This window comes from Ostrea edulis, chromosome 3 (assembly GCF_947568905.1).
Source record: "Ostrea edulis chromosome 3, xbOstEdul1.1, whole genome shotgun sequence".
In the NCBI taxonomy this organism is placed as follows: domain Eukaryota; kingdom Metazoa; phylum Mollusca; class Bivalvia; order Ostreida; family Ostreidae; genus Ostrea; species Ostrea edulis.
Window position 1 is genome coordinate 29,698,551 of NC_079166.1, and position 72,089 is coordinate 29,770,639.

Here is a 72,089-nt window from a genome sequence, read left to right on the forward strand (position 1 = left end):
TATTGGCAAACTAGATCCTTATAATGACCATATAATTTGCGAAATGCTGACTTTAAACGAGACTGGTGGAACCCCTGCACCATTACCCTGTTTGGCAGTAGCATTCTTCGATTGAAAAACCGACCATATGTAGAACAAGCTCTAGCATATCGAATCAGTTGAGAGATATATATACACCATATGCAGGTGATAATGCAATGTTGCTACATAAATATCGAAATTTGACGGTAGAGAAGTTGAAATCATCCCGCTTGTCATGAAGATGAGTTGTTAGTTTGCCATTAATATCTACTTTCAATAAAATATCTAAGTATATGAAGCAGAATTGGACGACTGTGGTGTCTTTTATATCGAATTCACTGGGATATATCGAATCGTCATTTAAATGAAAGCTAATTATTGTTAATAGATAAAACGTGGTCGATATATCTAAATGTCGAATTGAAGGCCACAGCAAGAGATTTTTTCTTCTCAAGAAGTTTTTTTTTAAATAAATTCTGCTTCATATGAATATAAAAACAGGCCAGCTAACAAAGGAGCACAATTCGTGCCCATGGGAATCCCAACAGACTGTTGGAGAGGACGTGTGCTCAATCCATTGTTAAGACAATAAAACAGACTGTTGGAAGACATGATCACCAAAGACCACGAGGATATTGTCAATGATGAACTCTAGCATATTTTTTTCTAATTCAACTTCAGAATACTTGTGCGTGGAATCAGAGTGATGTTTAAAACAGTAAGTTTTTGGATGACTGATCACTAGATATGAACAATTCCGTTTTCCACTTTTGTTGAAGAAACAACTGCCTATGATGTCAAAATGTCTAGCCTTTAATTTATGATGTCAAAATGTCTAGCCTTTAATTTATCGCGAGGAATGGTCGTGTAAAGAATTGAAAAGTCATACACTCTAAAAACAATGTTTAGGTTTGGAACACTTTCTAAACGTGTTTAGGTCTAAACGTGTTTAGGATTGTGCTTATATCCTAAACGCGAAGTGTAATAAACATGTTCTACCCTAAACATGTTCAGACTGAGAACATGTTTAGCTATGCAAAAATACAGTATCTAAACACAAAATAACACGCTAAACACTTGCTAAACACAATCCTAAACGTCTAAACACAATCCTAAACGTCTATGCGTTTAGGTTTTGAACATGATAAGCTTAGTAACATTGTTGACATTAGTTTTACAGTCTTCATGTAGAATATTCCTGTCTTCTGTAAATGAAATTCGAATTGCAGAAAAAATTGCATGTCAGAATTGCTATACTTCAAACTGCTATAGTGTACCAGGCCCCGATAGTGACCATAGTGTACATCATACGCCGTATTGCAAGTATACACTGTCGAGGTCGATATCCAAAATTGATGGAACCATTAGAAGAGCCGTCTATGGGCTTCAACCCTTTCCTGTTGGAAATGAGCAGAGTTTAGGAGTATCCAGAAAATTTTGATCTGGAATTTCATTTCAACTTGAACAGGTCTGGACACACACATATTGAATTTTAAAAAATAGTGTAATTCATTGTCTCTGGTATTAGACGTGCCTTTAGTGTTAATTTAAACCAATGCATCACTCTTACTTTGCATTGGAACAAAATTCATTTAAATCTTGTGAAAGAGAACATCAGTTGCAATTGATGCCCCCCCCCCTTTTTTTAATTCAACATGTGACAGTGCCTGTTATGCGAAAACTAGCATATCAAAGACTAAAAAATTGTTGAAGTTGTACTTGCCGGATGATATTTAACCATGTATAGTTTACTTCTTATATGTGCATAAGTGATTTTTAATGGTTTTGTCTTTAACATGTATCGTGGAAATGTCAACCGTGTTGTTTCGGCAATTAGAATATAGAAATAGAGTTATCGGACTTGCAATGTAATTTGAGAAGAACCGCGCAAACCCGCATTGTTCGATTTGAAACATCATGGATCCCATAGACACAGTTTGTAATACAAGGGATATTCTTGCTAGATGTTGCAATGTTATTGTCTTATAATAGAAAAGAAAGCTACTATTTATGACTCTTTAATGCTGTGGATTGAGTTTTAAATAGAAGGTTAGCAAATCATTTTGTAATTGAGACAAAGTCAAAACCTAAATACAAGGAGAACTAAACATGTTCAAAACCTAAACACAAAAGAGGTAAACGTGTTCAAAACCTAAACATAATAAAGGTAAACATGTTCAAAACCTAAACATAATAAGGGTTAAACATGTTCTACACTAAACATAAAAAGAATTGAACATGTTCAAAACCTAAACACAATTAGTTAGACATGTTCCAAACCTAAACACAAAGAGATTTAAACATGTTCAAAACCTAAACACATTGGGTTAAACATGTTCAAAACCTAAACGTATAAAGTGTTAAACATGTTTAACCTAAACACAAAAAGTGTTAAACATGTTTAGATTTAGAACGCGTTCAAAACTGTACACAAGAAATGTGTTTAACTTTGTGTTTAGGATCTAAACACCATTTTTAGAGTGTAGGTTTTGATGTTGTTGAATTGAGAAAAGTTTTGCGATTTCAAGTTTACTAAAAGTTCTTTAGATTTTTTTAGAACCCACATTTGATTTACAGTACTTCTGGCATATGTAGTCGCACAGTACGTTTGAAGCTTCTCCTTCACAGCTGTTAATATTTTCGTGAGGAGCAAAGATAGGGGCTTAATAGAACACTTACTGGATCCAGCAATGTATCTTCGTTTGTAAGGGGTTTTATGAAGTTTAGGAATCCTGTATAGGTACGGTAACTCATATTCATCCGACCCATTGACTGGAATATCAAATGTGTCTAAAACTGAAGCATGATATGGTTTTGAATAATTTCGTGTTTGGAAAGGACAGTTGGAGTATAGGTACGATTACCAATAGTGGAAGTAATGCCAAGTTCGTTTAAAATTGTGATAATGAGCCTTACAAACAAAGACAATGTGGTTACAAGCTTTGTCAGCAAAAACTAAAACATATTCCTCATGTAACATATCTAATTCTTTATCACTTCTGGTTTACTAAACACAGAGGGATAGATGATACGTACATGTACGTCATAAGAGGGGACTTAATAATGGAGCGGTCCTTCGGATGAGACCACATAATCCGTGGTCACAGCAGGTGTGGCACGATGAAGATAACCCCCTGCTCAAAGGCCGTAAGCACCGAGCAAATGCCTCAATTGTGCAGCCCTTCACCGTCATTGGTAACGTCTCCATATGAGTGAAAGATTCTCGAGAGGGATGTTAAACAATACTAGTATCTAATCAATCATATAAAAAACCTTGAATCCCTTTCAACCAAGGATGATTTGTACCAAGCTTGATTGAAATTGGCCAAGTGAATTTGAAGAAGATGGAAATGTGAAAAGTTTACGACAACAGAAAGTTTTGATCAGAAAAACTCACTTGAGCCTTCGGCTTATGTGAGCTAAAAAGTTGGGATCGTTTTAATTTTGCCGAGTAAAATATTTTCCATGTGACGTTTGAAACAATAATTGATCAACAATTGAAGTATCCAAAATCTTGAAAAGAAACAGTGTCTTTAGAAAGTAACTTACTGCCTCCCCTCAGCCACATACATAACAATTCTCGTGGGTGGAAAACTTGTTGCAATCGTAATCAAACAAATGTCAATTGATTAATCACGTCATTAATAAATGATTCTGTTTTTCTCGATCTCATTTTATTTCTCTACTGATCAACAATGTTACAGTAATTTCATTCATGTCAAAGGTCGGATCATCATGGAGGTTCTTCTCAATGCTTCGTGTTTATTCCCCCAGTGATACCAGTTAAGGTACTTGCCACTGACCACGGCGGAGTTAGCATACTGTCCATTCAGGTTGGAATAGTAACAAGACTTATACCACCACGCTCCTTTACATGTCGTCGCACAATTTCCTCCACCCTTGTCGTTGTCCTGATCTTTTGTTGTAAATTTCATTCCGTTATGGTAGGAAAGACTGTTTCCTGAGAAATTAATTTTATGAAAAGAAATTAAAGGAAATATGAAACTGATGGTCGTAGGGATTTATCGTTAATAATATTCAGTAATTACAGTCGCTAATATGATCCCACTGGTATTTTGTAGCATATATATGTGTAAAGAAATGCACATGCTAACCCGCCGTGCCCCTGTATCCAGACACAGTCAGTCTGTATTTGCTGCTTTCGTCACCAACAGAGAATTTGGAATATTTAGCATACGCCTTCTGACCGTTAAATCTCTGGAGATCCACTCGGAGGACTTGGTTTCCTGACTTTGTTAGCAAGTGTAGAACGTCGTTTCCTTGTTAAAGATAAAACGTATGATTTTTAAACTTCATCAATTCAACAGTCTCATAATAAAAACTAATCTATATGTATATACATGTATATGAATTACATCAATATCACGACTGAATGAGTAAAGAGAATGGTTATGATACCTATCCAATAATTTTTCTTGGGGTCACCGAATCCAATCTTGTATTGATTCCAAGTGTTATAGAAATTAGTAATTCCATCCCGCCTTTTCTGTACGACCTATGACAGAAAATCACCAATAGATAAATAAGTATAAAAGGTGAAGATAACGAACAATGATCAATCTCATAACTCCTATAAGTAACACAAAATAGAGAGTTTGGCAAACACGGACCCCTGGATAAACCAGAGGTGGGATCAGGCGCCTAGGAGGAGTAAAAATCGCCTGTCGACCGGTCACACCCGCCGTGAGCCATATACCTTGATCAGATAAACGGAGTTATCCGTAGTCAAAATCAGTGAGCCAAAAACGGTCTAACAATCGGTATGAAACACGTCAGACGTTTGACCCAATGATAGATGTGTATGTATGGACTGAGAAATATACACAGAGAGAGAGAGAGAGAGAGAGAGAGAGAGAGAGAGAGAGAGAGATGAACATTTACAATGACAAAAGTTGAAAGGAAATTTTTCATAAGAAATAAATAAACGGAACCGTCCATCCGCCTCCGTCCGTCGTCATGTCACAATAGACCAGTTTCTTGTTCTTCAGATCAGGGTAAATTGTGTGGACCGCATCTTTTCCTTTTTTACTTGGATTGGCCTTCAGAATTTCTGAGCAGTCTCTGTATACTGAAATAAAATGAGCAAACAGATTCATGTATATATACATGTACATATGCATATATATATATATATATATATGCATGCACGCACGTACACACACACACGCATACATACATACATACATACTATACATACATACATACATACATGTGCATACATACAAATATACACATACATGCATACATACATATATACATACATACATGTACAGATGTAAGGTTTATTTTTTGCGACATTTCAAAAGTCTTTGACAGAGTATGGCACAATGGTATTCTTTATAAGTTGCAAAACTATGGTATGTCCATACAAATTATAAAATGGGCAGAAAACTATTTAACAAACAGGTCGCAACGAGTAGTCCTGGATGGTTTTACATCTTCTTTAAGATCTACAAATTCAGGTCTTCCTCAGGGATCTGTTCTAGGGCCATTTTTGTTCCTATTATATGATAATGACATATCCAAAAATTTACAAAATCCTGTTAGACTATTTGCAGATGACGCCTCGCTTTTTGTTATTGTTGATAATGATATGATTAGTTCGGCAATTTCACCGACTAATGACCTAGAGATTATACATCAATGGTCAAAACAATGGACTATGGATTTCAACCCAGAAAAAAAAAATCAATTTAGACTTTACACGAAAGCATGTTACTCATCCAAGAATTCGATTCGGCACTAGTGGTTCGATAATTAATAATGTCAACAATCATACTCATTTAGGAATATGTCTTCAATCAGATGGTGGTTGAAAAACTCACATATTAAATATTCATGAAAAAGCATCTAACCGATTAAACATATTGTGCATGCTAAAATATTCACTTAATCGTAAATCCTTAATTAAAATATACTTCTCTTTTATTCGTCCTGTACTAGAATATGCTAATGTAGTATGGTAATTTAAATGCAGATCTTAAATCCCATTTCTTACGAGATAGTGCTACTTGTGATAGGTGTGGCCACCATACTGAAGATTCTTTTCATTTCTTCTTCAAATGTCCTGAGTTTGCTGACCATAGAACTATACTATTCTCGTCTATCAATGAAATGCAACTTTCTGTTCCTTTAACACTGAATTTACTTTTATATGGTGAAAAATGTTTAAACTTTAAATACAATGAAAAGATTTTTGAAATTGTTCAAAAGTATATCTTGGAAACTAATAGGTTCTTTTAAGTATCTCATATTTTGTCTATTATACAATTTTCTATTTTTGGTATTTAGTTTTTTCTTTTTACCGGTACTGCTCCCCCCCCCCCCCTTATCTTTTGTTGGTTACATGTATATATCCTTACTTTTCTTTCTTTCTCTTTCAAATTGTATAAATATTTTTCAGTTTTCATTTTATTTGTTTTTCCAATTTTTTTCTTTTTCTTTTCGTTTACTCATTCTATATGTGTGTATATGTGCATATGTATGTGTGCATATATCGAAACTTTTCTTAGTCTATCTATTGCTATTTATATATATGTGCACATTCATGTGACTGTTCTCTGATGTATATGTTATTTAGGCAACACCAATTTGTAAAATAGTTCTTCGGATTTTTAAACAAAAAAAGTGAGGCGAGAGGGCGAAATTATTTTACAAATATTATTTTTAATTTTGTAGATAAAAATCATGAGGCGAGCGAATACAAAATAATTGAATTAAGTGTGATTCTAAAAAGCGAGCGCTTAAAAATAAAGATTTAAAATGATCAGATATCATTTGTTTACCACATAAACTTAATATTTTTCAACTGATATAGTTTACAATAAATAAGAAGTATTTCAGGTTTCAAAGACTTATTTTCTTTATACCTAATACATGTACTTTGCAACATTAACTGATAAGGTCTTTTTGAAGAATTTTATTTAACATTTCTACAAACTTTCTATTCAGAGATATGCATATTGACAGGGATATGTCCAGTTTTGAAATCTCCATTGCATCGCTTTGAACATTTTCTTGAATTTTGATAGGACATCACCAAACCTTTTGTGAATTTGTCGTTAACTGTCGGTCCGGTTTAAAATAGTCCTCAATATCCCTTGCTTGTCGTAAGAGGCGAATAAATGAGGCAGTCCTTCAGACAGGACTACAAAATCTGAGATCCGTGTGTGTGTGTGTGTGTGGATAAAGATCCCTCCCTGCCATAAGCGCTGAACATAGGCCTAAATTTTGCAGCCCTTCACCGGCAATAACATCTTCATGTGAGTGAAATATTCTCAAGAGAGACTTTAGACAATATATAATCAATCAATCGTACGCTGTCGATGTTCTCTAAATAGTGGCATCGAATAGCACTTCAAAAGTTTCATCGGCTTCCAGTTCGATTACAGCATAAGGAACAACTTTCAATCCAGTGTTATGAAGTATCGTACATATCAAGATAGACATCATGAATAATTTAATCCAGGGCCGTAACTGCCGATGAGGCAGACGAGGCAACTGCCTCGTCTGATTTTTTGGCAAAAAAGAAAATAAAATTATATAAATGTTATATTATAGGATATATGTTTAAAATGAAGACAAGCACCTTTGTCTTTGACACCATATTACGATTCTTTACATAGTACAAATGAAACACAAACATGATAAATTGGGATTTAAAAAGTGTCATTTTCAGTCGTAAAGTCAATCGGCGGCCCCCAATCCCCTGCCTCCCCTGATTTAGAACCCTACTTACGGCCCTGTAATCGTATTACACTTAGGAAATTTCTCGACAGCCCGCGCTTCTGTCATTTGTCAGCACATACATCAAGGTCATTTGTGCGCTTGTTGTAAAAAGTCGAAAATATTTTATGGATATTTTTGAACATGCGGGCGGATATTATTTTTTCATAATATTATAATTTGGAATTATTACAAATAGAAGCGGCGAATCCGACGAACTAGACTACAAATTGACATGGCCTAATATTTATATGTGTGTGTGCCTTGTATTTCCATTTCACACTTGACCTTGTTGTAGGGAGAGGGCTTAAATAGGCTATGCCTGTTGCCCGACCCCATTCACTTTGTGAATAAAATATAGTTTAAATTAAATACATACAAACATATGCTTACATACAAAACCCCTGTAATATACCCATAAAATGATTAATTCAATACTTACCCTTGTTGTTTGACTTCAGTTTCCCGTGCAATCTAAATTTGGATATGACGTCAACATCAAGTGATACCGGACCATGAGGTCGGATGACTGTATTTAGATGTTTCCAGTTCCAGTGTGTATCTTTCAATAATTTAGTAAACTTTCCTGAAATGGTAATGATTAGAGTAAGGCGTGACAGTAAAACGTGAGAGTTACTAAGGCATAACAGTTACTAAAATGTGACAGTTACTAAGACGTAAAAGTTACTAAGGTGTGACAGTTACTAATGCCTGACAGTTACTAAGGCGTGACAGTTCCTAAGGCGTGATAGTTTTTCTTTAAGCTCTTACAAGTTTATTGTTATTTCGAATTTCCAAAATTTCGGCTTGAGCATCACTGAAGAGACATTATTTGTCGAAATGCGCATCTGGTGCATCAAAATTGGTATCGTATAAGTTTTACATTAAGACCCCTGGGTCGAGGCTTCTGCTGGTGGACTGTTAGTCCCCGAAGGTCTCTACAGCCCAGTAGCTAAGTACCTCGTTACTACATGTAGCTTGAAAATACAGATGTATATTTAATTGTTGGGATAAAATTTTGAAATTAATTTCAAAATTCCCTCATGCATTTAACTCTTATCCTTGGACGAATTTGGTTCCAGTTTGTTTGGCACTCTAGTTTTTCTTTAAGCTCTTACAAGATTATTGTTATTTCGAATTTCCAAAATTTCGGCTTGAGCATCACTGAAGAGACATTATTTGTCGAAATGCGCATCTGGTGCATCAAGATAGGTACCGTATATAAGTTTTACATTACTAAGGCGTGACAGTTATCAAGGTGTAAGAGTTATAATGCTACTGGATTATACTAGTAGTGACTTTCTTTCTAAATTTGATTTATTTACATTCAAGTTGTTTTTTTTTTCACGACAGTGTTAATAGACACACTTGAAAACATACTACCAATGATACCGCAAATCCACGCACATATTTCTACGAAATGTGTGATTAAGCAAAGAATTACATTGTTCCTTTATAGCCATATACTAGGTGATCTAACTACAGTGTGTCAGTTTCCATGTTGGAACGTTTTATCAATAAAAAGAAACCAAGAGTCTAAAGAAAACAAATGTCGTAACCACGGTCCTGTACCAGTGCAAAGGTCGACATTTGTAATACTTTACCGACAGCTTCATGAATAACAAAGACTTTCAGAACAGCATAAAACAACAAAGAAATCAAAACAATATATATAACCAACAGAAGCCAAGAAATCCGAAAAACGTAAGAATTTTATCAGAATTTTTCTAATTCTCTTTTTCGGATTGAGAGTGAGTAAGTAGTAATATAAACTCGAAATGTTTTACATAGGTAACATGACACTGCAAATGCCGTGGATGTATGGTTAAAAATAAAACAGCCCACCTGGTTAAGATTGTATGTGGCCATGTTTCACTAAGCGAAACGCAGACAAGATTTTGCAAGCGTCACCAAGATTTTTGATCTTCTATAGTCTCGTGCAACCAGACGCTTGGCTGTCTCCGTAAATTTCCAATGAGCAATTTACACTTTATCGTCTTTTTATTATTTCGAGGCAAAAAGACAACAAAACGATATTTAGCGACTTTCCGTCCATAAATAACGAAAAGACGACAAAGTGATAATATCAGCTACTTTTCGCCCCAAAATAACGAAAACACAACACCTTGCAAAATGGCACAAATCAGCCACCATACCTAGCCCCTAGGCTAGCCGCTACGATCTTGAACGCAGTCCTGGTAAAGACACGCGATAACGTTTGTAATGCCAGCACGAAGCTTACCAAAATATCGATATTTAACTTGATTGGTTGATTCAACACACCTCCAAAACAACGACCGAAGAAATTTGTAATAGATTCAATTTGCCGTTTAAACAACTAGAGTGTTTATAAAAACTGTTGTAAATAAAAACTGTCGTTAAAGGAAAGGATTTATTTTTTGTTCTACCAACGGGAAATGGTGAAACCGTTGAATTAAAATTACTTTGGGAGGTAAAAGTGAAAATACAATTTCCAGCTGACAACGATCTCATTTTTTTTTCTATTGTACATGTAGTAATGATTTTCCCATTAGTATCATTAATGAAGGATCAACTAATTAACATCAAATCTAGAATTGACTGTGGGAGTGAATCAAACCGAAATTAAATTAGCGCTCCCTAGCGGTAGCAGTTATTATCGCGTGTCTTTGGGTGTTGCTAAAACGCGGAACGGAAAACGGAACAGAATTTAAGAATTAGAATGACTGATGTAGCTAAGATAACACCAAAAATCTTTAGAAAATACTTTATTATAATTAAAATCTAAATTGTGAGAATTGGTTTACAAGCGGTAAAACACCTTTATCTTAAAATTCTGCATCCTAAATTGATTAAGCGAAGTCAAACGTTTGTATAAGAATTTTCAAAGCGGTTTCCAAGAATTTTGAAATGTCGGCATTGACAGATGTGTTAGAGAGCAGTGACACCTATGGATAGATAATGGAAAGAACACCGTACTTTACCCCCCCCCCCCCCCCCCGCCGGTGGTAAAACGTCATTCATGCACATGTACATGTAAATCTACACATAATACCGTGTGTGTGTGTATACTTACAACAGGAAGTGTGGTATGTATATAACAACGACAATTCATGATCTTATTAAGTCAGCAAGTTAAACATCTTGTGTTTGATAAATTATTTTTGAAATAATAGAGACTTTGTGACCGCATCACTCCAATCCTATATAGGAACGACTTCTAGCAGTTTATTTGTAAACTAAATACTTGTATAATAATATTTAGAGTAATAATGAAATGACCTTTTAATTCAATTCCAGCAAAAATCGTCTGTTAGTCTTTTAGCTATTTCATGTCTGTTAATTCCTCATACTAAGGATCGTAAACTTCTCCTTAGTTTTCATTGGTTTTGTTTCAATCTTTCTTTCCTGCTGTATATATTCGGGTTCAACACCAATCCGCAGGATATCGGTAAATGTGCGAACTTTCACATAAATTCGTCCCAAATAAGGCAAACCTTTTATACACACCGGACTCGTTCGCTTCAAAATTTGATGTGATACATACATGTAAATACATAAATATGTTATACCACGCGTAGAACTAAAGAAGGCTATGTTTGGGGAAAATTGTTTTAAAACAGTATTTTATCTTTTACAATGTTGTTTTCGGGGGGTGGGGGGTGGGGGGGTGGGGGGTGGGGGGGGGGGGGGGGGGGGGCTTTTATTCGTTGAATATAAAATTTGAAAAAATTTCAGTATGGTTTGATAATTTATCTCTTTTTCTTTATTAATATTTTTCATGGTAAGTTAATGATTTTAAAATGCATATGCATTAACATGAAGTATATGAAACAGTGGATTGTGTGGATGACTTCCCGCTCTCTCTGTAATTTCTGCTGCCCTTGATCATATTATATATATTTTAAATTGAAATTTATCAATATTTAAAATGAAACAAGTCAAATCATTTAATGATAATTAATAACAAAAAGGCGTTCACGGCCTCCATTGAAAATGGTATTGGAATCGCACAAGAATTCCAAATATTCATTCGCATTAAACAATTCAGCATTTAACCACAGCTAAATATTCTCTACAGAGATACCTATAGTTATCTTACCCCCCCCCCCTCCCCTTCCCATCTATCGAGGCCAACGACAATATATTCCAATGTTTATTATCTCCGACGACAGTATGTACCGTGATGCAAAACATATGCCTTGTCTCAGCGCATATTATCGTCAGCGACAATATGTACATGTATCATATGTACCAACGGACAATATGTACCGTGAGGGTAAGTGCATATCGTCGCCGAGGATGATATGTTCCAAACGACAATATGTACCATGATAGTGTGTACTTTAACGGTGGAATTACAAGAATCTTGAACTTTCAAATTTATACACAGTTACACTAAGCATTATGATAGTTTTAACTTTATTATTAGCTTATTTCATCGTAAAATTTAATTAATTCAATTAATTAATAGTGCAGAAACCTACAATAATAAATGGTCGTTTTCTTTCCATTGTACTTAAGGAGGTATGCTACACCAGAGAAATTTGATGTGGATGAAAAGTGGAGGATATGTACAACAATATTTAGAAGTTAAAAATTTTCGAATTTACTTAATTTTGTCAAAAAATACAGTTTTAGTAGAAAGTAATCTGGAAAAAAAATTAAACCCCTGCTGGACTCGAACCTGCGACCTACAGTTCACCAGTCGGTGTTCAAACCTACTGAGCTACTTGGCTAGGTATTGAAATTGAAAAGGTAAAGTCAAATATCGCTGATATCGATTTTTTTCATCCATGTTTTTACAGGCTGTCTAAAAATTCTATTGGTCTACTTGGCATGCTTTGAATGGAAAGTGATTTCTTATATTTAAAACAGCATCCAAAACACACTGACGGAATGAGGAGAGGAGAGCTCATATAAAGAAAAATATAATGTGACCAATATTTACATATTTATCTCGTAATTTCGAGATAATTATCTCGTAATTACGAGATCTTTTCTAGTAATAACGAGATAATTATCTCGTAATTATGAGATATTTTCTCGTAATAATGAGATATTTTCTCGTAATTACGAGATAGGGGATTGGAAATTTATTTTTTATACGATACTAATAGGCTTTCGTAGTATACTAATAATAACACAGAGGTCTTAAGTTATTTACAGAAACAAGTGCCTGTGTACTGTAAGTATGTACACAATTTTATCATTATACTGTACATTTAGCAGCGTGCTTTTCCTGAATATCACCAGTCAGTATGTTAATAAATGCACCAGACAAAGCTTCTTACCTTTGATGCTGGGATGAACCGTGATGGAATTTGTCAGAACCACGAGAGATATAAAGAAAATAACCAATGTAACGTTAATGCCCGCCATCTGTAATTTGCTACCGAATGTGGTCCTCTTACAAATGTAGGAACCTCAATGGACAATTTATAGTGTTGTACCATTTTTACAAAAACCATAAATTTCAGGCAACAGATGATCGCCCACTTGGTGCAATGGTTGAAGTGAACATATATTTCACTTATGCACGTCTGTTGTACAGGTATAAATTATAGATATAAGGGCTTCCCTGACTGTTGTATATGTGTAGCATAAGGAATACACGAGGTTACATACGTGTACATGTAGATCTAAACAACACAAAAATAAAATGTTGTACGTTTGTGAGCTTTCCAGTTGTAGACCACACACATTTTGGTTATCAGAAAGAAGACTTTGTAATTATGGCTTCAGTTTATACAAAGTATGGTGCCTGTCGATTGATGAAAGTATCGTAACAGAAATTGTTGGTAAAATATTAGGAATGGATGTGGGGTGAGAAACCGTTTGTTAGACTGACGTTTGGAAATTTTCATAAGATCTTTGCCCACAAGAAATAGATAACAGAAGGTCATTGGTTATTTTCACCCCCCCCCCCCCCAAAAAAAAACCCAACAAAAAACAACCTGATGACTAAGTTAAAAATTTAGTTTCTGTCTTTTACTCAACTGAGTGCGTTAACTATGCCCTGAGTAAGAATGCCAGTTTTATCACTACATGTACGCATATTATACTTAATTTTGCTCATTCAGAAATATGTGAGTGAAAAATTATAAAAGAACTACAGTATTTTAAATTCTTTATTTTAATCGTGAGGTTTTTTTTCGGGGGGGGGGAGGAGGTGTGCGAGAAGGGTCACAGGTGATCATAGGTAGAAAGGAGTGGGTAACAGGTAGCTTAATAGGGTTATAACAATGTATCAAATTGTCTTCAGGCATAAATTGGGAGGGGGCAGGATTTCCCAGTAGTCGGTTGGAAATCCGTCCTCCGCCTCTTATTTGTACGGGTTATTTTAATTAAATACACTTAATTAAGGGCGTTTTCAAAGTTTCAAAGTTACAGCGATACATTCAGGGGAATCAATTATAATTACATGCATCTTTTTTTTTTTTAGATCATTCCTGTGAATGCTAGTTTTAAACATTGTTTGTAATGATATTATTTATGTTGAAAATGAAATGTTCCAATCACTTGGTCAGTTGGAAATCTGTCTTTCGTCTATCATTTATACAGCTCCCTCAGTTTATTCAGGTATGAATTATCACAGAATGTCATGATTATAAATTTAAAATAACAAATTGAAACCTGGCATAATCTATAGCACTATGCAGTTATAACAGTTAAAGAATAAGTGACTGTATGAATAACATGACAAATGATGATATAATTACCCAAGGATAACCCATAAAAGATTAAAGTAGATTATTTCTAATGGGGTCCTTATATTTATATAATAGATATGACCAACACACAAAACAGAATAAAAATTATATGATTAAACAATTGGAATTTTTGGCAGGTTTTGATTAACAGTTGGGAGGTTGGGGGAAAGGAGGTGGACATTTCCATGATCCAAAAGTGTCAATCTGACATACACCTACACGTAAAATGTTTCAGAACTGATTGATTGATTAATTGATTGTATCTTGTTTAACGTCCCTCTCGAGAATTTTTCACCCATATGGAGATGTCATTAGTACCGGTGAAGGGTTTCAAATTTAGGCCTATGCTCGGCGCTATACGGGTTTGAGCCACTCGTGAGGGTTCTTAAGCGTGCCATACCTACTGTGACACGGGACAACCGTTTTTAAGGTAATCTCTGAGGACCCGTGACATTTACACCTGATGCCGAGCGTTTGGCGATGGACCTGTCATTACCTGTTTTAACAACGTATGTCTGTCGCGGCCGAGATTCGAAACCCGACCTTCCGTAAGCAGGGTGAACGCTCTACCTCTAGACCACAGCGGGGGTCGTTTCAGAACTGATTTTTTGCTACATTAGATATTGAACATTTTAGAAGTCTGGCCGTGTTAGAACACGATGCTAAAAAGGACCCGAGTTAAGATCCTGACGAAGTCTATCCAGGTCATGATATAGATTATTTAATATAGATATAATTTTTATTATAAGATGGTGAGAGAGTAATTTCAAGCATGATCAGCCTTTATCAAAAAGAAACCCAACACGGGTAAATACACATATAAAATTGTGAAACAGGTGTCTGATTTAATTAACGTTTCCTACAATTTTCACTATTCTTTATATATAGTTCTTGCAGGACTTTTCTTCTTCCATATGTATGGCAAATCTCAAATAAATATAGATGTATTGCTTTAACACCATCGATGTAGACCGTTTGCGAGATTGCCTATTTATATGAATATGGAAAGAATAACGTGCACCATACTAATGCAAAACTTCGGAATGTTCATGTGTGCGCGCGAGATGTGTCCCTTCCCTGCTTACAGAGAATATAAAGTGCAACTCGAGTGCACTCATCCGTACCATTTCTGGATTCTTGCTGGACTGATCCAGCTTTTCTTAGCAGAATTATCAGACCAGATCCTTTGACATTATCACCAGTAATATCACATGAAATATATAGTGACAGAAAATGTGATAATTTTACCACAACCTGATTTGTTTAATGCATTAAATATTTTGAAATTATCTGATCTAATGTTCAGACCGTGCACCATAAGATCATGCCTTACAATAAATTTTGAACTTCTTCTGTATTTCTTAATTGAAAAATGATAATAAATAGATTATCAAATATCAAAGATAACCACTTGCAGAAAGTTTCAATTCAGTGCTTGCTTTAATTCCATTAAGAGTACGTTGCCTTTAATTTTACTGGACAATCCTCGTAGACGTGCAATATAAGAATTGTGTAAACAACATCATGGATGCAAAGTTAGTCCATTAAATTTATACAGTAACTTTTCCCGAATACTCGGTAAAGTTAAAGATCATCATCCAAAATTACTGAGGGCTTCATCTACATTTCAGTCGTCAGCATCATACACACCGAAACGATGACATAAAACATCAGTTAAACTGATTCAGGGAATGTAGAACTTGTGAAATATTGAAGATTTTTTTTTAACGTAAATCGTTACTAAGTGTTAATTGCATTTTTAGAAACATGTAGATACAACCATTTACATTTGGAGATGAAAAAACTCAAACTCTGTGTGTTGTAAATACCAGGTATGCATCGCTCCTACTTGTAAAATATACCCATGTTGACAAACTTCAATGTTTCGGAACATACATGTATGTACTACAACCGTTAATTATACAACATTCATGTTTTTGTTTCCACTGGGAAGTGAAACAGTTTATTATACTCCCATATGTATGCACCTTTTATGGTCGTGAAGTGCAATTGAAGTTTACAGATACAGAACTCAAAATTAGAGTAGGACCATAAAGATTTATGGCATTCACCAAAAAGCCTTTTTCAGAAACTACATGTATTTTAAATTTCACATGATCAATATAAATACGTGTCCATTTTGTAGCGTGCATTTGATAGAATACAGGCCTATGATATAATTCTAATCATACCTTGACATACCATGTGTTCTAGAAGTTCGAAAGTTTACCATCGCATTAAAAAATGTGAAATTCGAAATTCCTAAAATGAAAAAAATAAAATAAATGTATTCATAATTAAAAAACCATTCGTTCCAGATGCTGTATCAATGTGGAATTTTCTTAGTATTGAATCAAGACAGGCTTCTTCAATTAAACAATTCCGTAAAAGTATTAACTCTAATAATATCAATAATTCTAAACCACCTATATACTTTTCATATGGTTCTCGTTTCCTGAATATAATTCATACCAAACTAAGACATGCATGTGTTCTGAATTATGATCTGTATAGACGCAATATTGTTGATTCCCCGTTGTGTTCATGTGGCATGCGTGAAGATGCATACCACTTTTTCTTTACTTGTAATAAGTATTCAAATGCTAGATATAAATTAATGGATAGATTGCTAAGGTTAAATGATTTGGTAATAATTGATACACATGTACTACTTTGGGGTGATAATGTTTTATCTATTGAACTAAATAAATTTATTTTTTCAAATGTTCAGACGTACATTCAAGAAACCAAAAGATTCAATTAGTGCTATATTGTACTACTACTTATAGAATATACCTATATGTACCATTATTGTATTAACTATTTACTGTATATTAATGACAATTGTGTGTTATTCTATTTTCTATAAGGAGAAGAACTCGTAAGTTGCAATAACTTGTTTCTATTCCTTTTGTATATAGTATATACAATAAAATATGTTCAAATCAAAAAATGTGAAATTCGAAATTCCTAAAATGAAATAAAAAATAAATGTATTCATAATTAAAAATGATCAACATGTTTCTCGTAAACATTTGAATATTCATTAACCCACTATATTCAGTAGATACTACACTACACATTGAGGGCTTATAATCAACACGTTGGTTACTAAATGTGTAATTACCAAACAATATAAGTTGAATTATTGCGCGCAATAATTGAATTAATGGCATCTTAAAATAAGTAATAACGAGACATTAACCCATGTAAGGGTGGATATACAATAATTATAGTGAATTTGGAAGTAAAAATCAGACATTGGAGTTTTGAATCATGTAGGATGTGGATGTATCATTATTGATTGGATAGGGATTTGTAATTGTTTTTGTTTAAAAGTGGACGTTGCATACTGAATAATGTATAAAAGTGATGTCTCCATATTAGTGAAATAGCTTTGAAATTTATCAAGTTATCTCTTCAAATCATAGAACATATTCCTAAAGGAATTACAGATAGGCTAAATAAAGATTGATTTAATTCAATTAGAAATATGTCAGAGAGAGAGAGAGAGAGAGAGAGAGAGAGAGAGAGAGAGAGAGAGAGAGGGAGAGAGAGGAATGTATCAATTAAAGGCAGATGCTTACCATAGATTATGAGTACAGTGTAACTGAGTTGTAAGTTTGCAGTCAAACTGAATGTTACAGTAATTGAAAATTGAAATGATATCTGATACATTTACAAATAATAATTATACACGAACAAATGAATTCACCAAAGAAATGAATTGATTGTTTTTGATAAGAAGGTTTGAATAATTAAGGGATGATTTAAAAAAAAAAATCATCAGACCTTCAGAAACGCCTGACATGTTCAACCATGGCAGTTCGCAAAATGTACAGGAAAAGTGGATATAAAGAACAGTGACCAATCTCATAACTCCCACAAGCAATACAAAAAAAAGAGTGTTGGACAAACAACGATCCCTGGATTATACCAGAGGTGGACTCAGGTGCCTAGGAGGAGTAGACATCCCCTGTTGACCGGTCACACCTGCCATGAACTTGATAAAATAAGTCGTACTTGGGAATAAATATATCACTAAATTATTGAATGAATCCTTGTTTAGGACTACAAAAATCTAGAACTATACAGTAATATGATTTGAAAATTCATGGCCGAAACGAAGTTAGATGCGTTATGCTAGATTACATGTAGACGATTTAGAGACACTAGGTCGATACTCAAGGCCGAAACGAAGTAACTTAAGTTACATGTCGACACACTGTTTAGGAAGATAAATATTACGTGAAAGAATCTGGAACTATACACTAATATTGCAATTCGAAAACTCAAGGTCGCAACCCAAGGCCGACACGAAAGAAGATAAAGTGTACGGTCAATTATATTATATTAGGCATTAAATAAATTAAATCAAAGTGCAAATTGTATTCGGTAAGAGGACATAACATTTGCCTATAAAATAGTCGTAATTTTTTTTATTTTCACATGTTCTACCTTTTCATCTGAGGAACACCATACATATGGTATAGTTAACACTGAGTAATGTTCACTTCACAACTGGTCACGTTATTAGTCTAGTAATCAGTGTTAACTACAGAACCGGTCACGGTATTAGTCTAGTGCACAACAGCTCACCGCCGCGGTGGCCGAGAGGTTAGAGCGTATGCGGAAGGCCGGGGTTCGAATTCCGACCGCGAAAGACCTAAGTCGTTAAAAGAGGTAGTGACAGTTCCATCGCCAAACGCTCGGCATCAGATGTGAATGTCACGGGTCCTCGGATATGACCTTATAAACGGATGGCCCGTGTCACAGAAGGTGTGGCATGCTAAATAACCCTCACTGCTCAATGGCCATAAGCGTCGAGTATAGGTCTAAATTTGAAACCCTTCACCGGTCTTGGTGACGTCTCCATATGAGTGAAAAATTCTCGAGCGAGACGTTAAACAAGATACAATCAATCAATCATCACAGCTCACGGTATCTGTCTTGTGACCAGTGTTAACTACACAACAGGTCATGGTATTAGTCTAGTGGTCATTGTTAACTACACAACAGGACATGGTATTAGTCTAGTGGTCATTGTTAACTACACAACAGGACATGGTATTAGTCTAGTGGTCATTGTTTACTACACAACAGGTCATCGTATTAGTCTAGTGGTCATTGTTAACTACACAACCGGTCATGGTATTAGTCTAGTGGTCATTGTTAACTACACAACAGGTCATCGTATTAATCTAGTGGTCATTGTTAACTACACAACGGGTCACGGTAATAGTCTAGTGATCAGTGTTAACTACACAACGGGTAACGGTATTAGTCAAGTGATCAATGTTAACTACACAACAGGTCATGGTATTAGTCTAGTGGTCATTGTTAAGTACACAACCGGTCACTGTATTAGTCTAGTGGACAGTGTTTACTACACAACCAGTCACGGTATTAGTCTAGTGGACAGTGTTTACTACACAATCGGTCACGGTATTAGTCTAGTGGTAATTGTTTACTACACAACCGGTCATGGTATTAGTCTAGTGGTCATTGTTTACTACACAACCGGTCATGGTATTAGTCTAGTGATCATTGTTAACTACACAACAGGTCATCGTATTAGTCTAGTGGTCATTGTTTACTACACAACCGGTCATGGTATTAGTCTAGTGGTCATTGTTTACTACACAACCGGTCATCGTATTAGTCTAGTGGTCATTGTTTACTACACAACCGGTCATGGTATTAGTCTAGTGGTCATTGTTTACTACACAACCGGTCATCGTATTAGTCTAGTGGTCATTGTTAACTACACAACAAGTCATCGTATTAGTCTAGTGGTCATTGTTTACTACACAACCGGTCATGGTATTAGTCTAGTGGTCATTGTTAACTACACAACAGGTCATGGTATTAGTCTAGTGATCATTGTTAACTACACAACCGGTCATCGTATTAGTCTAGTGATCATTGTTTACTACACAACCGGTCATGGTATTAGTCTAGTGGTCATTGTTTACACACAACTGGTCACTTGACTGGTTGTGTAGTTAACACTGACCAGTAGACTGATACCGTGCATGCTCTTTCCTTAGAATGCAAGTACTACATGAATAGACACACGCTGTGTGAATAGCAAAAGACACACTAAGATTAATTTAACATAATTGATGTATAAGCCTATGAAAATATTTATCGGAGTCGGACAACAGGGGCTTTGGAATTAAAAACCTTAGCTCCCCCTCCTTCCCACAAAAACACAAATCCGCCAGTGACATCCCATCTACCAAATTGCAGGACTGATTTTGTTTACTTGAATGTATTTACTAATACCATTGGAATACAAACAAAACGACCAATTGTCAACAAACCTACACAATGACAAGCTTAGATGGGACTTTCTTTTTGGCGCTATGTGAGAGAAGATACGCTGGGATTGTGTATTGTTGGACCCCCCCCCCCCCCCCACACACACACACAACAGGCGGATAATCCGACTGGGATTCATTTTCCGGAGGGGGACATTATGTTGCAGAATAGGAGTTCGGATGATATTGACCTTAAATCATTATTCAAGAGGTACGAAATCCTGGGAGAACTAGAAAACTGACACGGTCAGCAAGGGCCCCGCCGAGGGTTATTAGAGGAAAGTGACATCTGTATTTGATATAGCAATGTTTGGAGCTGGTATATATGTTAGAATTAATAATATATAAAGATACATTGGAATGCCAATTTGTGAAAAAGGCATCATGAAGCATATTTATGAGAGACTTATGCAATTTAAATTACTTCTGTTTGACACACTCTCATGACATCCACTCAAACACAACAGAGTGCAATAAAATCCCATTCTAATAGTAAATAGGGGATTCAAAATGGATAACTGGTACAAAATATAGTACATACTATTCGAAAAGGATTATGAATTTGACATATTGATGTCTTGGAAAAGGAAATTCTGACATCGGGGCTCTAAGCCTTTCCAAACACATTGTCATTTGATAAAAGTGTTCTACATTTTAAAAAATAGAGATTAATATGCCTTTACATACATAGGTGAGAAAGTTTCCATTATTCCTAGCCGAGACATACCATGTATGCTCAAAAAATTCATGTGCAAATATCAAAATACTCACGTAGAAAATGTGGACCTTACCGTCAACAAGCGCAGTGAAACACGCCATTTCGAGATTTTCGCCGACGAAAGCTCGGTAACAGTAATGAATAAGATACACTCATTTTGTATCTATTTTGTGACTTTCTTTATTAAAAGGAACAGTTCTCTAATGTGTAACGTGCAATTACTACATAATCATGAAGCAGTTTCACTTTGCAACCGGATATAAGAAATTTTATTTCGCATTCCGATCCCGATCGAAAGTTGTTGACTGGGAATGACGTGTTTCAATTCAATATACATGTAACATCAAGCATTTTTTATATCACATTTAAAAAAACCAAATATATACACATACACAATGTTGTAGAGTTATTTCCTGTAAATTTTCTATATATCAATACAATGCATATCATAATTCAAATTGAATTATCTCCCTTAGACAGTGGTAAATAAATACGGTCATAATAAGAAAGATGATGACATTCAAACAGACGGACAAAGTGACATGACTTCAAAATCTATAGGTATCTTTCTGTTATTGTAAAGTATTTCTGTACAAAATTTGAAAACTGTACAATGAAAACTTTGAGTTATCGTGTCACAAAGAAAGTGTTCATAATGACAAAGATCATGCCGTACAGACAGACAGACAAAGTGAAATGATCCCAAAATCTATAGGCTTCTTCCTCTTATTGTACATTATTTCTGTACAAAATTTGAAAACTGTACGATAAAAACTGTTTGAGTTATCGTGTCACAAAGAAAGTGTTGACGGACAGACGAACGGACGGACAATATATACTATAGGGTTTCCCGTATTTCATGCGGGGGCCTAACAAAAAGATTGAACAAATATGTACATGTGTAGAATATTTTATTTCATCCAAGTCAGTCTTTGACACGTAACGAAAGAATTAGCCTAGGTACTGATTCTAAGAATAACAAATATAAACATTGACAATAGGCAATGCACACACGTACACATAATTATAATCAATGACTGAGAGTCATACAGAGTGACGTCAAACATACAACTAATCATCAACAATGTCGACAATAATTTATAATAATTAACATACTGTTGCTAACGACACTGTATATTTTCAGAAAGCGTCGACTATTGATTATGTTAAAACACTTTCTTATTATACACAGACAAATGGAAAATTCATTAAACGTACAGTATCGCATGTATGTACAAATACTTTAGTAACCTATCGGGTTATTTACTCAGTACATCTACCGACAAAGTAACACATCTCTACAATTCTATCAGGGACTATACAGAGTGTCTTCTGACATGTTTCTCTATCTCACACATCACTCTATTGTACTCTGTAATAACATCTCTATACTATTCTATCAGGGACTATACAGAGTGTCTTCTGACATGTTTCTTTATCTCTTGTACTCAGTAACAACATCTCTATACTATTCTATCAGGGACTATACTGAGTGTCTTCTGACACGTTTCTTTATCTCATACATTACTCTCTTGTACTCAACAACATATCTCTACAATTCTATCAGGGACTATACAGAGTAACTTCTGACATGTTTCTTTATCTCACACATCACTCTCTTGTACTCAGTAACACCATCTCTCTACAAGTCTATCAGGGACTATATAGTCTTTTGACATGTTTCTTTATATCACACATCACTATTGTACTCTGGCTTTGTACTCTCTGTCATGCCAATCTTTACTGTACTTACACAGCAGTCGACTCATCCTCTCTAGAACAAACACATCCTTCCTGTCTAACACAGTCATACTCTATACCTCGTCTTTCTTGATACCCGCCCCCTACCCCCCAGCAGGATCATCACCTTCTGCGTTATATAATTAATATAATCAAAATACCGCTCATTAATCAGACTGTACATACCACAGAAATTTCACACCTGACTCACTATCAGTATCGACTGTTTTACATCTAGACCAACACACAACAGATGTCGTAGTACATCACAGTCTCCTTCACTAAAATTTCCGTATTCATCCTTTATATTCATACACCACACTGATCTGTCTGTCACCACCACATCACCTCTACTGTCTCTTTTAATTGCAGATGTAAACCAGACAGTTACAGTCCCTAAAACGTTCTATATCACCACTTGAACCGTGAGCAAACGATGAACACACGGTGAGCGAACGATAAACGCACGCAGAGCGAAAGGTAAGCGCACGGTGAACACAGGCAAAGCGAACGCTGAATGCAATTTGGTGATCAGTGTGTACGGTGAACGCTAAGTGAACAATAAGCGCACGGTGAACGCAAAATGGTCTATTTGGAATATATAGAATTTCACCTTGGTTGTTTTAATGTTATAATCAGGTAGGGGCAGGGGATGAAAGGTGCGGAAGAAGATAACAAACAGTGATCAATCTCATATATATATATATATATATATATATATATATATATATATATATATTGGAATGCATGTTCTACATGTTTGTTTTGAATACATGTGTATGTTCAGTCTAAACAAAGATATAGTGACAGTTCGGTCCAACATAGAACGGACATTTAGTGCAGATAAACATATAGCTCAATATACGTACAAAACAAATAATGTGACCATGAATTAAATTTAGAATGTGCAATATTTGTATGTTTTTATGCGGTTAAAATTGGTTATTGTACTAAAGTACACGTATGTTATATGTGGGGCAGAAATTATGTACGAGAAAAATTCCATCTTAATATTCGAGGCGTTTCAAATTTTGGAAAAGGAGGAAATACATTTATTGACAATGTCTTTCATAAATATAGGCCTAAATAATCAGAAAGACTTGTGAAATTAGTTTGATTTTCGGGCACGAATGTGTATCGAAATGTAGCATCAAGCTTTTTTTTTAAAGTTAGAGGGGGTGTAAAAAATTGACTTGTATAGCTAAAATGTTTGTCAAGTGAGACGAGATAATAAATTGTGCTTTTACCGTAACTTCAAAATGCTTAAGGTGGGTCGATCCTCATTTGACTTATCAATATTAATGGTTAAAAGTGGAAAAACTGTATTAATATCCACTCAATATAGTTTAATCTAATCAATAACCATAAAAAATGTGGATGTTGCCACCCTTCTAAGGATGTCAGACATAGAAAAACAGAAATACATATCAATATAAAAAAACACACATTTTAGTTATACAGAATGATGAAAATTAATAAAAACTTGTTGAAATGAAAATTTTTAATTGTCAACAGTGTAAGAAAACTGATAATTCATAGATATATAAAAATTAATTGTGGATATTAGGGGAATCATTGTGTCATAGACATGCAGTAGAGTTATTGCCCTTGACAATATTTTTAGACTTATAAATAATTGATTATCTATAGAAAATCAAAACTTTTACAGCATCAAAAGTTTACCAATTTTTTTTTTTTATCTTATTCACTGAATAAAATTATAGCGTTCGCCCTGCATGCGGGAGGCTGGGCCCGAATCCCGGCCGCGACATACTTAAGTCGTTAAAACAGGTAGTGACAGCTCCATCGCCAAACGCTCGACATCAGGTGTGAACGTCACGGGTCCTCGGAGATGACCTTAAAACGGATGCCCCGTGTCGCAGTAGGTGTGGAACGCTAAGGAACCCTAACTGCTCAAAGGTCGTAAGATGCTTTCACTTTGATGTTCCAAATGAGTGCAACACTGTAAACGGAGAGCGCACGGTGAACGCACGGAGAGTACAAAGTGAACGCCCGGAGAGCGAATGGAAAAATGGTAAAGCAGAACGTTTGAGGGACTGTAAATATGTGTAAATTGTCATTCAATCTACCTCAAATGATTTTATTTTGTTCCTGTATGAGATATATCATTATGTCTGGTTTGTTCAGTATATATTGCTGACACATTGCCATCACCAACCTGAGTAACCAGGTTAGCTCCATGATGTATTAGTCATTCCACTGTTGGTAAGGAACCGTTTCTTACTATGTGTTCATGTCATTATCCTGTATATTGATATAACTCATCACCTTCACCAGCTTTTCTACTATACTCGTATGTCCTCTCCTATATGCAGCTATCAGTGGTGTATCCTCATAATTATTCTGTATGTTGATATCAGCCTTCGCCTTCACTAGCTCCTCCACCACACTCACATGTCCTCCCTCGCATGCAACTGTCAGTGGTGTATCCCCGTCTTCAACCTGTAGATTTACATCAGCCTTCGCCTTCACCAGTTCCTCCAATATACTCACATGTCCTCTCTTACATGCAGCTACCAGTGGTGTATCCCTGTCATTATTCTGTAGATTGACATCAGCCCCCGCCTTCACCAGCTCCCCCACCACACTCACATGTCCTCTCTTACATGCAGTTGTCAGTGGCGTATTCCCAAATTTATCCCGTATATTGGTATCAGCCCTCGCCTTCACCAGCTCCCCCACCGCACTCACATGTCCTAAAAGACATGAAGCCGTCAGAGGTGTATTCCCGTATTCATCCTCTAGATTGACATCAGCCCCCGCTTTCACCAGCTCCCGCACCACACTTACATATCCTATCTTACAGGCAGTTGTCAGTGGTGTATTCCCAAATTTATCCTGTATATTGGTATCAGCCCCCGCCTTCACTACCTCCCCCACCGCACTCACATGTCCTAAAAGACATGAAGCTGTCAGAGGTGTATTACCGCATTTATCCTCTAGATTGACATCAGCCCCCGCTTTCACCAGCTCCCCCACCACACTTACATGTCCTAAGTTACATGCAGTTGTCAGTGGTGTAACCCTGTGTTTATCCTGTAAATTGACATCAGCCCCCGCCTGCACCAGCTCCCCCACCACACTTACATGTCCTCCCTCACATGCAGCTGTTAGTGGTGTATTCCCATATTCATTCTGTAGATTTACATCAGCCTCCGCCTTCACCAGCTCTCCCACCACACCCACATGTCCTCTCTTACATGCAGCTGTCAGTGGTGTATTCCTGCATTTATCCTGTAGATTGATATCAGCCCCAGCCTTCACCAGCTCCCCCACCACACTCACAACTCCGAACAAACATGCAGTTGTCAGTGGTGCATTCCCGTAATCATTTTGTAAATTAACATCAGCCCCCGCCTTCACCAGCTCCCCCATCACACTCACATGTCCTAGCTTACATGCAGCTATTAGTGGTGTATCCCTGTAACGATCCTGTAGATTGACATTAGCCCCCGCCTTCACCAGCTCTCTCACAACACTCACATGTCCTCCCTTACATGCAGCTGTCAGTGGTGTATTCCCGTATCTATCCTGTAGATTGATATCAGATCCCGCGTTAACCAGCTCACCCATCACACTCACATGTCCTAACACACATGCAGTTGTTAGTGGTGCATTCCCGAATTGATTCTGTAGATTTACATCAGCCTCCGCCTTCACCAGCTCCCCCACAACACTCAGATGTCCTCCATGACATGCAGCTGCCAGTGGTGTATTCCCGTATTTATTCTGTAGATTGACATCAACTCCCGCCTTCACCAGCTCCTCCACCACACTTAGATGTCCTCTCTTACAGGCAACTATCAGTGGTGTATCCCTGGCATTATTCTGTAGATTGATATCAGCCCCCTCCTTTACTAGCTCTTCCACCAAACTCACATGTCCTACCTCGCATGCAACTGTCAGTGGTGAATTCCCATCTTTAGCCTGTAGATTTACATCAGTCTTCGCCTTCACCAGTTCCTTCAATATACTCACATGTCCTCTCTTACATGCCACTATCAGTGGTGTATCCCCGTCATTATTCTGTATATTGGTATCAGCCCCCGCCTTTACCAACTCCCTCACGACACTCACATGTCCTAAAAGGCATGAAGCTGTCAGTGGTGTATTCCCGTATTTATCCTGTAGATTGACATCAGCCCCCGCCTTCACTAACTCCTCCACCACATTCAGATGTCCTCTCTTACATGCAGCTATCAGTGGTCTATCCTTGGCATTATTCTGTAGATTGATATCAGCGCCCTCCTTCACCAGCTCTTCCACCAAACTCACATGTCCTCTTTCACATGCAACTATCAGTGGTGTATTCTCGTCTTTAACCTGCAGATTTACATCAGCCTTCGCCTTCACCAGCTCCTCCACCACACTCACATGTCCTCCCTCGAATGCAACTGTCAGTGGTGTATTCTTGTCTTTAACCTGTATATTTACATCAGCCTCCGCCTTCACCAGCTCCTCCAATATATTCACATGTCCTTTCTTAAATGCCGCTATCAGTGGTGTATCCCCGTCATTATTCTGTATATCGGTATCAGCCCCCGCCTTCACCAGCTCCCCCAAAACACTCACATGTCCGAAAAAACATGAAGCTATCAGTGGTGTATTCCCGTATTTATCCTGTAGATTGACATCAGCCCCCGCCTTCACCAGCTCCTCCACCACACTCACATGTCTTAAGTTACATGCAGCTGTCAGTGGTGTATTCCCGTATTTATCCTGTAGATTGACATCAGCCCCCGCCTTCACCAGCTCCTCCAAAACACTCACATGTCCTCCCTCACATGTAGCTATCAATGGTGTATTCCCGTATTTATCCTGTAGATTGATATCAGCCCCCGCCTTCACCAGCTCCCCCACAACACTCACATGTCCTCTCTTACATGTAGCTGTCAGTGGTGTATACCCGTATTCATTCTGTAGATTGATATCAGCCCCCGCCTTCACCAGCTCCCCCACCAAACTCACATGTCCTAACTTACATGCAGCTATTAGTGGTGTAGCCCTGTGTTTATCCTGTAGATTGATATCAGCCCCCGCCTTCACCAGCTGCCCCACCACACTCTCATCTCCGAACAAACATGCAATTATCAGTGGTACATTCCCGTATTTATCCTGTAGATTGATATCAGCCCCTGCCTGCACCAGCTCCCCCACGACACTCACATATCCTGTGTTACATGCAACTGTCAGTGGTGTATTCCCGTATTTATCCTGTAGATTGATATCAGCCCCAGCCTTCACCAGCTCCCCCACCACACTCACATGCCCCCTCTTACATGCAGCTGTCAATGGTGTATTCCCGTATTTATCCTGTAGATTGATATCAGCCCCAACCTTTACCAGCTCCCCCACCACACTCACATCTCCGAACAAACATGCAGTTGTCAGTGGTGCATTCCCGTATTCATTCTGTAGATTTACATCAGCCCCTGCCTTCACCAGCGCCCCCATCACACTCACATGTCCTAGCTTACATGCAGCTATTAGTGGTGTAGCGCTGTATTTATCCTGAAGATTGACATCAGCCCCGGCCCTCAAGAGTTCCCCCACCACACTCACATGTCCTTCCTCACAGGCAGCTGTCAGCGGTGTATTCCCATATTTTTTCTGTAGACCGATATGAGTCACCACATTCACCACCTCACCCACCACACTCACATGTCCTAAAACACGTGCAGTTTTCAGTCGCCTAATCCCGTATTCATTATGTAGATTGGCATCAGCCTCCGCATTCATCAGCTCTCCCACCACACTCACATATCCTCCATGACATGCAGCTGTCAGTGGTGTATTCCCGTATTTATTCTGTAGATTGACATCAACTCCCGCCTTCACCAGCTCCTCCACCACACCCAGATGTCCTCTCCTACATGCAGCTATCAGCGGTGTATCCCTGACATTATTCTGTAGATTGAGATCAGCATCCGCCTTCACCAGCTCCCCCCCCCCCCACACTCACATGTCCTCCCTCACTTGCAGTTTTCAGTGCTATATTCTCGTCTTTAATCTCGAGATTTACATCAGCTCCCGCCTTCACCAGCTCACCCACCACATTCACATGTCCTCTCGTAATTGCGGCTGTCAGAGGCGTATCCCCGTATTTATTCTGTAGATTGATATTAGCCCCCGCCTTCACCAGCTCCCCCACCACACTCACATATCCAAAGTAACATGCAGCTGTTAGTGGTGTATTCCCGCATTTATCCTGTAAATTGATATCAGCCCCAGCCTTCACCAGTTCCCACATAACACTCACATGTCTTCTGTTACACGCAACTTTCAATGGTGTATCCCCGTATTTATTATGTAGATTGATATCAGCCCCTGCCTTCACCAGCTCCCACACTACATTCACATGTCCTCTCTCACATGCAGCTGTTAGTGGTGTATTCCCGTCTTTACCCTGTAGATTGATATCAGCCCCTGCCTTTACCAGCTCCCCCACCACACTCGCATGTCCTCTGTTACTTGCGGCTGTTAGTGGTGTATTCTCGTATCTATCCTGTAGATTGATATCAGCCCCCGCCTTCACCAGCTCCCCCACCACATTCACATGTCCAAACTCACATGCAGTTTTCAGTGGTGTATTCCCGTATTCATTCTGTAGATTTAACATCAGCCCCCGCCTTCACCAGCTCCCCCACCACACTCACATATCCTGCATAACAGGCAGCACTAAGAGGTGAAGGGACACACCAGACCATATCCTGACTGATCAGATCTATCCCATTGATTGCTTTCTTACGGACAGGTATTAGAAGTCTGACTGTCTGTACATCACCACTATAACAACTCAACAGAAGTAATCTGTACTCTTCTATTAACCTATTGTTTTCACTTTCCTGTTTAATACATGTATCTATCCCTGAATTTGACTGATGTGAAGAATTTCCTGTTATCTCAAATAATTCACTTATTCCATTGTGCTGTTCAGTCTGTTGTACTATGTACTCTGTTATCTGATTATGTCCATAGTAAATCACCCAGCTGATCACTCTCACATTGTAAGTGTATTCATTCCAAAATATTTTCCCCTTATTAACTAGTTTTCGCCTCTGATCCAACAGCACTGCTTGTCTCCAATACATGTACGCATTCCACCACTTCCTATTCATACTCTCCTTCTCCACACACCCTCGTTTACTCACTATCTTATCTACCTTTCCCTGACTGGACAGAAATAAGGATTTTAAATCTGTGTATGACTTTGTTTCTAGCACATCAATAAATGTCCGACACACCTGAGGGTGTTTTAAAACCTGATTTCCGAAAACATCATACAGCTCCATGTTCTGTATGTCTCTGTACAATCTATCTGCTAAAAGTGGATACTGATCCTTGCGTAACCTTATACACAGATCAAACGATTCCCCTCTCTCATTGTTTTTATCATCGCTCTCCTTCTCTTTTCCTTCACTATTATTGCTACTCTCACCCCCCTTACTAGATTGAGAATCACTCTGTTTCTCTTTCATTTTGTTAACAATACCTGGTTCACTTGTCTGGGGTTTGATATAATTAGCAATATAACTACTACTCATATACAACAACATTTGTTCAGGAAACTGTTTGCCATACTGATGAGCACATATTTCAAACATGGAGTCATGCATAAATGTGTATTGTGCACCACAATGTTTTGTGTATGTCCCCTCCATTGCTGACAAGACTTTCACAAACTTGAATGCATCAGTTTGGTTTTCTAATTCACAATTTTCCAAAGTATCATATTTCATCTTCATGAAATGTTCATTTTTTTTATCTTTTAAAATGTCTTTAGAGATGCTGTTTTCATTTAACATACACAAAACAAGTGTTGCATAATTCAGTTTGTTATGTCTTTGCATATCATCAAGTTCATCAATGATACATTGGACTGGATTCAGGAAAAACGTTGGACCAAGAGCTTTGAATTTTGTTTCCTTTGAAAATAATTTACAGAGAAGGGGAAACATGTGAGATGTTGATTTCAGCAATTCAGGCGATATTAGATTTTTCTTTAAACCATACTTCTTGAGTATCTGATTTTTGTCTTTGTCATCTAATGCATTGTAAGAACTGTGTAACTTAATCACATTCTCATCTTTGGTAAGGAATGGTTTGTAAGACAGTGTCTCATTGAACACAGCCTCTCTACATGTCATCAAAGTTCTAGACTTATCCATGCAAGGCTGTGTTATTTTCTTTTCATAATTAGTCAACACATCTAAATTAGTTTTGTGGAGACCAAAGACACCCACCACATCATCAATAACAAAAACCTGCGGATTCCTGGGGTCACCATAGTCCTCCATCTTCCTGATGTCTTTGGTTGGTACAACCTCGTAACCTTCTTCCTGGAGCTTGAGGGCGATGTGGTGAGCCGTGGCAGACTTCCCAGACCCAGGTACACCAACAAATGTTACGTATGGTTGGTTTCGCACTTTCTGCATCACCGACGGGAAGCTGTGGGTTTCATAGTAAAGCTTGTCTTCCTCTCTCCATCTCTGAACCTCAATATCGTATTGCTCTGAAATTAGAAATTAACGAAACAGCTGAATAAATGATGTTTCATTCTATAATACGCTTGATGTGTAAAAGTGAATTACTTTAATGTGAAAAATACAGTATGGATATATATTCATATAATACACTATACGTTCATTTCAAAACTATGTCACGGCCTCTCACTTCTGTCGGCGCGGGTTCGAATCCCGCTCGCGCCGGTAAGTGAGAAAGTTTCCCAGTTTACTTTCGGAAGGTCGGTGGTCTCTTCCCAGGTACATTGTATCTGGGATCTCTCTTCCACCAATAAAAACTGGGTGTCACCATATAACTGAAAAATTGTTGAGTGTGGCAGAAAACATCCAAAAACAAACAAACAAACAAAACTATGTAGTTCAAATGTCAAAATGGTATCGATAGTTTATGAAGGTTAAATGGAAGGAAGTAAGTCCGGCCTTTAATTTAATCTGTAATTCATCGACAAACAACGTACTAGCTCAATATTGCCAAGCAGTGCGAGGAAAGTTCACCGTAAATATGATTGAAGGATGGTTATATAGACATATTAGGAAACACTATGTGCCCTGAGCAATAAATAGTGGGGCGGGGGCAGGGCATCAATGCTCACATAACATACATATATACAAAAACGTTGAAAGCTGCCAATATTTAATGATAGCAATGCTTTCTGATTTTGAATGTTTGCAATATTTGGAGAGTTTGAATGCTGGCGGAATTTGCTGATCTTTATATGTATTTCACGATTATGTATTTCTACTTTATTTTGGTTTACATTTTCTTTACTGGCGTCCGTATTTCACACAATTATGTGCCCGAGTCAATTCAAAGTGATCTAAATGTTTTCTGACAGAAAATGATACAAAACATGAAAATCTACCCGTCAAGCCACCATAAAACAACATCAGTATATGCTTAAGTTACATTGTTTTTAATGCTGATTTCTTTTTCTTACGCAATTTAAAAATTTATGATTTCAAACATGCAGATTCAAGTGAATGTTGAACATCTGGAAGTCAGTTCTAAGAAGACATACAATGGATGTATACACTTCTAATTTCTATGCTTCGTTTCTTTCTTCATTGTTGAAAACTGAGTCAATTGTTATGAATGAATTTAGTATTGTACTATTGATTATAAGTACCGGTATTGGAGGACAAGAGACCCGTGGGCCACATAGCTCATCTGAGTTACCTTGGCCCATATTTAAAGATTTTACCTATATATTCGCATGTAAAACTTTGATCCCTATTGTAGACCTAATCTACCCCGAGGGTCATGCCTTTTACAAAGTTGAATCTGCACTATGTCAAGAAGCTTTCATGTAAATGTAAGCTTCTCTGGCCCAGTTGTTGTTTAAAGATTTTCTCTATGTTTTTGGATGTAAAATTCTGCTCCCCTATTGTGGCCCCAGCTTACCCTCGGGGTCTGTGATGTCAACAAACTTGAATCTGCACCATGTCATGAAGCTTTCATGTAAATGTAAACTTCTCTGGCCCAATGCTTCTTGAAAAGATTTCTAAAGATTTTCTCTAAACATTTGTATGTAAAACTTCGATCCCTTATTGTGGCTCATCCTACCCCTGGCAGCCATGATTTTAACAAACTTGAATTAGAACTACGTCAGAAATTTTTTATGTAAATTTGTATTTTCCTGGCGCAGTGGTTCTTGTGAAGATTTTCAAAGATTTTACCTATATATTCACATGTAAAATTTTGATCCCCTATTGTGGCCCCAGTCTACTCCCGGGAGTCATGATTTAAACAAACTTCAATCTGCACTATGTCGGGAAGCTTTCAGGTGAATTTTAACTATTCTGGCCCAGTGGTTCCTGAGAGGAAGAGTTTTAAATGACCCCACCATATTTTGCGATTAGCCCCCCCCCCCATTTAAAGGGAGTATGATCCCTCATTTGAAGAAACTTCAAAGCTCTTCACAGAAGGATGCTTTTTGTCAAGTTTGGTTGAAATTGGCCTATTGGCTCTAGTGGAGAATTTTTTTTTAAATTCACAAATTCATTTTCACTATTTTGCTATTATCTCCCCTTGTCATCCTTCACTTGAACACACCTGAATTCCCTTCATCCAATGATGCGTTTTGCCAAATTTGGTTGTAATAGGCCCAGCGGTTCTGGAGAAGATTTTGAAAACCCGTCAATTCATTTTCACTATTTCACCATTATCTCCCTCTTGGAATTCATTTGAACAAACAGTGAATGAGTCCGCTTTAGAAGAAATTTAGGCAGTAAGAGATTTGGAAATCTATACTGCGTCAAATCCTATAATTATTCAAAACTTGCAATATTACCAATGCTATGAAAATTTCACCTACTGCAATGCATGTCAGAGAAAGAACCAAGATGTACAGAATTTAATTGATTACTTATAATTGTAGCTGAAGCTATTGTGCAAGATTGCTGGCATCATGGACTACAGCAAGGCATCCAGAATGTTATTTCGTTGCCTGTACTCCAAAGACGAAATCAGGGGAAGGTCCTTGACTGGAGTACAGGCCAACAAGACCTTTTCCAGCCTGATCTTGCTTCCAAGATCCAATGAAATTGGGAGGCATTTATGGTAATAATTTTTCCAATAAGTGTAAGAAGAAATCACAAGTCTGGTAGACATGTTTTTTCCCCCTTCTTTTTCAGAAATAATAACAGAGAAATTTCAAGTACCAGAAGTCCTGGTTAGAGATAGGATTATGCAACTTCTGAAACCTTTAAGATATCAATAATGAAATAAATAAATTAATTAACATTCTTTTTTGTTTTCTTGTATGTTTTCATTCAGCTGAAATTATTGTGCACATAGGAGCTGGTTCTCAGCAGACATATGGATTATACTGAATATATAATGTGACATTTATTTTTCCCCATGACAATTTTCAGCCCATTAGAATCTCCAGCCTATCGCCATGGACATCGCCTTGCGTCTATTATATGGACAATTCTTATTGAGTTTCACAAAATTTCTCCACGGAAAAAGCCCGGAAAAGTAGTCTAAATACTCCAGTTTATTCCATGGGAATTTTACATCCGCAAAATCTGCAATGCTTGCCGATTTTAAATGCTAGCAATGCTTGCTGATTTTGAATGCTAGAAGTGCTTGTCGATTTTTAATGCTAGTAGTCCTGACAATTTTGAATGCTAGTAGTGCTTGCCAATTTTGAATGCTACCTGACATGCCGATTTTGAATATCTGGAATGCTTGTTCAGAGTTAATATTTGTGTATAAATGTAATTAAACTTAACCAAAGACGTAAATGTACTTTCTAACGATTGCTTATTCTATTGACTTACCTCTCACATTTGGTGGGATGGGGGACTCAGTTAGTTTCACTACTTTACCTAAAACAATGAAATAAAACATTTTACTTAATAAGAGGCCCACGGGCCACATCGCTCACCCGAGTAACCAAATCCCCTATCTAAAAAAAATTTCCTACATATTTGCATGTAAAACATTGGTCCCTATTGTGGCCCAAAACTACCTCCGGAGACCATGAGGTTTACAAACTTGAATCTGAACTATATCAGGAAGCTTTCATGCTAATGTAAACTTCTTTGGTCCAATGGTTCTTGAGAAGAATTTTTTAAAGATGTTTTTCTATATATTTTAGAATGTAAAACTTTAATTGTTCCTCTAATGTGGCCCCATTCTACTCCCAGGGGCCCATGGGTTTGATGAATTTGAATCTGCGCTATGTCAGAAAGCTTTCATATGAATTTCAGCTTTTCTGGCTCAGTGTTTCTCTACCCCTGGGGGCCATGATTCTAACAAACTTTAATTTGCATGTCAGGATTTCAACTCCTCTGGCCCAGTGATTCTGGAGAAGAAATTATCCCACCCTATTTTCGCATTTTTGTGATGGTCTCCCCTTTGAAGGGAGCATGGTTCCCTCATTTGAACAAATTTGAAAGCCTTGCACCCAAGGATGCTTTACAACAAGTGTGGTTGAAATTACCCCAGTGGTTCTGGAAAAGAAGATGAAAATGTGAAAAGTTTACACCCACGCTGATGACAGACAAGTTAACAGACAAATTTTGATCAGAAAAGCTTACTTGAGCCGAAGGCTCAGGTGAACTAAAAAGATATTGTAATAAACTTAATTTTATCCATACAGTATCTAACACCTCAAAACTTTCTTCACCAACCAATTACACTTAGAATATAACCTAGTTTGTCGACCAATCAGATTTCAAGAAGTTGTTCATTAAGTGGCTCACTTATTCATTAAGAATTCCCAACAGAGAGATATCACGTGACTGACTGTGATTGGCTATTTGAAAATAAATTTTATGACATTGTAAATGTTTCAGACAACTTTATTACATTGTCAAAAAAAACAAAAAAAAAACTTACAACAAAATGGCTTATTTAGACATCGATTAAATGAGAGAACAGTCTGACACCCCCCCCCCCCCTCTTCTCTTAAAAAACATAAAAAAGAGGAAAAATTGTCACTATTTAAATTTCCAAATCCATCTTCTTTTCACCTTTAACTATGATGATTTTACCGACATTTTCTGGCACTTCTATTTTCAAGATTCCTGTCGAAGCCTGGATTCCAACTTGTTTCGAGGTTTCACAATTAACCGCGGGTGGGTTAATAATAGCACCTTTTTCCATGTTTGATTCGCACTTCACAGTAGTAAAAGTCGTAGTAGGAGTCGAAATAGGAGCCGGAGCTCCTAGAGTGTTACTTATGTCATTGAGAATCTTAAACTGCTCCCTCTGATAAGTATGTACGGCATTACTGCGATGACTTCTGATACACGTTATATGACGTCAAATTGCGCCTATCGTTCCCAGCCAATGAAAAACTATGTTACATTCTAAGCCAGTTAGAGTATATTAAGTGAAATCTTATTGGATAAGAAGGGGCTCGCTCACTAACGTTCGCTCCGCCCCTTCTTATCCATTAAGATTTCACTTAATATACTCTAACTTATACGTAATTCTAAACGGCATTTATTTCAAAGAAACAAAACATGATTAAGTACATACCATTATAATTTTTGAGATTGGAAGACAAGTGCATGTGTACTTATATTAATTCCTCACTCGTGTACATGAAAGGTGAAGATAACAAACATTGATCAATCTCATAACTCCTATAAGGAATACAAAATAAAGAAGTTGGGCAAATACAGACCCCTGGACACAGCAGAGGTGAGATCAGGTGCCCAGGAGGAGTAAGCATCACCTGTCGACCGTTCATACCCGCCGTGAACCCTATATCCTGATCAGGTAAACGGAATTATCCTTAGTCAAAATCAGTTTGCCAAGAACAGCCTAAGAATCGGTAAGAAACAAGTCAGACAGCATTTGACCCAATGATAGGTTGTATTGACGAACTAGATCGTATTAACGACCATAGAATTTGCGAAATGCTGACTTCAATCAAGACTGTTGAAACCCTTGTACCATCAACTTGTTTGTCAGCAGCTTGCCTCGATTTAAAACTGACAATATACAGTACAAGCTCTTGCATATCAAATCAGTTGAGATATATAAACACCATATGTAGGTGATAATTGAATATTACTACATTAATATGGGAAGGTGACAATGGAGAAACTGAAATCATCCCATGTGTCAAACAGTTTATTTGTCAGTTTGCTGTTAATGTATACTTTCAATAAAATATCTAAGCATGAAGCAAAAGTGGACGACTCTGTGGTGTCTTTTATTTCAGCTCACAGGGATAAATCGAATCAACATATGGATGAAAGTTATTATTGTTAATAGACAAAACGTCGTCAATATATCTACATTTCGAATTGAAGGCCACAACAAGATATTTTTTCTTCTCACATAGAAGTTTTTTTTAATAAATTCTGCTTTATATGAATATGGAAACATGTCAGCTAACAAAGGAGAACAATTCGTGCCCATGGGAATTCCAACAGACTGTTGGAAGACATGATCACCAAAGACCACGAAAATATTGTCAATGAGGAACTCTAGCATATTTTTTTTATTTCAACTTCAGAGTACTTGTGCGTGGAATCAGAATGGCGTTTCACAAAGTAAGTTTTTGGACGACTGATTACTAGATATAAATAATTCCTTTTTCCATTTTTGTCGAAGAAGCAACTGTCTATAATGTCAAAAAGTCTAGTCTTTAATTTATCGTGAGAAGTGGTCGTGTATAGTGTTGAAGAGTGATAGGTTTTGATGTTATTGATTTGGGAAAAGTTTTGCAATTTTAAGTTTACTAAAAGTTCTTTAGAATTTTTTAAAATCCACATTTGATTAACACCACTTCTGGCATATGTAGTCGCATAGTAAGTTTGAAGTTTCTCCTTTACAGTTGTAAAAGTATGTTCATATGAATTTTATCAGCCTATAACTTACTCCACACATAATTCTGTCGCTTAACATTCAGCATTTAGAACTGAACATCTCGAGTCTTTCAGATATGACCTTATATACAGAGGTCCCGTGTTGTGGCAGGCGTTTGCACATTAAAGAACTCACACTGCTACGTATCGTTGGAAACCCATAATCGGTCGCATTTCTTTTACCTCCTGTGGGACACAACGGTGATATTTTCATTTAACTCATTAAAATCCATGACCTTTAATGATATATCGAGGACCAGCGTGAATCACCGTAAGTATTCCGAGAACTCTAAGCGTCAGCCTCAAGAAAGAGTAGGTTTTGCTGTGCCAATATTAAAGATTGGGGTTACAGGGTTCTGTCATCAAAAACGCCACTTGAACAGTAAATCGTTTATCCAGAGTGCCTCAACTTTCAACTAATAGACATGTCGTTTGCATGCATTCTTTGTATGAATAAATTAAATCGGATATGCAAATTCATCGAGTCAATGGTCACGAAAGTGGACCAGAAGAAAGAGGAGTGTTTATATTTTAAATAGAATTAATTTCAAAATAAACTGACAGAGAAGATGTCGCTGAAAGCTTAGTAACTTATCAAACTCTTCGATTTCAAAGCCATGTTCTTTTCTATGCTCCGGAACACTGGATAATGAAGGCTTTTTCATTGGTTGAATATCGCAATTAGGAATGGTAAAGCGACCAAGCACATAAAGCCGAGACGTCACACCTTCCAACGAAAAAAATTGACGTTGTGTCACACAGGAGGTAAAAGAAGTGCAATTGACCGTGGGTTTCCGTCGATGACTACAGTATAACTACGGTCCAGCACTAGTATAGGTCTAAATATGTGGTACTTAACATACAGCTGGTGATGTCTAAATATGAGTGAAAAATATTGATGTGACGTAATACGAGCAACCAACCAATTCTATATATTGGATCGGTTATTTAACAAAAACAGCCAACCAACCAATTCCACACACATTGAAATGAGTTATTTAAAAGTGTTGCTTAATCATTTGGTCAGTAAAGCAGTGTAAGTAAACAATAAAAGTGATATTGAAATACTCAACCTTGACCCTCATCGTAGTCATTAAACAGGTGTATGTAAACAGTCAAATAAAACCCTGAGTTTACTTACTCTTCAGATTAATCACTATTCTCGTGAAACTTGTAATCCTTCTTTAATGACACAACAATGTATGATTACATTCAATGAATTACATGTTGCTCATATTGTAAATTCCTCATACATGTTTGTTTTGTTTGTTTGTTTTGATGTTTTCCGCCACACTCAACAATTTTTCAGTTATATAGTGGCGCCCAGTTTTTATTGGTGGAAGAGAGAACAGAGATACAATGTACCTGGGAAGAGACCACCGACCTTCCGAAAGTAAACCGGGAAACGTTCTCACTTACCGGCGCGAGCGGGATTCGAACCCACGACGACAGAGGTGAGAGGCCGTGTGATTTTGAGCGCAATGCTCTAACCACTCGCCCACGGAGGCCCCTCCTCATACATGTATTTGTTTTTAGCTTTTCAGTATTTGTAGCCCACGACAATAAAATTGTTATCTATCTGCTTTAATTGTTTGGTTCTTTATCATTTTTCAGAGGTAACACAGTAATACTTGTCCGTAAACAATTTTTTTTTTGAATTAAGAAATGTTTCTATCTCTATAATGCTGTCTGATCTTGTCTTCAACATATCAGCAAAAAATATGCCCCAATTACAACATTGAAATAGTTTTTAGAATTATGCTGCTATATATAACATAGACAATGACCTTGTGTACTACTATTGTACATACGTAAAACACATGCGGTTTAAACACAATTCCCTTCTTCACTTCATTGTAGCACAATCACTTAGAATATCATATCAATGTCATTTTGTGAACGATATGGTTACAAACTAAATAAACAAAGGATTAACTAATGTAGTTAATTTTGCATATGTTTTATCATATCAGAATCAAAAATACATTTTCCAAAATGTACTACCAACATCAAGTTTTGTATTTCTAACTTTAGATATTTTGAAATAATCAGCCTGAGTTTTGATTCATCTGGGTAAACTGTATACCCCGGTACACGGTGATGAATAAATTTTCATTTTCCTAGAAATGTTTTTAATTTCTAAGTTCAATATCCATGTCCATTTTATCAACATACAAACATATTAGTACATTGTATTTACTGTACCATCTTATCTCCATACAAACATATCAAATATAAGTTTATTCCATACCATGCAACTTCTTTATTTCCTCTGCAGTTTCATCAAACTTCCCTGCAAATATATGATGAAAAATAATTCATTACTGAAACAAGCTTTCTAAGCTTTCTATACATAAATAAAGGACACCACAGAGTCGTCCACTTCTGCTTCATACTTAGATATTTTATTGAAAGTAGACATTTACGGCAAACTGACAACTCAACTGTATGACAAACGGGATGATTTCAGCTTCTCCATCGTCAACTTCCCACATTTATGTAGCAATATTCCATTATCACCTGCATATGGTGTTTATATATCTCAACTGATTCGATATGCAAGAGCTTGTTCTGGGTATAGTCAGTTTTTAAATCGAGGTAAGCTACTGACAAACAAGTTGATGGTACAGGGATTTCAACAGTCTCGATTGAAGTCAGCATTTCGCAAATTCTATGGTCGTTATAACGATCTAGTTCGTCAATACAACCTATCATTGGGTCAAATGCTGTCTGACGTGTTTCATACCGATTGTTAAGCTGTTCTTGACACACTGATTTGACTGCGGATAACTCCGTTTACCTTATCAGGATATGGGGCTCACGGCGGGTGTGACCGGTCAACAGGGGATGCTTACTCCTCCTAGGCACCTGATCCCACCTCTGGTGTGTCCAGGGGTCCGTGTTTGCCCAACTATCTATTTTGTATTGCTTGTAGGAGTTATGAGATTGATCACTGTTCGTTATCTTCACCTTGCATACAACATGTCAAATCCCTGGACGAAATTGTGGTTTCACGTGTCGCTAAATAATTCTTCACTCATGGGGAGACGTCACCATTGCTGGTGAAAGGCCGCGAAATGTAGGCCTGTATCATGTTGCACGTTCAACGCTTATGACCTTTGAGCTGGTAGGGATCTAGTTGCAATATATAATGAATCTCTCTCAGACTTTTTTTTTTACGAAGATCCTATGGAATTGCCAGCATTCTCCCGGAAACGTCAAAACAAAACACAGAGGCCCATCGGCCACATCCATCAACTGTGCAGTAGTTCCTAGCAATAAACAAGCTTGAGGAAATTTATCATCATACAAGCAGCTTGGTTCAGAATTGAATTCCAATGGTAATATCTAATATTCATTAATTATAAAACTTAATCATTAATCTTGACTACAAATTCACCAATTACCATTTGTCTTTGTAGACGGTAATGACCTTTTATAGTAACAAAATTCATGTAAAAGATATTTTGTGACAAGTTCAGTTCCCTATTCATTCGCATGCAAAAATCTGATCCCTTATTGTAGCCCAAACATACCTCAGGGGTAAGCAATTTTACAAACTTGAATCTCTACTATACGTCAGTCCCTGAAGCTTTTATGTAAATTTCAGATTTCCTGGGCCAGTGGTTCTTGAGAGGAAGATTTTTAAATGACCCCACTCTATTTTTGCATTTTTGTAAATATCTCCCTTTTGAAGGGGACATGGCCCTTCATTTTAACAAACTTGAATCCCCTTCACTTAAGGATGATTTAAATCGTGCTTGATTAAAATTGGCCCAGTAGTTTTGGAGAAGGTTTTTCTACACACGTAGATCAACATGTAAAATTTGATCCCCTAATGTGGTCCCGTCATACATAATGTACCCTCGGGTCCATGATTTGAACAAATTGGAATCTACTCTATATCAGAAAACTTTCACTTAAATGCACTCTTATGGCCCAGTGGTTCTTGAGAAGAAGAATTTTAAAGATGTTTGCATTTTTGTGATTATTTCCCCTTCATTTTTGTTAAACTTGAATCAGTTTTACCCAAGGATGGTATATGCCACATTTGGTTGAAATTTGCCAAGTGGTTCTGGAGAAGATGAAAATGTGAAATGTTTACAACTATGCCGCCGACGCCAGTAGTTGAGGTAACATTGGAAAGGGTCTCATTGTTGCAGCTAGGAGGGATCTTCATCTATGACATAAGCCTCATGACAGGTTTTGTGGTCTCATGATTATCAACTGTGAAAGATGGAAGAAAACTGCAGACCACTCGATCATAAATTTGTTACATCAAGACATTATGCATCCCGAATTTCACACATATCTATTTGAAATGGGGATACCTATACTGCCTCGTCTTGTTTGTTTAATGCATCTATCTTTCAGGAGAGGGTTTTCTGCTCATTTTAAATATCCATTTAGTTTTAGTTCAGTATCAACAGTATTAAGTTTGCATGTAACTTTATACTATGCATGTAATATACCAAGTTTGACCCCACCCTGAAGTCAGAACCTCTAGATCTACCTTATGGATCATGAAATTTACACTTTTTGTAGAGAAGATTTTTAAACATTAGTAATTTTTTCGCACTTTTAGTCCGGTCACTAAGGCTTCAGGGGTTAGCAGGTGTCTTGAAATTAATCATATATATCTCCATTGTCCCAAAGATACTTCATACCAAATTCAATAAAAATCAATATATGCACCCAGAGGTGCATAAGCCAAGTTGCATGGGATACATGTACATTGTAAAGTCAGGAATGATGTGGCATATTATAATTGTGAAGAACTAATTGTTGGATATAATGCAATAAATTCCTAGTATCAACAATCTAGTTTGACCTTTTATCTATTTTCTCCAAAATCTATAGTGGTCTTCCTTACGTGATACCTTACCTACCCAACAATGCCTCCAAATTTCAATTGATTCGGATTTAAACTTTTAGAGTTATCATGTAGATCCAGATATTTCTAAAATTTTCAATCTTTTTTCAGGACTGTGACCTTGACCTTTTTTCTCCAAAATCAATAGGGGGTCTTCCTAACCTGCTATCCAACAATATAACTAAGTTTCATTTGATTCAGTTTTAAACTTTTCGAGTTACATGTACTGTCCAGAAACCTTATTTGTCTGAAGTTTTCAATCTATTTTCGGTCACTGTGACCTTGACCTTTGACCTTTCTTCTCCAAAATCAATAGGGGCATTGCTTTGCTGGTATCCAACAATATATCCAAGTTTCATTTGATTCAAATTAAATTTTTCGAGTTATCCTCCTGAAACCAAAATTTTTTGGAATTTTAAATCTATTTTTGGTCACTGTGACCTTGACCTTTGACCTATTTTCTCCAAAATCAATAGGGGTCTTCCTTACTTAGTACATAACAATATCTTTAGGTATCATTTGATTCAGATTTACACTTTCTGAGTTATCACCCGGAAACCAAATTTTCCTGAAATTTTCATTCTATTTTCAGTCACTGTGACCTTGACCTTTGACCATTTTTCTCCAAAATTAATAGGGGTCTTCCTTACCTGGTACCCAACAATATATCAAAGTTTCATTTGAACAGATTGTAAACTTTTTGAGTTATCATCCGGAAACCAATTGTTGACGCCAACCGCCCACCCACCCGCCCGCACCACCAAACCAATAGCCGAGTTCAACTTTGTTGCAACTCGGCTAAAAAATGGAATGGTAAGTTATCAAGATGAAGTTGAAATGTTAAATAGTTAACACATCTAATAAATTACATGTAACATTTTGGCCCTATCCTGATACCAAAACCCTTACCTCTGGAATCATGAAATTCCCAATTGTGGTAAAGGGATACCCGTTCATTTCAAATATCCATTAGTTTCAATTTAGTATTAACAACATTAAAGATATTTTCTTGAAAATATTCTACACATAAATACTATATGAATACTAAGTGTGGCCCCGCCCTGGAGTCAGATCCACTGTTACATAGGTCATGAATTTGACTTTTTGGGTAGAAGCATTCCTGCTCTACATCACTATGCATTTAGTTTTTCTGATACATGTGCAGTTCTTTTGAAAATTGGTCTATTTTTAACAGTTCTTGCTACACCCCTAAGGCCCATGGGAAGCAGGAGTCCCGAAATTTTCAATTTATGTCCCCTTTGTTTCAAAGATGCTTCATATTATATTAGAAAACAATTGAAATGGTAGTTATCAAGGAGAAGTTAAAGATGTTCAATTGATAGCGAACGACGCACAACGGACGTTGATCAATTGCAATATAGGTCACTTGAGTTTACTCCTAATAACTATATTGAATATTATTCATCCTTATTTTGCAGTTTCAATGAAGAATTATGGCAAAAGTAAACAATTTTAACCTCATAATTTATCAGTGACCTTTATCAAATCTAAAATACAACTACAGTGATTAAGGGTAACAAAAAACAAAATCTAGTCATCAGAAAAATTATAATAAGTCCACGTCTCCATTACAAAGTAACAACACAACATCTGTAGTCATTAGAAAAATTATAAGATTAGGACTCCTGTGTATACCAGAGTTTGAATCAGGTGCGTAGGAAGAGTAAGCATCCCAAGTTGACCGGTCACAACTCAGTGGCCCATCATACATTAATAAACAATCGCTGATCAATATAATATGATATATAATGATATAGTAATACTCTTACAAAAATCAAAACTGATATTGCATAATATTGCCATACCTTTAAGGCTGACCATCATTTTCCTGGTCGTCTTATCTTCCTCCACCTGCTTCTTCAGTTCTTCTTCATAATGTAGGTCATTTTCAGGGTCCATCGACTCGCTATGTAGGAAATCCACCCCTTTTTCATATTTGTTTCCATTCATGAGGAAGGCATCCAGATCTACCATTGCAGACCTAATGGTGGACCAAATGGAATTAAAGTCTGAGATGGACATGGATGGATCAGATGAGTGAACACAACGATTCCGAACCAATCGAATCCTCTCAATGTTGGCAGAGATGCTCTTGTCGCTAGGGTCAGGATCGTTACCCCAGTCATTGGAGTGTGGTGGTATGCTAGATATATTCCTCAATAAGATATACAGTAATGAAATGTCCATATCACCATAGTTTCCAGTATAGTTCCCAGTTCGTGGTAAGATGAGGTCTCGCTGATCGCTGTTAAGTCGAGGAAGATTAAGCTTGTTTTGTTTAATGACATGATGAAATGAGTGTGGTGGGACGTAGTGACGCAATAAGTCACGTAGACCATCCGTGCAGGGACCGAGTACAACTCGACATGCTCTGTTTGCGTTTGTTGTCTCTGGCGTCGATTCATAAGAACTCGCCATTACCTTCTATCAAGTCGGGTGCTAATCTGTGGGTGGGATGAAAACATGAATTAGTTTAACGTATGATTTCTATCTATATATTAACAATTATTTCGATGCAAGTTTAGAACAGTGTAGCTCTGCAGCTGCTTTATAAAGAATCACTTTTGTCTGCGTATGGCATCAGTATGTTTCATTCATGGTAAGTGTGCCGTATTAAACCATATTTTGTTCAATGTTAACAAAGCAGACCGTGTATTTTGTCTGTATGATAAGCTATGGAAAATAATGTGATTGGAAAATGTTGACAAATTATATATGGGTATATGGTTATTAAAGGAGTACTGGTTTACTCAATATATTGAGGGACAAACGGTGATTTCCCAATCTTAATAAGATTAAAACTTCTCTAACCGTTACACTGGAGAATAATCTGACAGCATTGCGTTTGAGGTCATGTTATTTAACCTTTCACACCTGACCAATGAAATGACAGCTTTCACTAGCACGATAGTTTAGTTGTTATATCGGGACATCCTTGGTATGTAACGCATGCATGGGAATAAATGCCAGGAAGCACAGAAATTTAATTGAACAAGATTGCGACGGTCATGAGCAATGCTAGAATGCCACAGCAAATATATTTCAACGGCAATGAATGTATAGTACTCGTATGTGGATTTCGTTTTGTGGAAACTGTCGAGGATAGCGGTGGGACCCAGCGATGTGTAAAACACTTCAATAAAAAAAACACCCCAAACAAACTGAAATTAACAACTGATAGTCTTTAACTATGCAATACATTACTCATCTAGGGTATTAAACAACAGTGATGATCATCCTTAACTCCAATGCTGAGCTCTCCATGATGAAAACATACAGACACTAGATCAAACGAGAACAACTCGATACGATCTATAATAATCAAAATTAGATATATAGCAATATACGTGAGGAGATGAATGGACCCAACTTTAATTCAATTGGGACAACTCCACACCGTGTGCTCTGCTGACTGTGTTCTCTTTAAAGTAGTGAACAGGTATAGTTGTAGATGTAGGTTATGTGTGTGTTCTTATTAGAGAAGTGGACAGGTATAGATGTAGATGTAGGTTATGTGTGTATTCTCTCTAGAGAAGTGGACAGGTATAGTTGTAGATGTAGGTTATGTGTGTGTTCTCTCTAGAGAAGTGAACAGGTATAGATGTAAATGTAGGTTATGTGTGTGTTCTTATTAGAGAAATGGACAGGTGTAGATGTAGATGTAGGTTATGTGTGTATTCTCTCTAGAGAAGTGGACAGGTATAGTTGTAGATGTAGGTTATGTGTGTGTTCTCTCTAGAGAAGTGGACAGGTATAGATGTAAATGTAGGTTATGTCTGTATTCTCTCTAGAGAAGTGGACAGGTATTGTTGTAGATGTAGGTTATGTGTGTGTTCTTATTAGAGAAGTGGACAGGTATAGATGTACATGTAGGTTATGTATGTATTCTCTCTAGAGAAGTGGACAGGTATAGATGTAGATGTAGGTTATGTGTGTGTTCTCTCTAGAGAAGTGGACAGGTATAGATGTAGATGTAGGTTATGTCTGTATTCTCTCTAGAGAAGTGGACAGGTATAGATGTAGATGTAGGTTATGTCTGTATTCTCTCTTGAGAAGTGGACAGGTATAGATGTACATGTAGGTTATGTGCGTGTTCTCTCTAGAGAAGTGGACAGGTATAGATGTAGATGTAGGTTATGTCTGTATTCTCTCTAGAGAAGTGGACAGGTATAGATGTACATGTAGGTTATGTGTGTGTTCTCTCTAGAGAAGTGGACAGGTATAGATGTAGATGTAGGTTATGTCTGTATTCTCTCTAGAGAAGTGGACAGGTATAGATGTACATGTAGGTTATGTGCGTGTTCTCTCTAGAGAAGTGGACAGGTACAGATGTAGATGTAGGTTATGTCTGTATTCTCTCTAGAGAAGTGGACAGGTATAGATGTAGATGTAGGTTATGTGTGTGTTCTCTCTAGAGAAGTGGACAGGTATAGATGTAGATGTAGGTTATGTGCGTGTTCTCTCTAGAGAAGTGGACAGGTATAGTTGTAGATGTAGGTTATGTATGTATTCTCTTTAGAGAAGTGGACAGGTACAGATGTAGATGAAGATTATGGGTGTGTTCTTATTAGAGAAGTGGACAGGTATAGATGTACATATAGGTTATGTCTGTTTTCTCTTTAGAGAAGTGGACAGGTATAGATGTAGATGTAGGTTATGTATGCAAGGTGAAGATAACGAACAGTGATCAATCTCATAATTCCTACAAGTAATACAAAATAGATAGTTTGGCAAACACGGACCCCTGGACACACCAGAGGTGCCTAGGAGGAGTAAGCATCCCCTGTTGACCGGTCACACCCGCCGTGAGCCCCATATCCTGATCAGGTAAAGGGAGTTATCCGCAGTCAAAATCAGTGTGCCAAGAACGGCTTAACAATCGGTATGAAACACGTCAGACAGCATTTGACCCAATGCGAGGTTGTATTGACGAACTAGATCGTTATAACGACCATAGAATTTGCGAAATGCTGACTTCAATCGAGACTGTTGAAATCCCTGTACCATCAACTTGTTTGTCAGTAGCTTACCTCGATTTAAAAACTGACTATACCCAGAACAAGCTCTTGCATATCGAATCAGTTGAGATATATAAACACCATATGCAGGTGATAATGGAATATTGCTACATAAATGTGGGAAGTTGACGATGGAGAAGCTGAAATCATCCCGTTTGTCATACAGTTGAGTTGTTAGTTTGCCGTTAATGTCCACTTTCAATAAAATATCTAAGTATGAAGCAGAAGTGGACGACTCTGTGGTGTCCTTAATTTCGAGCTCACAGGGATATATCTCTCTAGAAAAGTGGACAGGTATAGTTGTAGATGTAGGTTATGTATGTATTCTCTTTAGAGAAGTGGACAGGTATAGATGTAGATGTAGGTTATGTGTCTGTTCTTATTAGAGAAGTGGACAGGTATAGATTTAGACGTAGGTTATGTCTGTATTCTCTCTAGAGAAGTGGACAGGTATAGATGTGGATGTAGGTTATGTGTGTGTTCTCTCTAGAGAAGTGGACAGGTATAGATGTGGATGTAGGTTATGTGTGTGTTCTCTCTAGAGAAGTGGACAGGTATAGATGTAGATGTAGGTTATGTGTGTGTTCTTATTAGAGAAGTGGACATGTATAGATGTAGATGTAGGTTATGTGTGTGTTCTCTCTAGAGAAGTGGACAGGTATAGATGTGGATGTAGGTTATGTGTGTGTTCTTATTAGAGAAGTGGACAGGTATAGATGTAGATGTAGGTTATGTGTGTGTTCTCTCTAGAGAAGTGGACAGGTATAGATGTGGATGTAGGTTATGTGTGTATTCACTCTAGAAAAATAGACATGAACATTTGTAGATGTAGATTATGTCTTTCCACACTTCTCTACTGAGAACATGTTGACTGTGAAAGTGAACAAACCTTCCAACATGTTCCATTGATATATTAAAAACTGATGACCACCACTGGTTGAAACCGGTCAACCAATAAAGTGTATCCTGCATTCACACTATGTGTTGTTAATCTGTTTTAATTCTTTAAGTTTTTACTTTGGATACAGACCCTGCTGAATACCAAGTGGTATGCACTTGTAAGAATCTTCCACAATTTAACCTCAAGGTGTTGGTCTCCAATTTTGACTTTGTATCAAAAACTGTCAAAGAAATATACGACATTTCTTAAATTAATTTGTTCATCTCCTTGATAGGAAGAGTTCTTGTATGGTTTCGGAGTTTCTGTATCTAATAATATTACACGACTTTGTGTAACGGCTTGGGTACTTCAGTGGTTATACCACCTGACTAACAATGCAGGGGTGAAAGGTTCAATATCAGATTGTCCCGGTGATTTTTGTCCACTAAAATATTCATTATATAACTTATAAGAGCTAAATTTACATTTTACTTGCAGCAACCAGGAACTATCAAAATATCCTACACCTGGTAATATACCCCAAGTCAGTGACTTTTTGTACAAACAAGATAGAGTGCAAGTGAATTGTAAATAGGAACTCAGGAAAAATTATGTACATAAATTGAGAAACGTCCTGCATATCCTTAAAAACAGCCAAAAAGCATGCGCTGAATACTACAAGGGCTGCTCCCTGCAATTCCATGTGATTAAAAATCTGGTGATTGTGTATTAGATGTGCTTTTTGCTAAATTGATAATTTTATCAAAATAGATACGTATTTCTTTCAAATTGTGTGTCTTTATTTTCTTTTTCAGTTTCCTTGAAGTTAAAGGAGTAAAACACACTTTTTGACGTTGTGTTAATGTCTAATGTAAAGTATATATATCATAGGAAGATTCAGGAATTTGTGAAAGGGGAATGGTCAAGCACTTGATCTTTCAGGTACCTTACACAACCTCCATCCCAGTAGTATCCCTTTTACATTCCCTATGCTCTGTGTACATAGCATCTGGAGATGTTTATAATACATGAAAATGCTTCGTTTAATTAATAATTTTCGTAAATATATAAAGAGACAAAAGAGGGGATAATGGTTCATGTAACATCAATATTGAGGGACATTAACTCTTACTACTAGCAAAGGAATCTTACCAACTGCAATAATTTCTTCAAAGTATATTGATATTGATAATACATGCCAAGTGTTGTAAACATTAACACCTCCACCAGCGCCATCAATATATTTAATGACTGCATCGAATCTTTGAAAGTCATTATACATATGTTGGAGGAATGCATGTTTTTCTAAACCTTATAAACACACACACACACACACACACACACACACACACACACACACACATATATATATATATATATATATATATGCTATAATGATGTCATAATTATAAATCTCAATTGTTACATCCTTTTACAATTGAGCCTCTTAAGTTTTTGTATGTAACTGAGATTAATTGTGGCCTAGACTTATCCTATTGACACACACAATCCATTGTGCAGTAAACGGATAGACACAGAATACATTCTAGAAATGTAAATATAGTAGATTGACAAGTAAGACGGGCAAGAAATGCTAATACGATAAAATTGATTATCTTTGTTTTTTCAATTTACAAAAGCAATATATACGTATGCACGAAGGATATGATTTAGATATTACACTGTGCTTCCTCATAATCACACCCTGTATCACGCAAAGCAAAAATTGTTAATAGACAAAACCGAGATTTGTCCCGGGTCCTGTAAACCTATAGTGAGGTGTCCTATCAACTTAGCATTTACTACTTGCTTCCAAAGATCTAGTCGATCTAATCGCCATATACTCATATCCGCGAATTTATGTTCTCGCTAACTGACGTCTAATAGTCATTTCGCAATATCAATTAGACTAAGCACTCACGTAAAGCAAGGAATCTACAGTATATATATAACTAAAACACAAAATTCTACATGCAGACTGTTTCACGTTCAATTTCATGATCTTTTTTGTTGTTCTATAAATGAATACATGCCAATGTATGAATGATGCTGTTAATAAATTGAATTGAAACAAACATCTATTTCACAACAAAATGCCGCAAATCTAGAGCTTTGACAAAATGTTGTTACGCACAAAGAATTACCGACAGTTCGGGTGCGCAACATTTCGGGTACGCTACTGTTCGGCACCTGATGCAACGTTTCGGGAGTTCGATGACGACGGTTCGGAAGTTAATTATTGAAATTATTAAACAAGAGGTCAATGCGCCACATATACATGTATTCGTATGCAAAACTTTGATCCTTAATGCGGCCCCATGTTACCCCCGGGGGCCATAATTTTTAGAAATTTGAATCTGCACTATGTCAGGATTAGCTTTCATACAAATTTAAACTCCTTTGGCCCAATGTTTCTTAAGGAGAATTTTTTAAAGATTTGTTTCTATTTATTAGTTATGTAAAACTTTGATTCCCTATTGTGGCCCCATCCTACCTCCTGGGGTCATGTTTTTAACAAACTTGAATCTGCACTATACTAGAACGCTTTTATGTAAATATCAGCTTTCCTGGCCCAGTGGTTTTTGAGAAGAATATTTTTAAATGACCCAACCCTATCTTTGCATTTTTGTGATTATCCCCAGTTTGAAGAGGGCATGGCCCTTCAATTGAATAAACGTGAAAGCCCGTCACCCACGGATGGTTTTGGCCCAGTTTGGTTATAAATTGGCCAAGTGGTTCTGGAGAAGAAGGTTTGGAAATGGTTGAGATAGAAAATCTAGGATGATTTCTGGTCATATTTGGATTTTCTTCTGTCTGTGAGAAGAACGACACGATAGAAGATTGAGAGCGTGGGGAAGTCAATCTTAATAACTAAGGTGCTCTTAATTATCGCCTTCCCTCGAAGGGGGGATTGAGAGGAAGTCAATCTTCATTAACCCTCTCTCTACCGTATCGGTCAATATGACCGATAGCGCGTAAAAACAGGGCTACGCAAAAGGAGTGTCTATAAATCTTTGAAACTACGGACGTAATATGTATGTTTTATATATCATATTTTTGGAAATTTGCTATATTTTTTAACTATGCAAAAATCAATTGAATAAATAAGCCATTAAATTAAAAAAGCATTTAAAATGAAAGATGACTTCGTCTAAATATGACGCAACGCTTTGTCGCAAGGCCATTTCCCCCTTCGCTATGATTTTTTAAAATTTTCCCTATGAATGCAATATTTTTTTATTTTTTTTTTTATTTTTGAGAAGCATATATTCCCTGCTTTCAGTACATATAAAAAATATGTTAATGCCTGTCAAAGTTATAAGAAAATAGCAATTTTTTGCACATATACGTTGTTTTACGATTTTATTTCTTAATGTTTAAACAGATCGGCGTTTTATCTATATTTATATATGGAAATAAGGAAAAGTAAATACATCCTGTAAAAGTAGAGGAAATGTTCTTTTTGATGGACCCTTATTCATATTATAATTCTCGGTAGTTTTTATATTACGATAAAATGAAATTGGGACATGCTGCGCGGTTTTCTTAAAAATTAGCGACAAACCGCTCAGTACATTCTATGCAACTCCCGGAAGTATTGATTTCTACCCCTGCGCGAATGCCCCAAATGACGTATTTGTTTACAAACACAATAACGACAACACAGTATGCAATCAGCTAGCAGCTGCTAGCTGAGCGCCTGAACCGGGTTGGAAATAGTTAATGCAATGTTACTGTTGATTGATTGCTTTGGCGCTTTGGTAAATAAAATAGGTTAAATAAAACCTTTGTTTATTTTGGAACTTTGTCAAATAGATATAAATGGGTATAGAATGATTTGTACAACTTCAGTCACAGTGCTGAGCTGAGCTGTACATTGCATTGATTGCAAAGCTCTACACTGGAATACATTTCATGATTTCTGAAATGGAGGATTTTAAGATTTTACCTTTTGAATCTATAAATGAAAAGAAAGTTAAAGCAACAAGAAGACGGTCAGAGATTGACATAATATGTGGGGATTATTTTCCACCTGAAGGACACTGTGCCATTTTGATTTGTGAAGAGCAATTAGATGATGAGTTGATGAAGTCATATTTATATTTTGGGGGATCAAGGCATACAGAGGAGTCTACATGGTGTCTGGGATCAAGCCCATTTATCATTTCATATGTTATCTCTGAAAATGATGTTGTTATTAGTGATATTAAAAGATGCGACACATTTGGTGCATCATTTCCATCATTGGCCTCTTCGTCTGTAATTGTTGGATCCAATGATACAATACATGTATGGGGAGAAATGGATACATCATCTATGAGAGTTTTGCATGACTTATATCTTCTCAAACGGAAAGGTGCAAAGTTTGAGGTTATCCTTGCACAAGACAGTAAAGATGAGAGGAATGTAACTAAAATCAAACAAACTGCGGATGTTCCACTCGGCAGATTCGGGCATTCTCTTACAAAATTACATGATCAGTCAGCAATATTACATGGGGGAATTACACTGCCCTTTCGTGAAGCAGCAGGACTTGCATCCCCATTTCAACAAACATATGATGATGGAAAATTCTATTTACTTAATTTAAACTCATTGAGCTGGTCCATAATTAATGTTCCAGATGTCCATAGCAGAGCATTTCATACTGCTACATATGATCAAAAATGATATGTATATACATAATTGGAGGAGTGACATATCAGGAATGTACCCCAAAGTCACGCCTGCCAGTTCACGATGTACTGGTGTTGAGAATCCCTGATAAAAATAACATTACTTTGGACAGGATCATATTTCAGTCACCACCCAATATTGAAAACCTTGGGCTGTCATATCACAGTGCCTGTCTAGAAGATGGTAAAGTGATAATTGTTGGAGGTTTTACACAAATAGGACAGTTTCAAGCAGATGGAAAACCTGACCTTAATCCCTGTGTATTGCTTATGGATTTAAATTTCAAATCCATATTATCTGTTGATATTGGTTCAGACAACCTAACAGCTGGGAATTCATTGCTTTGTTTATCAAATGACTGTTTTCTCTCATGTGGTGGTGTAATTAAAAGCTACTTTGTTTATACAACAAAGGCTATGAAACATAGTCCTTGTGACCTTCAAACAAAATGTCTTATTGACAATTCACCAGAGATATCCCCAATTTCGTGGATCCAATGTGAGGAGACATGTAAAAAGTGGCTCCACCAATTTTGCATTGGACTTTTGAACAAGGACTTACCAAAAGGAAAATACAATTGTCCAGATTGTAAAACTAGTAATGTCAGTAGAAAGAGGAAATCAAGGAAATAGATGCTAAACAGTAATATATATGTGTGCATATTATAGCAAACATGTTTTGCAGACATGCCATAATCATATATATTGCAGTAGATCATTTGCACAATTTCAATAAGATTTTTGTAAATGACATATGACCTCATATTATGACCTTCTTGTAAACATATGCAGCATTTTTTCTTTATACTGGTTTTGCTTGCAAGCCTCACCAGTTCTGGGCTGCTATAAAGCCAGTGACCCCAAAGCACATCTCGAAGCCCCCCATAAGTATCCCCTTTCCTGGCCAAATTCTTCCTAAATTGCCTAAAGATTTTGTTTCCACCTTCATTACCCTCCCCACTCAACACCCCCCCCCCCAGTTCCAGCACCATTTTCATCTTCAATTAGTTCCTGAACATGCTCAATAACTTTGTGTATGTAATTAGGCCATTTAGCATAACTGAAAGTTTCAAGAAGTGCATGTCCAAAGGAAACTGCAGTCTGTTTGTACATTTTTTGTTTATTCGGGATACTGAGTTTTGGGGTCACTGGCTCTATACACCTTTCTCATGAATCGATACTTTGAGAGCAGATCTGACAGATAATTTCTCCTGTCGCCATCATCAACCAAACACAAAATACTTTGCTCATTGTCAGGGTTAAATAGTGACCTCGAGTAATTACCTGGCATCATCAATTGCGGATTAATGCCGATTGTTTTTTTCAGGCAATTATCAAATGTAACTTCATCATTCTTAATGATTAACTGAATGTCCTCAGTAGCACCCCATGTATTAACATGTGCTATTTCTCTTATGATGAGTTTTTTGAAAAATGACCCACAATTAATGTCAGCATGGGTTGCATCTAACTAGAGAGACGGCTCAATCTCAGCTGGGTTCATTTAGTATTTCAAGGACAGTTGCTGATACTACAGAAATAGCTAATTATGTGAAAGCAAACCCAGATAATTTATCCAAATCTGCACTTGACAAATTGTCAAAAGGGGTGAAAACTGTTCCTCTTCTCCAAACTGATGCTAGTCAGAAATGCTTAGCATAGCACAAGGTACACAGATAGGATGAGCCACTTCCTCTCAATCCCCCATATGATCTGTCTAATTTTTCATCTATCATGGGATTAAACAAAATAAATTGTGCCTTCTCCTGCCATTTTGGTTTTGAACTCTTAAAATTTTGTTTTTTATGAAAAATCTTTCCTGTTCAATTATTTGAAGACACAATAGGCCGGAGGCTTAGTTATTTTCATCGCAAATTGCCTCTAATACGTGCCTGTTAGTTTTCACTGAATTTGGCTTTTCTTCTAAAAAAATAAGTTCAACATGCTCTCCCAAAACTGCTTCAATTCTGAACACACAAAAAGAAAATCTAAAAGCTTTGTCAGGAAGGAACCTATCCCATGTTTCCTTATGCATTGCTACATCACCTAATCCATCAGCCCCATCCTTTATATATGTTTTTAGGATAAGTGTGGGGTCAAGAGGATCAATACTTTTTGCCTCCAAACCTTTAATGATATCTGACTCTAACTCCTGCAGTGTTTTTGCAATAGCATCCGGGTAACTCCATCTGACCCCTTTAATATTGGGGGTTGGTATTTCAGGTACAGCTTTGTGAAAATCACATAAAATATCATATGGTTCAAAGGAAATATATCCACTCTGGGGCAATATTGAACTAGTAGGTTTGGCTGGGGTATGGTAAAAAGTATTGAAATACTCTTGACCCTCCAGCGAGTATCGAGCTGATGCTGGCATATACTGACATTCAATAGAATCCAATGTATGGGGAGGCTGAGAAGGTTTGAAATTGCTCTTTTGTTTCAAGAATTCATATTGAGAGCGATATTGGGTCTTGTTTTGTAAAGTATCTATTCTTAAAGCCAGACATTCATGTGCAGTAAGAGATATTGACCTTTCACTTCTTCACACAGAGTCAATGACCTTTGACCTTGGATCATTAATGTCAGATAAATGGTCAGATAGCATGAAAAAAAGAACATCTCCAATATTTTCATACTTCTCCCTGCAGAATTCATGGACAGACTAATACTTGTTTTAACCTTTTCTGTCTCAAATATTTAGGTCTACAATCAAAAATTGGAAGTTTTGCAAGACCTTCCCCTCTAGCTTGATTTGATTTTGGCTGCAAAACTTTCTTAGGGTATTTGCCAAATTTGCATTGAGCTTCATGTTTCAGTATCTCATTCAAAGACAGTACTTCTCTGTATTCAGTGTAAACACATGACACATGGAAAGTTTCATACAAAAGAAGCAAATGACCACTCAATTTAGAGATGTTATCAATGTCTGTAACTGTCCCACACACAGGGCAAACACTAGCTATATATAGCCAAGCAATAATACAGGGTTTACAGTAAATGTGATTACACAATGTGATAATGGGCTCAGTTGGCAGACATTTGCATATGCTACATTGCATTATTTCAGCTAAATTAAGTTCTGTAGCTCTGTCTAATGGTATGCTAGTTAACCCCTCGTCTGAAAATGAATAAAAAGTTTCACCAAAATCTAATACACGTACAACATCAGAAACAGTGTGAAGTTTTCTTGGAATTTTAGCTGCTGGTTCCACTGTTTCACTGCTAGTGCCAGCTATACAATCAGCCATGCTGCTACTTGAAGTTCCCTCGCCCTCAACACAGTCAATATCTGAAGCTGTATCAGTACTAGACATATCGCGAACCCCGCCACTCTTTGTAGAGGATGCAGTACTTTTACGTAAATTGAACTCATGTTCCGATGCAGTATCGGTATCGCTATCACAATCTGTTTTTTCAATTGAAAAATCAAAAGTAACAAGCGTTAATTGTTTGTATGGACGGCCCTTTCCTCTACAACAAATGCTGCAAGTATCGGTATCATCTGTGTGTTGAACAAAGTCAAATGGCTTTGGAATTTTGCTGGAAAACTTCAAATGTTTTTGTTTTAAAGTTCTATATCTGATACAAAGCATTTTGCATGTATTACACAGCCTGTTTGGATGAATAACCTTCAAATCATTTGAAATATCAATCCTGAAAAGTTCCAAGACTTCAACCTCGTATGGTTTCAACGGATATGATTTTTTATTACACTTTAATCCACAAACCCTACAAATGTGCACCAAATTTACCAAATGTGCATCCATATTTATTACAACTAGGCGCAGCAAAGAAATACACAATATTCACATTGCACAATTCTGAACACAGCATGCACCAATACGAGCGCGAGCTGAGTGATTTACAAATGGCTGACAAAATAGCCGACAAGACCTTGCTCAACCGCTTGGGTTAAGTAAACATGACCCTAAATTCTGAATAAAGACTCCCGACATGTCAACAATGAAACGAAAGTAGAATATTCATTTTATTCATACCAAAATACCTCTTTCTTGTACATAAATCAGCTTTTTATTAATACATTTTCAAAGTTAGCATGTCATTTTAAGTCCTAAACACACCACTATTTCAAAAACTAATATTTCGGCTTCTATTTACCGAATTTTCACCATTTCTTCTTCACGAACTAGCTACGTGACAGGAAATTCAATTTCCAACCACTGCGCATGTTCATCAGGTATTTCTTTTTTCTATATTTAGTTGAAAGCGAACAGATATATAGCGATCCAATCATAATACGGGATTTAGTGAAATCCAGTTCCGGCTTTGGATTTTACGCAATATGTTTACCTCATTATGCAAGAGCAAAAGTTGCATAGGGTTTTGTTAGTGCGCTTGTATTTTACATCTTAGGAACACCTGATCCCAGAACTGTGGCATTTCATTTGGGGTGACAACCTGGCTTTCAGTTGGTATGACTCTCTGAGGTTGAATATAGGGTTAAATCAGTATAGATTTGATTAACATTCAAATAAATCCAGATAATACATTCACAATTGGAATCATGGCATTATGGTACACTGATATGTGTGTACCATTTTACTGGAGTTTTTTTTTTTTTTTTTTGCTGCATAACTAGGGATCGTATACATACAAAATGAGACAAAACAATTTCTAATTAGTTTCTAATTATAAGGTATGACACGTTTTAAGGTATGGTGGCCAATACTGATTTTATTTGCAATTTTCTTTCAGATATGGGACCCTATTATTCGGAAAACTGCAGATTTTATGAAACTGTCTTTGACAGAAGATTTGGTTTTCTCCATCTGTGTTGCCACCAACCATTATGCTGAGATGGTCATATCTAGGGGGAAGGGTTGCCATATACTTCCCAAGGAAGCTTGTAGCCTCTCACTGAAGAGGAACTGTACAAGTATTACTAGTTTTAAAAACCGATATTGTGGCAGTGATTTCCAGTTTAAAAAGAATAATAAAATACATAGTAAAAAGATTACCTTTACCAAAATTAATCTGGCTGTGAATGTAACTCATTTATTAAATGTGTACTACAATTACCTCTGATAAAATTTCATAAGTAATTAAATGCATACTTTTCAGAGGGCCTTGATTATCGAAAACATTTACAGAGCCAATTTGAGTATTCAAAAGCTTTGACAATACATTAGTATTTAGGACTAAGTATTAAGAAACACTTTTTTCCAGATTTTTGTGCATTATCTTATACACGCCTGCTGTGAAGTTCCAGTCGATAGACAGATATTTGTCAACGCATGCCCCTGTCGGAACATTTCATTATCAAGAATTATGTCTTGAAATAGGTTTCAAGAGGTTGAATATAAAACATTTTTGTTAAATATGATGCAAGTACATTTAAATCTAGTGATTGAAAGTAAGTACTTGAACATTCGTATATGTTGAACTTGGAGAGGAAAAATGGTTAGTACTTTTTGATAACATTTGATAAGGTGTTGTTGCTTAGGAACCAAATCTAATTGAATAAAAAAATATATTATTTTAGATTAACAATAATTGAAAGATCTTTGTTTTAATGTTGCAATACTTATTCTATTTAATAGAACATAATGTCAAAACGTCATATTATTAGAAAATGATGGACAAGTATATAAAGTACGAAATTTCCATTTGATGACCTTTGACCTTAATTCTCTTCATCATATTTTTTGTTAAAAACCTTTTAAAATGATTAAGATCTATTTAAAGATTATATTTTTAAAATAATGTGACATTTACTAATCATCATGGATTGTAATTACGTTTAAATTGTGTCGAATGGATGCAGAAAGGCAAATTATGGTCAAAATTGTACTATGAGTGTTGTTACTTAGCAACCAAAAATATTTGTTTATCAATAAAATTGATTAGTTTGATTTTGTTCTTTTTGTAGTATATTAAAAGGCACATTAGCTCATACATTTAGAATTTCCTATTTTTGACTCTAATCTAGTGAGAGGGGTCGTAATATATATTTTTCAGAGAAAAAAGATTGCAAAAATGTGCACTTATGTGACCTTTGACCCCGTAGACCTACTTGAGGTCATGGGATACATTGACAAATTTTATAAGAAATTGTTCCCCGTCCAATTCCTAACAAAATTACATGTCATATGCCTACCCCAAATCGTGATCCATGCAGATTTAAATCGATTTAAAAATACTGTCATTTAGTCTTTAAAAACCTCTAAAATGTGCCGGTAGAGAAAGGGTTAAATTAAGGTGCTCCTATAATCATCGCTCGTGCTCTACCTTTGGGTAATCATTGATGTTATAAGAATTAAATTATGAGATGTTACATTATCTAAAATATCAAAAAGAATTATACATGTCGATTCTAAAACAGAGAAACAACATTCAATTCAAATTTATTTACCACCTCCCGAACTGTCGTGCCCAAAACGTCGTGCACCCGAACTGTCGTCACTGAACTCCGAATTGTCGTACTATATGATAAGCACTGAAACGTCGCACTCCCGAAATGTTGCGCACCTCGCACAAAATCCCCTATGAGATTTTTAAAAGGTGACACGTACATAGATGTACACATGTATGTGATTGTGAGGGCCTAAGTCTAAATGCTGTCATTCCAAGAAAAACGCAGAATATTATTATAATACCCAGGTCAATATGAATATTTACCCATCATTTATGTGTTTCCACATTAAAACATAGGCACTTTTGTATAAAACATTCCTTCATGTTAGAATATGGGTTTTTCGAGATTTTAAGGAAGGAAATCAAATCGAAAGTAGACAGGTATAGTATTTCTTTCTTTTTTCCCCATTCATTGATATATTTACTTGATTATGTCGTCATTGATAACTGTATATGATTTTGTCATAAACAATCAGCTCCCTGAGTTCTTCACAAAGTTCTGATCGACAATACTGATATATCTGGGTCTAGGCCAACGCCCTATGGAATAATATAGTCAGCTCGGCACTAGTCTAGGTCACCTACACGTTTGTCAATGCAGTGTTCTACGAGACTTGCGTGACTTAGGCTAGTTCGGCATTAGGTAAACTCGGTACTTGGTGAATTCGGCACCTGGTAAACTCGGCACTTATAATTAGTAAATTCGGCATCTAGTTAACCCGGCAACTGTTTATGATTATTGAAGAATAATAATATGAGTATTAAAAAGTAGTTCTAGATCGTTATCTTCATAACTGTTATATGCCGATCCTCAATGTTAGACAAGTTTGATTTTAAAAGAAATACATGGGGGAAATGAAACTTAAGTCAGAACTCAATTTGTCTTACTTTTATGGCTTTGAAATCCCAATCTAATTAAAATCAGATCCTAGAATACGCTCACAATCGCAGAGTATACGGCACGGATCTAAGAAGTCTGATTTTAATTAGATTGTTGGAATCTACACGTTATATGATTAATAAAATTTGTCTAGATTTATAGTAATTGGTATAATATTTTGAACATGCCATATATGTAGTGTTGATATGTAAAATAGATATGCTGGTGGACTGTTAGTCCCCGAGGGTCTCTACAGCCTAGTAGCTTAGTACTCCATTACTACCTTGAAAATACAGATGTATATTGAATTGCTGTTATAAAATTTAGAAATTCATTTCAAAATTAAGGATTATCTCCCACGTGCATAGCTCTTATCCTTGGACGAATTTGGCTCCACTTTTTTGGCACGCTGTTTTTGGCTATATTTAGCTCTAAAACTTCATAGTTATTTCGGATTTCAAACATTTCGGTTGAGCATCACTGAAGAGACATTATTTGTCGAAATGCGCATCTGGTGCATCAAAATTGGTATCGTATAAGTTTTACACACACACACACACACACACACACACACACACACACACACACACACACACACACATTATATATATATATATATATATATATAATGTTACGTTTCGAATGTTTTTGCATTTGAAAATAAGTCAAGGGGGTATAATATCGTAATTATGCATGATCGACTTCCTTTTGAATTATGAATGAAAATACCAACATCAGAAATATATTCTATTAAAAGTTGATTGCCTAGCTGGATAAATCAGACGGTTAACGAGTCCATCAGGGGTTTCCAAAAATTTCAGATTACTTTCAACTAAAACAACATTTTTTTAACAAAATAAAGTAAACTTGAAAGTTTTTGATTTCAAAATATTTCCATACTTACATGTATCCTCCCCTTTTCATCCATATAAGATTTTTGTAATGCGTTATTTATCCCCTTAACTAGCTTGAATAAAAATAAAACTTTTTGATGACGTTTTGTCATAAATTTTGATAGAGTGGATAAACACAAAGAAAATTATATTTATCTTCAACATCACGCTTACTGAAATACACTTTAGCCGACTTTACATTTTACCTGCAACAACCAGAATATATCAAAATAAAAGAGACATGCATATGGTAATATATACCCCAAGATGTTTAGTAGAAACACGAAGGAACGCAAGTGAATTGTACGTGAAATGAAAAGTGGGGTATTAAAGGAGGCGCAACCAGCGCCACCCCGCCCCCCCCCCCCCCTCCTAAATTTTCAAATTTAAGGTAAATATTGTTTGAATAAATGTAAACGACAAAAGAAGCAATTATTTCTTCCACTCTCAGAGCAGTATGCTTGGTCCGTACTGACTCGTAAATAATGAGGGTTCTGTGAGCGCGGAGAGATCACTAACGCACGTGTTAACTGGAAGACATTTAAAATCAGTTACATAACAATCGACACTGAAGATGTCACATGATACACAAAACTGATACACATGTACAAAGAGGAATAACTCTAATTAATTTGTAACATCTCCCCTCTTAGGGAAAGTACAATCTCAATGATAGTCAAATATTTCAGACCCTGAAAATAGAAACTCAACATTTTCTGTTCCATTCAAAACACGAAAATGATTGTCACCAATTTAACAAACATAACTGTCAAGTTTAGCTGGTTTGCGGTTAATGCGTCCACTACGAGTGATCACTGGCTGGGACGCATTGCATTAACTTTGCTGGCTGTTCTGCGGCATGAACTTTTTCTGGAGATTTCGGAGCATTAGACAGCTTATTATATGCGGTGGTTCTGTGGTTTCATGCGGTATACCTGTATCGGTCAGTTCAGCTGGTACTACCGATGTGAATGAATCATCACTTGCTGGATTTGTATCGGTCTTTATGTTTCGAATCCTTGAGATACACTTCATCACGGTCAGGCCATCCTGGTGCGAAAGCCTCCGGTAAAGCCGGAACTAGATTACGTATCTTACGACCAATAAGCAGCTCTGCTGGACTTACACCAGCGGCTTCCAACGGAGTTGATCGGTAATCTAGTAATCCTTTGAATGTATCATCCTGTTGTAGAATCTTCTTTGCTACCTTGACTGCACTCTCCGCTGCCCCATTCGCTTGCAGATAATGCGGACTTGTAAATGTTTGTCTGAAACCATATTCTTCTACGAATGAACGAATTAAGTCAGAGGTGAACTGTGTGCCGTTATCTGAAACGACTTCCTCTGGAATGCCCCAATGCGAAAACATGATTTTCATTTTCCAATGACCTGTTGTTCGCTAGTGATAGATTCAGGGTATGCTATTTCAAGGAAACGCGAATAGTAGTCTGTAACGACTAAGTGGTGTTTCCCTTTTAGTTCACAGAGATCTGACGTCATCTTCTGCCACGGTCTTTCAGGGAGGTCTGTAATCCTGAGTGGTTCCCGATTCTGTGACTGCCTATGAATCTGACAAAACGAACAAGTAGCGATTTTGTTTTGTATGTCCTTTAATATTCATGGCCACCAAACCGTTGTTTGAGTCAATGCACGGCATTTATTGAGTCCAAGGTGACCTTCATGTAAACTGTTCAGAATGTCAGTTCTGGGCGATTTTGGTACAATTATTCGGTCCCTATGCAACAACAGAGTCATCCGTAGTCAAAATCAGTGTGCTAAGAACGGCCTAACAATCGGTATGAAACACGTCAGACAGCATTTGACCCAATGATAGGTTGTATCGACGAACTAGATCATATAAAAACCATAGAAGCGAAATGCTGACTTCAATCGAGACTGTTGAAACCCCTGTACCATCAACTTGTTTGTCAGTAGCTTGTCTCGATTTAAAAACTGACTATACACAGAACAAACTCTTGCGTATCGAATCAGTTGAGAAATATAAACACCATATGCAGGTGATAATGGAATATTGCTACATGAATATGGGAAGTTGACGATGGATAAGCTGAAATCATCTCGTTTGTCATACAGTTGAGTTGTCAGTTCGCCATTAATGTTTACATTAAATAAAACATTTAAGTATGAAGGAAAGGTGGACGACACTTTGGTGTCTTTTATTTCGAGCTCACAGGGATATATCGAATCGACATATGAATGAGAGTTATCATTGTTAATAGACACAACGTCGTCGATATATCTAAATGTCGAATTAAAGGCCACACTTAGATATTTTTTTCTTCTCACGAAGAAGTTTTTGAATAAATTCTGTTTCATATGAATATAGAAACAGGTCAACTAACAACGGAGCACCATTCGTACCCATGAGAATCCCAACAGGGTGTTGGAAGACCTGATCGCTAAAGACCACGAAAATATTGTCAATGAGAAACTCTAGCATATTTTTTATTTCAACTTCAGAGTACTTTTGCGTGGAACCAGAGTGGTGTTAAACAAAGTAATTTTTTGGATGACTGATTACTTGATATGAATGTTTCCGTATTCCATTTTTGTTGAAGTAGCATTTGTCTGTGATGTCAAAAAGTCTAGTCTAGTCTTTAAATTATCGTGATGAATATGACAAATAAACAACTATATTCACATTATTATACGATATTTGTAATTCATACGATGTCTTAAAGACCGTGATTTCAAACATTCGTTACTATCGCTGATTAAGAACTCAACGTTTTGAGACGTGATATATCCAACAATATTCAAATATTTGCTTTTTGTTTAAACTATGTATGAAAGGTGAATATAACAAACAGTGATCAGTCTCATAAATCCTACCAGCGATACAAAATAGATAGTTGGGCAAACACGGACCCCTGGACACATCAGAGGTGGGATCAGGTTCCTAGGAGGAGTAACCATCCCCTGTCGACCGGTCACACCCTCCGTGAACCCTATATTCTGATCAGGTAAACTTGTTATCCGTAGTCATCATGAGTGTCCCAAGAACGGTCTAACAATGATATGCTGTATTGATAATCTTTAATGATAATCTGAATAATAGCTTTTTTAAATAATATATAATTTCATAATGATGCAATAATATATCTACTTAGAAATACATCATTCTGATGCTAGAAATTGATGGACATTTAGTTACTAGTCTTTGTGTATACCTTATCTATCTTATCTGGCGATCGAGGCACCCTTGCAATCTTTTGATGATTACCGCGTAATCCAACTGGAGAGAGAATTTTCATGTAGAGATAGTCATACAATAATAGTAGTAAATTTTGCATACAATTACATCAATTATAACAGAATATAGAAGGTTATGCCAAGGAATGGGTATCATTGATAATTATTAATAATTATTACGGATTGTTAGAATATAATTTACACGGACATCGATTTTATGCTAAACATATTAATTATGAGTAAATACATTGTACGTTAATGAAATCTTGTTTACACTCAGTTGAAAAGTTCCCCTCGAAACATGGCGAAGAAGTTCAACTTATCGGAAGAGACATTAGCCGCTATAAGGCCTCTTTCTTGTGTATAATGGTTGGAATTGGGATCCAGAGGAAGAACAAATTCTTCGTCTAGACCAGTTATTGAAGGAACTGTCGGAAAATACGAATATCCTGTTTTTGTAGGGCATGCATTATGGACAAGTCACAGACAACTTTGGTAGCCAGAGAAATCTGGTGTGCGGTCCAGAAAAACTAATTCAAACAGAATAAAACTTTCTAAGCTGTTTTTGGAATATGTTATGTCGTCGTGGGGCGTGGGACGATGATCTATACATCAGCTGTAAATAGCCAGAAAATCCACCGCAGTACGCAGGAACTCCCGTCGGAAACTGTATGTTTGGCAGTCAAACAACGTCGGATACTGGTTATCCGACGAACGAACGCAGTCAAATGGATACAAGAAAACTTTAAATAAAGAATATTCTGCCTATAAAATTTCCAATGGCTAACGTTCTCATTTATATAAAATAAATTTATCGAGCTTCAATTTTTACGTTTGATTCATTAGATTTAATTATCAACGTTTCGATTAACCTGCACAAGAAAAATGACTCTCATAAATTTTTCAATCATACAAAAATGTACAGGTAACGTAGGTAACACAGATAACATCCTGTGTATTAGGGACGGTATATACAAGCTAGTAGGGTTCCCTCGGGCTCGGGACTTCACGCCTGCCTTGAATTAGCTCCGCCCATCACTTAAGTTACCTGAGGAAAACCGATCGGTTGAAAACCTAGGCCTTTAGCAGATTCATTAAATACTGTAATTTGAGAGACTGATTATTCTTAAAATCAATGCAATTATTTCATTTATTTTTTTTTTTATTTTGAAATTCAATAAAATGAAATGTATCCAGAAGAAAGATACTTGTCCATGCACGTGCAATTTCCATGTTTGATCTCAGGTGACTAGAAAACTACACTGTAAGCCATTATCTGACAGGAAAGACAGAACTGTCAAGGTATAGATCTCTTCGACATGTTATCTAATATTTTCTAAACTCTAGCTTCAAATTAATTTCTATTAAAAAGATGTTTATAAATACTGATTAACTTTTTAAACTTCTGTTTGTCGATCACTAAATTCCAGCAAATGCAACCCGTGATCATCACTGACAATACGAAACCTAAATCTGTGAAGTAAATTATGTTTTACATTGTCGATTATACGGATAATGCACGTACAGTATCAACCAGACCCAACCTGACACCCAAGCAGTCCCAGAAAGCAGTCCCGGGGACTTCTCTGGGACTGCTCTCTCAAAAAGTGGGCCTGCTTTCTGGAACTGCTTTGTTCAGCCAAGCGTGAATGAATCACGTGATGTTATGATTGACAAGAAAGCCCCGTCCACCGTGTATTCAGAATATACACAAATTACTTCAGTAGTTTTTTCACCGCTTACTGATGCTCTTTCACTAGAGAACTTGGGAACATATTTGATGGAAATAGAATAACAAGAATATCTCCTTACATTCGGCGGCGGATAATTATATAAAATCATGAATATGAAACATTAGTACAGAAGCGTTTTCATATGAAAAAAAAAACCTAACAAACAAATGCACCTACGTTGTAAACACACTTAAATACTTAGGTAAAAGTAGTGTTTTGTCCTTGATGTCATCGGAAATGGTGGATTGATAAACCCACAAGTACATTGTACCTTTATATTTTTTCTACTTTGTAACTAATTCTTAGTGTCTTAACCAGAACAATTTGATTCATGATTACTTACATGTGCACGTACATGTATGCAGTTTTTTTTCCTTTCATTTTTTTTTTTAGTTTTTTAAAGAAGCAAATTTTACATGAATGTGAACAATTTACTCCTTGTTCTTTTTCCACTAAATCATGATTTTACGTAACATTTAAACGTATGTGTACTTCAGTGATATTTTCATGTAAAAATAAACAAAAAAATATTTATTTGTAAGCGCCCGCTTTGGTCTTTGTGACATCTTCGGTGTTGGATTTTCTAACCCAGAATGAAAAATCACTCTTTTCGGATTCAATTAGAATTTGCTTTATTAATTCTAATTGATTAATTACATTTGAGAAATGAAATCCATTGGACAATTTATTAGATAGACGAGTTTATAGATGATTCTTGAGGGGAGATGGGATATGGGGTCGGCAGCTTCGATCTGAAGGGGGGAAGCTACTCAGGTATACGGTGTCCATGGAGACAGTAGACACGGTATGCCATCGTGTGTTTACAGGTGTCAAAACAGGGCTATTATGAGTAGCAAAAGAGCAATTATTGTCAAATGTTGTCGTCGGTAACGCGTTGAACACGTCTATTGGCGAACTTGCACTTTAAAAACAATATACCTTCGATTTCAGGTTAAAACAACATGTACATATACACTTTGATTGGAATCTTCAAAGTTATTTAAATCTGTCTAAATGTTGTAGTGAAATTAAACAACTTTACAACGCTGGCAATAAGTAACCCATACCTAACCAATCATTTACAAATAAAAAAGTGGAAAGCCGTTTTTGCTAGTTTAATATAGACGATAAATGAATAAATCATTTAGGCGACTTTAAACACATTTATTTCAATAACCCAGTCAAGAAATAAATATAATTATGCTACATAATTTAAAAACCCAAGATACACTTCACATGTATGAAATATTAAAACAATTAATAATGAATAACAACAAAATTGCCTGACAGAATATGGACGTCAATTGAATTGTGGTTATCAGACTTATAAGCTCTGCATGTATCTTTTTTCACTCGTATTCATAAACTATCATTTCGTTATAATTTTCATGAAAAAGTGTCCCACAAGTATTTTGAATATGCGCTGTTTTCATGTATAAGGTATTGTTTACCTCTTTAATTACATTGTAAGTCATTTATCTTCAATTTCGACTACCGTATTGACGCGCTCCAGCGATTTTCGACAATGTTTATTGATAATCTCACTGTCGGCTTAGCTATTTTAACCCGCCTACTGGGACTGCTGGGACTGCTTTTCGGTTTGTTTATTGAGACTGCTGTGGGACTGCCCTGGGACTGCTTTCTGTCAGGTTGGGTCTGGTTGGTACTGTATATATTCGTTCCGAAATACTGCGAAAATTTTAATTCACAAACATACATGTATAAGATTTAAATTGTACTTTTCAATTGATTCTACCCATTGGAAGTAACTGTCATTGGAGACAAGATACAGTATTCAGACCTGTTATCAACTGTACAAATACAGGTAGTTTACTCCGCCGCGGTATAAACGTGGTCCCGCGAAGCCCCGCTATGAAAACCCGCGACGGTGTAATGCGGAAAGGATTAACTTTCCGTCGCGGAGACGCGGTAAATAAGGGATCCGCGTTGGCTGTACTGTACATATTGTAAGATAGTAATATGCTATTGATATATTTTTTTCCCAATAAGTGTAAATAAATTGTGTTAAATATTTGAATATCTTAGTGATGGATTTCTGCTGAGCTTATTATGGGTGTATACTGGCCCAAAACAACGTCCTCAGTACCCTTGCTTGTCGGAAAAGGCGACCTTGGGATGTGACCGCAAAAATCTAGGCACTGTGTCACAGCAGCTGTGGAACGACATATAACGCTACTGCTCGAATATCGTAACGCCGAGCATATGCCTAAATCTTGCAGTCCTTCCAGACATTGGGCATGGCTCCATATGAGTGAAAAATTCTTAAGAGGAACGTTCAACAATATACAACCAATCTACGACACCGTGGAGGGGTATTGCTAAGATGAGGTACGGATAAAGGAACGGAACAGAAATCGAAAAATACTGTATGGGATAAAATAACGAGGAATTTTGCATTTCGTAAAATCAAAAGGCTTACAAACAAGGGAAACACAAATTACAGAGGGAATAGAAAATAATTTCTAGAATCCACCGTTTTATATATTTCATACTGTTGAAAGTTGTGAAGTTGAAAAACCCCGAGGTGGTCAAATAGATCAATCTCTTCAGTATGGTTGTCATATAAATTATGTTTGTAAATCATTAACATATAAGTTATCTACGCTGCTTAAAATTAGGAAATTTCTTCCATTAAGTACGAGAGAAATCTTCTATAATGCATACATTTTGCCCTCAATTAACTATTGTCTCACGATTTAGGGTAATGCATCTAAAGCCAACATTGAAAGAATCCTTAAACTCAAGAAACGGGCTGCTAGAATTATTTTTGACGCAGCAGCTGATGGGACATCAAAACCCGTGTTTAAAAAATTGGGATGGTTAAATGCATAAGAAATAATAACATTACATAAGTGTATTTTATTGTTCAAAACTTTTTAGAGTATGAGCCCCGAATATCTACGGGGTCTTTTTGTTTTTCAAACCCATCATTCATATTCCCAGCGTTCCGAATTAAATTATAATTTTCGTTTACCAAATCATAGAACAATCACCGCCGCGGTGGCCGAGAGGTTAGAGCGTTCGCCCCGCATTCGGAAGGCCGGGGTTCGAATCCCGGCCGAGACAGGCCTAAGCTAAAACAGGTAGTGACAGTTCCATTGCCAAACGCTCGGCACGAGGTGTGAATGTCACAGGTCCTCGGAGATGACCTTAAAAACGGATGACGCGTGTCACAGTAGGTGTGGCACGCTAAAGAACCCGCACTGCTCAATGGCCGTAAGCGCCGAGCATAGGCCTAAATTTGAAGCCCTTCACCGGTCTTGGTGACGTCTCCATATGCGTGAAAAATTCTCGAGTGAGCCATTAAGCAAGATTCAATCAATCAATCGAACAATCTTATTCGAAAACGCTCTTCAATACTCCGGCGTACATGTATGGAATGCGATACCATTAAACATAAAATTATCACCGTCTATACCTGTTTTTAGAACAAATGTTGAAAAATTCATAATTAGCCGTCGTTAATTTTGAATACACGTTTGTGTATGTATATTAATACATTCATAATTAGCCGTCGTTAATTTTGAATACACGTTTGTGTATGTATATGAATACATCTCTTTTCATACCCGCCCCCTTTCCCCTCTTGTACTACATGTACCTCTTCTACACCACGAATATTGACCTCCATAATTGTTTTAAATACCACTTTGTTCTACATTGTATATGATCACAGAACCTATCATTTTATTCTTAACTTTGATTGTACGTATCGCTATGTGTATATTGTTTGTATTTCAGAGGGCCCCAGGGAAGAATAGTATCATGTACTAATCGGGTTACCTTCTCTAAATAAATTATTATTATTATTACTAGTAGTAGTATTACTATCATTATACTAATGCATGTGTACATTGTATTTTTAAATCAATATAACTTATTTTGGAAAATACAGGTGTATCACATGTAAGCAAGCACCAGTTGTTGCCAACTATCATTATTACCGGTGAAGGGCTGCAAAATTGTGCTTCTTTGTTAGCTGACCTGTTTTTACATTCTTATGAGACCGAATCTATTCAAAAGCGTGTAAATTGAAAAAAATCTTGCTGTGGTCTTCAACTTGACAATTAGAGACATTGACGACGTTCTATCTATTAAGAATAATAATTTTCATTCGTGTCGATTTGATATAAAATGAAAGACACCAGAGAGCCCTTCAAATCTGTTTTATTGAAAATAGAAATTAACTTTTCAACAAACAGATTGATTTTAAATTCTCTAAACCAAAGGACTAATACCGTGACCGGTTGTGTAAAGAACACTGATCACTAGGTTAATACCGTGACCGGTTGTGTAGTAAACAGGTCCAGTCCAAAGACAATTTCTACCTACGTAGCTACTTATAGCTACATGTACCTAGGTATTTAAACCTACTCCAGCTAGCTATTTTTACGTACGTTTTCCTTTACTTGCATTTCGTGGCGAAACGCAGGAACGGCACATTATGGTTTGTACCAAATTTCTTGATTCACTTGCACTGACGATGAATACCACAAAAATATTGGACAAAAAATGACAACTTTCTAACCTTTCATATTTGCATCAATAACTACACATAGTTCCATTTTCTAAGAGCTTAGGATCAAAGCTACGTGATAAGTGTAAAATGTCTTACAGATCTGCATAAATGTAAAACTTATATGGTACAAATTTTGATGCACCAGATGCGCATTTCGACAAATAATGTCTCCTCAGTGATGCTCAAGCCGGAATTATGGAAATTCAAAACAACAATAAACTTGTAAGATCTAAAAGGAAAACCAGAGTCCCAAAAACTGGAGCCAAATTCGTCCAAGGATAGAGCTATGCATGAGGGAGATAATCCTTCATTTTGAAATGAATTTCTTAATTTTATCCCAGCAATGTTAAAGTTTACCTTTAAGCATTTTTACATTAAAGATTTTGGGGGCAATTTTTCATGCTTTTCCTCTACATTCTCCACCCTCGTAAAGTATTCAAATTTACACTTCGAATTTTGCCGTGCACATGCACAACGTAATAGATAAAACGACTGACCTGTTTAAAATATGCGCCTTAAGTACTATTCATTTATATTTTTTAAAACAGGTAAAAGTAGGTAGAAGTACCTAGGTAGCTATTAATAGCTACGTATTTAGAGATAGTCTTTGGACTAGACCTGGTAAACACTGATCACTAAATTAATACCGTGACCGGCTGTGTGCTTAACACTGATCACTAGACTAATACCGTGACCGGTTGTGTATTTAACACTGACCACTAGACTTATAAATACCCTGACCCATTTTGTAGTCACTGGACTAATACCGTGACCGGTTGTGTAGTAAACACTGACCACTAGAATAATATCATGACTGGTTGTGTATTTAACACTGACCACTAGACTTATAAATACCCTGACCCATTTT

General features: G+C 36.6%; 2 protein-coding genes and 1 long non-coding RNA gene across 3 annotated transcripts; 1 reads left to right on the forward strand and 2 right to left on the reverse strand.

Annotated features, from left to right (window-relative positions):
• Positions 1-3,673: 3,673 nt before the first annotated feature.
• LOC130053337 (ryncolin-1-like) lies at positions 3,674-13,172 on the reverse strand. Its single transcript, XM_056160441.1, has 6 exons — positions 13,041-13,172; positions 8,210-8,353; positions 4,974-5,110; positions 4,441-4,537; positions 4,137-4,301; positions 3,674-3,982 (listed from the first exon to the last, which is right to left on the reverse strand). The coding sequence occupies exons 1-6, from the start codon at positions 13,126-13,128 to the stop codon at positions 3,735-3,737; spliced, it is 879 nt and encodes a 292-aa protein (XP_056016416.1). The 5' UTR covers positions 13,129-13,172; the 3' UTR covers positions 3,674-3,734.
• Positions 13,173-23,991: 10,819 nt separating this feature from the next.
• On the reverse strand, positions 23,992-45,441 carry LOC125676572 (uncharacterized). The gene is made up of 8 exons (XM_056160853.1): positions 44,765-45,441; positions 40,368-40,409; positions 35,069-35,116; positions 30,382-31,773; positions 29,879-30,333; positions 29,224-29,826; positions 27,597-29,168; positions 23,992-27,485 (listed from the first exon to the last, which is right to left on the reverse strand). The coding sequence occupies exons 1-8, from the start codon at positions 45,426-45,428 to the stop codon at positions 25,485-25,487; spliced, it is 6,777 nt and encodes a 2,258-aa protein (XP_056016828.1). The 5' UTR covers positions 45,429-45,441; the 3' UTR covers positions 23,992-25,484.
• Positions 45,442-58,030: 12,589 nt separating this feature from the next.
• On the forward strand, positions 58,031-59,460 carry LOC130053341 (uncharacterized). The gene is made up of 2 exons (XR_008801904.1): positions 58,031-58,484; positions 58,775-59,460. It is a non-coding gene; the product is annotated as an uncharacterized LOC130053341 (long non-coding RNA).
• The last annotated feature ends 12,629 nt before the right edge of the window (positions 59,461-72,089 follow it).

Bases quoted from the DNA above. Each gene is read 5' to 3' on its own strand.
- LOC130053337 (XM_056160441.1), bottom strand. From the start codon at position 13,128: ATGGCGGGCATTAACGTTACATTGGTTATTTTCTTTATATCTCTCGTG. The intron at 8,354-13,040 runs GTAAGAAGCTTT...TTACCATTTCAG, and splicing joins GGTTCATCCCAGCATCAAAG to GAAAGTTTACTAAATTATTG. The intron at 4,538-4,973 runs GTTCCGTTTATT...TTTCTGTCATAG, and splicing joins CGGACGGAGGCGGATGGACG to GTCGTACAGAAAAGGCGGGA.
- LOC125676572 (XM_056160853.1), bottom strand. From the start codon at position 45,428: ATGGCGAGTTCTTATGAATCGACGCCAGAGACAACAAACGCAAACAGA. The intron at 35,117-40,367 runs GTATGGAATAAA...TCATTGTTTTAG, and splicing joins GGAAATAAAGAAGTTGCATG to GTAAAGTAGTGAAACTAACT. The intron at 29,827-29,878 runs GTTAAATCTACA...ACTGCATGTGAG, and splicing joins TGGTGAAGGCGGGGGCTGAT to TTTGGACATGTGAATGTGGT.